Source organism: Pleurodeles waltl, chromosome 3_1 (assembly GCF_031143425.1).
Source record: "Pleurodeles waltl isolate 20211129_DDA chromosome 3_1, aPleWal1.hap1.20221129, whole genome shotgun sequence".
Classification (NCBI taxonomy): domain Eukaryota; kingdom Metazoa; phylum Chordata; class Amphibia; order Caudata; family Salamandridae; genus Pleurodeles; species Pleurodeles waltl.
The window spans coordinates 622,105,604-622,177,692 of record NC_090440.1 but is presented as its reverse complement, the minus strand read 5'-3'; the positions used below and the strand labels follow the sequence as shown (position 1 = coordinate 622,177,692).

Genomic DNA, 72,089 nt, shown 5'->3' with positions numbered 1-72,089 from the left:
GGGGTGGTCCTGTGGCAGTGCCTCCTGTCCACTAGCGCCAGCGGAGGTGGTGGGCAGTTCATCGTCCAGGCTAGTGTCAGGGGCCCCTTGTAGTGCCACAGTGTCCCTCCTGGTGTGGAGTACTTCCTTCAGCACCCCTACGATGGTGCCCAGGGTGGAATTGATGGTTCGGAGTTCCTCCCTGAAGCCCATATACTGTTCCTCCTGAAGGCGCTGGGTCTCCTGAAACTTGGCCAGTACCGTTGCCATCGTCTCCTGGGAGTGGTGGTAGGCTCCCATGATAGAGGAGAGGGCCTCGTGGAGAGTGGGTTCCCTGGGCCTGTCCACCCCCTGTCGCACAACAGCCCTCCCAGTTCCCCTGTGTTCCTGGGCCTCCGTCCCCTGGACCGTGTGCCCACTGCCACTGCCCCCAGGTCCCTGTTGTTGTTGGGGTGGTGGGTTAGCCTGGGTTCCCTGTAGTGGTGGACACACTGCTGATTGACGTGTCCTGGGGACGGAGGTATGGGCCCGCTGGGTGGTGCTGTGCTGGTGTTTCCAGAGGGGGGAAGCTCTGTGGTGGCCTGTGACTGGGTGTGGGGAACTGACTGTCCAGAGGTCCCCGATGGGCCGGGCTGGTCATCTAGATCCAGTTGGACAGAGGTGCTGTCATCACTGTGGGCCTCTTCGGTTGGTGGTGTGGACATGTGTGGACCCTCCTGTCCGGTGACGTTGGGTAGGGGTCCTGCAGGGGTATAAAAGGATGTTTATTACATCTGTGTGTGGCATGGTGTGCAATGGGTGGGTGACCGTGTACCCCAGTGCTTGCATTCCTGTGTGGGACCTTGTGTGATGATGGTTTAGGGGGGTGTATGGGTATGTGCAGTGGCCATGCTTTATTGATGGGTGTCCATGCTTTGTTGTTGCATGCAGGGCTTAGGGTTAGGATGTGTGGTTTGTGATGTTGGGATATTTGTGAGGAGTTAGAGTGATGGGGGTGAGGGTGGGGGTATGTGCTGGCATGCAGGTAGGGTGGGGGATGTAATAGTTAAGATTTGACTTACCAGAGTCCATTCCTCCACCTACTCCTGCGAGGCCCTCAGGATGCAGAATCGCCAAGACCTGCTCCTCCCATGTTTGTTAGTTGTGGGGAGGAGGTGGGAGTCCGCTGCCAGTCCGATGAACCGCCAGGCGGTGTCTTGAGACCATGGAACGCACCTTCCCCCGTAGGTCGTTCCACCTCTTCCTGATGTCCTCCCGATTTCTTGGGTGATGTCCCACTGCGTTGACCCTGTCCACTATTCTTCGCCATAGCTCCATCTTCCTTGCAATTGAGGTGTGATGCACCAGTGATCCGAATAGCTGTGGCTCTACCCGGACGATTTCCTCCACCATGACCCTGAGCTCCTCCTCCGAGAACCTGGGGTGTCTTTGCTGTGCCATGGGGTGGTGTAGGTGATGTGTGGGGTGGTGTGTGAGTTGATAAGTGTGCTGATATGTAGTGGTGTGTAGTGTGATCTGCGTGGAAGTTATGTGGGTGATGGTGTTGTGTGTCTGTGGATGCTAGTATTGTTGATGGTGGTGTCTCTCTCTGGCCTTCGTTCGTGATTTTTGGTCCTAGGGGTTTGTGGGTGATGTGGGTGTGTGTTATATATTGTATTGGGTGTGCGGGAGTGGTGTGTGTATGTGTATCAGGTGTGTGTATTTCGAATTGTCCAATGTGGCTGTGTTTTGAAAATGTGTGTGTATTTTGAGCGCGGCAGTGTGTACCGCCAATGGAATACCGCGGTTGAAAGACCGATGCGTGGATTCGTGTGTCGTGATAGTGTGGGCGTATTTCTGTTGGCGTGACGGTGTCGGTTTTGTTTTCGCCAGTTTATCACTGACCTTTGGTGTGGCAGACTTGTGTGGGTGTCTGAATTTTGGCGCATTCCGTGCTGTGGGTCATAATGGCTGTGGCGGTTTTCCGCGGCCGCGGCGGTCTGTTGGAGGTTCTTCTGCACAGCGGTATGCGGCTTTTACCGCCAATGTTGTAATGACCGCCATAGTGTCAATCAATGTAAGTATATATTGAGGTGCGGTCGATTCCTGCTCTCAATTCCCTTAGGTTTGACCACAAAAAACTGCCACTGCTCAAGCAGTCATAAATTACTTGGAGGGCATAGTAAGAATGAGGACAGTATATACCTCTCATTCAGATAATGGTTGTGCATTCACAACTGAGACGTTTATGGATGCTATGTCTACTTTGGAAGTACGACTGCAACACTCACACCTATTCAATCAGGAATCAAACAGTGTTATAGAATGAGCCAATAGTATACTTAAATAAGCCTTTACTGCTCAGATATTGGAAACAGGAAAATTGCAGTATTGTCATCTGTACATTGTGCAGACAGCATAAATAACTTGCCTAGTAGAGTATTAGGTGAACGCACTGCATATGAGTTATCCTTCGGATTACCAATGTATGTGCCTGATCTTGATTTGACTTTCCTAAAAGAGTGCACAAAAATGTCATCCTTCCAGTTCATCAGTGTTACAAATGGCATCTTGCTTGCTGCTAGTTTCGAAAAAGATATATTTTCCCCCATGGTCAAACATCTGGGTTGCTATAGAATCCTGTCCATTCTAATGTGGATTATAATGCTGATTGTAAGAAATTGGGTTACTGGCTCAGGGAGGTGGAAGCCTCAGTTGGGCAACAACCACAATCCTTCTCAGGGTGAACCACAAAAGTCACTAAATGAATATGTGTTTAACTGTCTGGTAGCTTGGTACAAAGGCAGTCAGGCTTAACACGGAGGCAATATCTAAAGTATTTATGTAGCACACAGACAGTAATAAAGTGAAAACACAGAACAAGAAAAATCCCAAACCAGTTTAGAAAAATATAGTAAGTCATAAATGAAATTATAACAGAACAAAAGCCCATTCAGTAGAATCAGGGATATTTAATTTTAAAGTTGTTAGTGAAAATAGTGCCTAATGCACAAAGCGCCACTCGCGGTTATCTGATCACTGAGCCAGTCAATCATCCAGGACCTGGGTGTCACTTCCTGGGGATCGGCTGCTTGACAGCTGACAGTTTTAGGGACCTCGAACTCCCGTACTTATACTCCACTTTCAGACAACAAATGTGATTTAAGGTCTGAGTCTGTGAAGTTTATGTTGGGGACTGATATCTTTTGAAGTGTCTTCTCCTCTGCCCTTCCTCCAGAATGCAGTCTGTCAAAGCAGGAGGGACTCCAATTCCGATAACCCCACAAACCAAGCCACGTGAGAGACTAGTGGTTCACACCTGGATGTCAGTGTAGGAAAGTACCATCTTGCCTGGCATGTTACCCCCATATTTCACTGTATATATGTTGTTTTAGTTGTATGTGTCACTAGGACCCTGCCAGCCATGGCCCCAGTGCTCATAAGTGTGCCCTGTATGTGTTACCTGTGTTATGACTAACTGTCTCACTGAGGCTCTGCTAATCAGAACCTCAGTGGTTATGCTCTCTCATTTCTTTCAAATTGTCACTAACAGGCTAGGGACCAATTTTACCAATTTACATTGGCATACTGGAACACCCTTATAATTCCCTAGTATATGGTACTGAGGTACCCAGGGTATTGGGGTTCCAGGAGATCCCTATGGGCTGCAGCATTTCTTTTGCCACCCATAGGGAGCTCTGACAATTCTTACACAGGCCTGCCACTGCAGCCTGAGTGAAATAACGTCCACGTTATTTCACAGCCATTTTTCACTGCACTTAAGTAACTTATAAGTCACCTATATGTCTAACCTTTACCTGGTAAAGGTTGGGTGCTAAGTTACTTAGTGTGTGGGCACCCTGGCACTAGCCAAGGTGCCCCCACATTGTTCGGGCCAATTCCCCGGACTTTGTGAGTGCGGGGACCCCATTACACGCGTGCACTACATATAGGTCACTACCTATGTGTAGCTTCACAATGGTAACTCCGAATATGGCCATGTAACATGTCTAAGATCATGGAATTGCCCCCTCTATGCCATCCTGGCACAATCCCATGATCCCACGGGTCTCTAGCATAGACCCTGGTACTGCCAAACTGCCTTTCCCGGGGTTTCACTGCAGCTGCTGCTGCCAACCCCTCAGACAGGTTTCTGCCCTCCTGGGGTCCAGCCAGGCTTGGCCCAGGAAGGCAGAACAAAGGACTTCCTCAGAGAGAGGGTGTTACACCCTCTCCCTTTGGAAAATGGTGTTAGGGCTGGGGAGGAGTAGCCTCCCCCAGCCTCTGGAAATGCTTTCATGGGCACACATGGTGCCCATTTCTGCATAAGCCAGTCTACACCGGTTCAGGGACCCCTCAGCCCTGCTCTGGCGCGAAACTGGACAAAGGAAAGGGGAGTGACCACTCCCCTGACCTGCACCTCCCCTGGGAGGTGCCCAGAGCTCCTCCAGTGTGCTCCAGACCTCTGCCATCTTGGAAACAGAGGTGCTGCTGGCACACTGGACTGCTCTGAGTGGCCAGGGCCAGCAGGTGACGTCAGAGACTCCTTCTGATAGGCTTCTTCAGGTGTTGCTAGCCTATCTTCTCTCCTAAGTAGCCAAACCCTCTTTTCTGGCTATTTAGAGTCTCTGCTTTGGGGAATTCCTGAGATAACGAATGCAAGAGCTCATCCGAGTTCCTCTGCATCTCTCTCTTCACCTTCTGCCAAGGAATCGACGGATGACCGCGCTGGAAGCCTGCAAAACTGCAACAAAGTAGCGAAGACGACTACTGCAACTCTGTAACGCTGATCCTTCCGACTTCTCGACTGCTTTCCTGGTGGTGCATGCTGTGGGGGTAGTCTGCCTCCTCTCTGCAGTAGAAGCTCCGAAGAAATCTCCCGTGGGTCGACGGAATCGTCCCCCTGCAACCGCAGGCACCAAAGAACTGCATCACCGGTCCCCTGGGTCTCCTCTCAGCACGACGAGCGAGGTCCCTTGAATCCAGCAACTCTGTCCAAGTGACTCCCACAGTCCAGTGACTCTTCAGTCCAAGTTTGGTGGAGGTAAGTCCTTGCCTCCCCACGCCAGACTGCATTGCTGGGAACCGCGTCTTTTGCAGCTACTCCGGCTCCTGTGCACTTTCCGAGGGAATCCTTTGTGCACAGCCAAGCCTGGGTCCACGGCACTCTAACCTGCATTGCACGACCTCCTGAATTGTCCTCCGGCGGCTTGGGACTCCCTTGTGCAACTTTGGGTGAGCACCGTTTCACTCCACTTCGTAGCTCCTGTTCCGGCACTTCTGCGGGTGCTGCCTGCTTCTGAGAGGGCTCCTTGTCTTGCTGGGTGCCCCCTCTGTCCCCTGACGCAATTGGCGACATCCTGGTCCCTCCTGGGCCCCAGCAGCATCCAAAAACCCTAACCGCACGACTTGCAGCTAGCAAGGCTTGTTGGCAGTCTTTCTTCAGGAAAACACTTCTGCACGACTCTTCACGACGTGGGACATCCATCCTCCAAAGGGGAAGTTTCTAGCCCTTGTCATTCCTGCAGAATCCTCAGCTTCTTCTGTCCAGTAGCAGCTTCTTTGCACCCACAGCTGGCATTTCCTGGGCATCTGCACACTCTCGACTTGATCGTGACTTTTGGACTTGGTCCCCTTGTTCCACAGGTACTCTCGTCTGGAAATCCATCGTTGTTGCATTGCAGGTGTTGGTCTTTCCTGCAGAATTCCCCTATCACGACTTCTGTGCTCTTTGGGGAACTTTAGTGCACTTTGCACTCACTTTTCAGGGTCTTGGGGTGGGCTATTTTTCTAACCCTCACAGTTTTTTTTACAGTCCCAGCGACCCTCTACAAGGTCACATAGGTTTGGGGTCCATTCGTGGTTTGCATTCCACTTTTGGAGTATATGGTTTGTGTTGCCCCTATCCCTATGTGTCCCCATTGCATCCTATTGTAACTATACATTGTTTGCACTGTTTTCTAATACTATACTGCATATTTTTGGTATTGTGTACATATATCTTGTGTATATTTGCTATCTTCATACTGAGGGTACTCACTGAGATACTTTTGGCATATTGTCATAAAAATAAAGTACCTTTATTTTTAGTATATCTGTGTATTGTGTTTTCTTATGATATTGTGCATATGACACTAGTGGTACTGTAGGAGCTTCACTCGTCTCCTAGTTCAGCGTAAGCTGCTCTGCTAAGCTACCATTATCTATCAGCCTAAGCTGCTAGACACCCTATACACTAATAAGGGATAACTGGGCCTGGTGCAAGGTGTAAGTACCCATTGGTACTCATTACAAGCCAGTCCAGCCTCCTACAGTCAGCACCTGTTATATGTGCATCAGAAGGTTACCCCCAGGGCACCAGTCCTACTCTTTATGATTTTCTTATCAGCCCCATCTCTTTCCTCAAATGTGCCCAGACCCTTTTCCAGTGGCCTCTCTTTAAATCAAAGAGCACCTATTGAAGTGTACTGAACAGCACGGCTCTTCTTCCTCCAGTGTGTCTCCCACCCAACTCACCGGAATGCAGCAATCCACAAATGTGTCTGGGGGATTCCTCTACCTCGTCATGCTCCTCCAGTCAGCCCTGGAGCTCCCAAAATGGAACCCAGAATCTTCCATGTATTGTACCATTCATAGACACATATACACCCAGCACATACACACAACACACACATGCTGCACAAAGTACTACTTTCAGGGAGGCCAACAGTGAGTTAAGCACACAGCAGTGGAACCTTACATGAGTAAGCCTGTATGCCTCACTGGAGTGACACAGGTAACAAGGCCTGGTCATTTCTACTGATCACTGCACAATATGCTCCCACCACCATGCTTGTGTTGTTTAACTCCTAGCAAAGGCAGCAGCCTTTCACCACTATGAGGGTAGTGCTTTGGACACCTTTCCCAGTTCAACAAGACAGCAATCATGAAACAGGCCTAAGTCGTGGTGCACATGCATGATCTGTGTTCGCACATGAGAATAAAAACCAGCACTAAAGATCCAGGCATAGTTTCAGTTGGGGCATTCAGAACAGGGGTACACATCAGTCACCATGCAAGGAACTTTTCCATCCCAACAATTATTAATAATAGCTGAGACATATGCTGTAATATCAGTTTCCTCAATCAGTGCAGATAGGTGCATGCTCTGTGCTGTGGGTTTGTCAGGCGTTTGACCAGTAAAATATATTTCCTATTTCATTTTCAGTTTCAATCACAAGTTTTGAATCGATTTTACAATGGTGCAGCAACCTATTCCGATAGGAGAAAATAACAAGGCACCGCTTTCACAACACCTTTTTGCTAGGTGTTTTCCTAAGGGGGGTGTAGAGTAACATTCATTGTAAATTTGCATGCTGCATTGCCCTTTGAAAAGATATACAGATTATGAATCTTTGTCTATATTCTGGAGAGATTCCAGAAAACAAATTGGATGGTAAGTTAGTTAAAGGGTGATGATGAAGAACTACGAGCAGCAGGGAAAAACAGGAGAAGGAAGATGGGAAAGAGGACAAGGAAGAGCAGATAAAATACATAGAGATAAAAAGAGCTATTAGAAAAGATAATGACAAACTTGCCAAAGCTGGCATGAAGCACCTTGCACCACAAACATATAGGTAGTTCTATAACAAGGTCTTGCAGCTGGAGTATTTCTCCATATCTGAGCTGGTGTTCTACAAAGTTCAATAAGTGTTGATGAACCATTTTTACAAAGAAAGACCATTTTTTGTTGAAAGGGCTCAGTTACTATTAGCCACAAATTCAGAGGCTTCATAAAACAAAACGGAGATGGCTGATCCAAATATGACAAGGAATTTGTGATGCATAAACAAAGGTAGATCACATCTTAATGTAAGAGGTTAGTGGCAGCCTAACAGTCATGGCCACGCAGGAGATATGAGCAGAGCAGGTCAGACATAGAAGCTTTATTTCAGGTAAAGGAGGAGACAACCATCCTGATGTACACAACAGCAGGGTCAATACATTTTAAGAGTGCTTTGTTTCAAAACATTGCTGAATACCTCACTTCATTTTAAAAATCTTTAATATATTTTTAATTCATATTTTTATGTTAATCATTTATGTTGTGATTTAAAAAATGTATTATATGAATTATTATACATATTCTCTAACACTTTCTGTACTGTTGCTTAGACTTGAGTGGGTATAATAAATCTTACCCCTCCAAAGTCCAACACTTTCCATATTGTTGCTCAGTTTGGAGTGTGAATAGTAAATCAAACCCCTCCAAAGTTCAATGCTTTGCCTACTGTTGCTCTGGTTATAGTGCAAATAGTATATATTACCCCTCAAAAGTCCAAATCATTCCCAACCATTGCTTACGTTGGAGGGGGAATAGTACATATCACCCTTCCAAAGTCCACATCTTTCCCTACCGTTGCTTAGCTACAGTGGGAAAGTTCAACACTTTCCTTACTGGTTATATGGTTGGAGTGGGACTGACCCCTCCAAAGTCCAACATTTTCACGAATTATGCTTAAGTTGGTGTGGGAATACTGAATCTGACCTCTGAAAGGCCAACGATTTACCTACTGTTCTTCAGGTTGCAGTGGGAATAGTAAAGTTTATTACTCCATATTTTATCATGTTTTCCCTTTGTTTGTTTGAATATGAAATGTTAATTTTGCTTTATTTTTTTTATTCTATTGCAGGGTAATTGTTTGGTTAATTTTTCTTTCAAATTTTATACTTATTAGTGTGGATATAAATTGTAAATATTGTTTTCTTTTTTGTTAAAGTTTTATCTATTTTCTGTCATTTTTTATTTTTTATATTACTATTTTGATTTATTTTTTTGTTTTCATTTTTATTGTTTTACAGTATATCTTTGTTGTAATTTTATATTTTGATGGTCAAGCCAAAGCAAGTGTTTTTCTTTGCATTTCCACCTTGAAATATTATCTGTAATCCTTGAAGGAGATGTTTGCATCCTTGCTTTTCCGAGCGCAATATCTCATGTAGTAGCTGTGACGAGTGGGTTCTTTCTTGTCATGTGCTGCTGAGACCAGAGAATGTTGTCTCCTTTTTAAGAACTACAAGTATGTAAAATGGCCTAGAAGGCCCACGCTTTTGGCCCCACCCCATTTACATTAGTGGTATGCAATGTCTTCCTGCCATTTTCCCTAAATTATGGACAGCTTACTAAAACAAAGAAGCACTTCACGAGTGGTGTGGGGTTGGGTGGTTATAAGGGGTAGGCCATGTGCAGTGGTGGTTGGATTAACAAAAAGTAATTAAAATGACATAAAATGTTAAAAAAATACAAATTCACTGAAAAAAACAAAGGTTACAGGAATGGTATAGGTAGGAAATAGAATTGTAAAATAAACAGAAATTCACTCAAACAAACCAAAGGTTACAGGGACGTTATAGTTAGGTTATTAATTTACTCGTACAAAACCATAGATATTCAGCTGTTAACATTACAGTTATTTCAAGTAACTATAACTCGTGCCCTAAGGTAACTATAAATCATGCCCTTGCCATGCACTAATTAACCCCAGATATTACATCACTCATGACACCTTCTATGATATCATTGGTAATATCACTGTAACATTTCCTGTAACATTTGCATTAACATTATTGATGAGAAAACTGTGCATGGTGGGGACACAAGTTATAGTTACCTTAAGGCACAGGTTATAGTTACTTCAAATATTTCTAACAGTTGAATTTCCATGGTTTTGTAAGAGTAAATTCAGAGCCTAACTATAACATCACTGTAATCTTTGTTTTTTTAAGTGAATTTCTATGTTTTTTTAAATTCTATTTCTTAACTACAATGTCCCTGTAACAAATATATATATATATATATATATATATATATATATATATATATTTATATATATATATATATATATATATATATATATATATATACAGATATATATATATATATGTGTGTATATATATTTATATATATGTACATATATATATATAGAGAGAGAGTGAGAGAGAGAGAAAAGAGAAAGATTTGTTCATTTTATTTTATTTTTAATTATCACTTTTTATTGATTTCCTTTATTTTTATATTTTTCAAATACAGTGCAAAAGATACTAAACATAGAAAGCAGACTGGGTAAATGTAAAGTGGGCGAAATTATGGAACCGTCTTCCAAACAAGCAGAAGTAAGTAAAATAGCATATTGAGCAAAACAAAAACCATGCAGTCTGTCTGATATTCCTTGTGGACAACTGGTAAGTGAATACAATTTAATCTAATAAATAATACCAATAATACAATTGAATCTAACAAGTCATACCAATAATCATGCCTGGACACACCTAAGTGGTGTGTAACATAGACTATCATGTTGTCAAAATCAAAATAAATGATAGCACATAACATGGCAGACAGGCAAAATCCAAACGCAAGAAAACATCAAGTCCAAGTGGGCAAAACAAATATAATGCATGTGCAAATCAAACAGTATCTGGACAGCAAACAATCACAAGTTGATGCAACAAAGAATATGATGGATCAACAAATTGTGCTGAGCATACAAAAATAAAGCCCAAGAGGGCATGAACAGTGTAAACAATAAACAATGGGATCAATGCGCCTGTAATAAAACAAATGACTGGTAAGCAGACTCAAAATGAACAAAGATACAGGCGCCCTGAAAACAAACAAGGAAAAAGAAACAATAATCTTATATGTGCAGGAATCAAACACCCAGGTGCAGCTTAGACGAAAAGGGTAGGGGGCTCCTGCCGGAAGGCAATGCCACAGCTAGGCAAGATTCCCTTCCTTTCTTCTTGAAATAAAAATAACCATACAATTGTTAATACCAAAGGTTCAAACAGAAACCTAAAGCCTGTAGAGGATAAAGAGCCTCAAAATTTACATGGAGCAGAAAGCTATTACTGATCACCTAAGTGGACCTTGAGTACTTCTTCTGCATTAACACCACCTCGACTCTTGGTTTTGAGGTTTATAATGTATCTTGATTCTTTTCTCCTCAGTATCAGAGTTCTGTTGCCCCTCTTGTTGTGTGTGACCTGTTCTACAACACAAAAGCTATGCTTAGATTTGTCCATGCAATGCACTGCATTGAAATGTCTGGTAAAATGTTTATATAGTGGGAATGTGCCATATCAATGGCTCTCGTGTGTTTGAGAATCCCTTTATTTTACAGCATGAACCATGCTGCCCACATGATTTATTGCAAGGGCACTCAAGGATGTAGATTACGTACTGGGAACTGCAAGTAAGGAACTGTGTAATGCTACCAGTCCGTCTGCCATACACCACCTCAAATTCCTTTCTGCTTCTACTGTTCTTGCAGGCCTTGCGTCTGCCACAGGGGAAAAACCCTTGGTGCTAGTTATTCCCAGTGGAAAGAATCTGAAGTTCACCAAGGTGATGTACCAATTAGTGGAGTACCAGAGGACTTTAGAAAGCAGAAGGATAATTTATCTGGACAATATGATATATATGATCCATAGTTTCTCAGTATGAGAGTGCTTCTAGCCACCAAAATATTGAAAAGTTAAAGTCTTCAATGGACACAAGTTGGAGGTGGATGGCAAAAAGTCAAAGCCATAAAAAAAAGATATGCTCAAACCACAAATTTGGTCCCATTAAAATACCTGGCAAGAGTAGTGGTCTCCTATCCTACATATTTATAAAACGCAAACAGGACCTGAAGGTATTGGAGCACTTTAAATGCACACCAGTTACCTTACACAAGAACACATTCATTTTTTGTTTTGCACATGGAGATTACATGATTTGCCCAGAATTACAGGATGGTGAGCCAACGCAGAGTCAAACCTGATCCCTAGTTCCAAAGTTGGCTGCTCGCTCTGTTACTCCTGAAACATCAAGGGGAATGCTGGAAAAACAAGTTAAAACAATCTTTATTTTTTGTATTCTGTTATTGTTATCAAGTAAGAGGTAGCCACGTATGGGGACTACATCGCTCCCGGTCAGAGGAGATCAGCGCACCTACAGTAAAGAGATATGTGTGGGTTTGCACACTGACATGAGTATGGTGTATGCTGTTATGGTCAAATGAACACTCAGAAAGCATGTCCAGTTTCAAAGATTTATTTCTTTATATCCAACCCCCTGGCAACAGCATAACGGTTCTCCAGCTTTCCAAACAACCATCTTCCCAGCAGTAACCTCCCAACATTCCTCCCTTGAGCTCACTGCATTCCAATACATCATCACCTTCTAGAGTGATGATGCATCCCTTCTGCTGACATGCCAAATGACTAACACAACACATTCAAAGTAGCAGCCAACGTAGGAGGGTGCATATCTAACCAGTGTCACATAACAAAAGGACTGTCTCTAAATGCTAAAATGCCACATATGAGATTTGACACTGTTTCCAGCCAAACATCATCCCAGCTCCTTGGCTGTGCTAGCGCAGGTGTTCTAGTAAAACTTATTAATGAGTGGTCATGTACTCTGAATAATGGATATGTGTAGAAAATATAATAACGTAGAAAAATAATGCACCCATTTGAAAATGTGAATACGGTGAGTGGCCGCCAATGTTCACAAAGTGTACTTATTAATATTCTAATACTGTGAAATTTTGAATATATGTTTGGCTAATGTAGTAATATGTCATATTAAGGGTTACACATTATGTATTATCTTTATTAATTGTAGGCCTTAACTTAGCAAAGGTCTTGGCCTAGTTGCCAGGCCTCATGTCACAGCTGTATTTCTTAACGTTTAATAAATGGCTGTCCTAGAGAGTTAAACTGTGATTTTCCATTTGCATTGTTTAAATGTGCTCATAGCTGAAGAGTTTCTCATGAGAACCGACTGCTAGAAGATGCTGTTCTTGCTAATGTAACATGTTGTGTGCAATGTGTGTGAGACTGACTTTCTCAGGAGGAGAACAATGGAGACACTGACTGGAGTAGAAGCTGCAACAATATTGTTACCTGATGAGCCGGATGATGAGGACATTGCAGGACAACCAATCAACGACATGTGAACGGAGTAATAGTAGAATTCATAGATTTGGAGTTTTAGTTTTATTTGACAAAGTATGAACATGAGATTAATTGACCGTTTGAGACATAGTTTACTGGTTTTGATTTAACAAGACTGCCCTGAGAGGAAGGCCGCATTTTAGCCTTTAGCATTCTGCATTTTGGCATTTGCCATATTGTCATTACCCATTTTCTTGCTGGCCGAAAGGTCAATATTTTCTTGTGCGTCTTGACAAGAGACGTGTTTAACTTTATTGCTTAGAGACTCTGCGTTTTCTGAACTTTGATGCTGAATCCTGATGCCTTGCTGATCGAGTGATGTCCTGAGGACGAAGACTGACTCTGCTTGCTGATCCATACTGAGGATAGGTATTATGAATAATAATATTGATTATCATGCATATTTGTTCTTTCTAGGTACCAACCGCACTGTTTTGATAGAGCCATAGTTAGATGTTTTTCCAAATTCGTGTTACTAAATTGTTGTGCATAAAGCCTAACATGCTGATGCTAATCTGATATTAGTTAAGGATCCTCACCAATGAAATTCTGCTAATAGTGAATAATACTTGATGAATTTCTCTGCTGAACTCGAATGAATGTAATCACTTCGACACAGTTGACTTTATTAATTTGCACTGTAACCTTAGAATGTGTCATAGTTCAAGCTTTGATTAGATTACGTTTCTTCTGCCACTTTGGACAGCCAGTATTGTTTCTGTGTTTCATTTGATATTGAGATTAATCTACATGACCTTAGCATTGTTAATATATGGAAATAAATATTATTTTACTAAAAGGTGTGGTTATTCATGACTGAAAGGTCATGGTGTGTGACAATTACTGACTCTATTGATTATTACTGTTATTGATGGTTGTTGATTATTGATATTGTGTATTGGTTATTGATTATTAATTTGCATATACTAGAGATATAGTAAGAACATCTTAATTGCAAGTCAAAAGGTTCATCAACCTTTGCGCGTCCCCTTGTAAGTTTACTTATTAAGGTCAGATGCGCTAGCATCTGTAAGCAACCAGACTAGAGCCCCAAAACCATGGGCAGCAGCCGAAGTGGACTGCCCGCATGTAATTTGTGAACAGACTGGGATCCATTCCCTGATCGTTATGACCACGGGTATGGTTGTCACCTGTACGGTTTTCTAACACCACTAGCACTATTTTATTGTGTCAGCAAGTGCACAAATAAGTAAGACCACACAAATCCGGTATTTCATGTCCCGCAGGTAACCAAATAGGTAAAATCACCTCAACCTATTATTTTAAGCCCTTATTTGCACATTCTTCAAACTGCAGATATAAACAGAAAGACCTTTTAGATGTGTTCTAATGCTGGGCTTAGATCTCTATCTATTAGTGAAGGTAAAAAAGCACAACAAATAATGTTACACATGAAAACAAACAATTTCTTTAACCTTTTTGGTGCAGGCGTCGGCCACTGGCCGACGCCCATACTCCCTCCCTGGTGCGGGTCACGACCAGTGGCCGACACCAGGAAGGGTATTAATAAATCCTCAGGTGCGTCGCACCCGAGGATTATTATTATTTTTTTCCTTTCCCCGGGAGACACGGAAGCTTCCGTGTCTCCCCCCCACCCGCCCCTTTGTGACGTTACAAAGTTGTTTTCCCCATCAAAGCAGGAAGCAGCCTTGCGGCCGCTTCCTGCTTCAATGGGGAAAACGGCCTTCCCCACGTTCGGGAAGGCCTCGTAAGAAAGGGGAGAGTCTCCCCTTTCTTACGAGGCCTTCCTGAAAGTGTTTCCTGGCCCCCGGTCGCAGCTGTGCTGCGATTGGGGGCCAGGAAACACTTTCGGGGGGCCAGGAAAACTTTCAAAAGGCTTCGTAAGAAAGGGGAGACTCTCCCCTTCCTTACGAGGCCTTCTGAAACTGTTTCCTGGTCCCCGATCGCAGCACAGGAAACACCACTAGACGCCAGGGATTTCACTTGGGGGGGTCGGCCCCCTCAGAAATCGGGCCGCCCCCCCCCCCCCCAGGGGCATATTTTAAAAATAAAAAAGGTAGGTGCCCCCTGGGGGGAGGGGGGGGCGCGATTTTTTTTTTTAAATGAATAAAATAAAATAAAAAGACACGGGGTCGCCCGTGGGCAGGGTGACCCCCTGTGGGGGCAATATTTTTTTTTAGATGTTGTAGGATTTCCCTGGGGGCCATTTTGGCCCCCAAGGAACCATACAACAACTAAAAAAAAATAGAACTATATATAGATCTATATATATATATAGATATATCAATGTAGATATATCTATGTACATGGATATATCTATAGATATATCTATGTAGAGATATATATATATATATATATATAGAGAGAGAGAGAGATCTATATATATCAATCAATCAAAGAGATTTATAAAGCGCTACTCACCCGTGAGGGTCTCAAGGCGCTGGGGGGGAGGGGTGGGGGGAGGGAAAGGGGCTGGGAGGTTCACTGTTCGAAAAGCCAGGTTTTGAGGCCCTTCCTGAAAAGAAGTAGGTTTTGGGTCTTGCGAAGGTGGGTTGGGAGGGCGTTCCAGGTTTTGGGTGCAAGGTAGGAGAAGGATCTGCCACCGGTGGTGGTGTGTTTGATGCGGGGGACAGAGGCGAGAGAGAGGTCAGCTGAGCGGAGGTTTCGTGTAGGGGTGTGGAAGGTGACTCTCGTTGAGGTAGGCAGGGCCTGTGTTGTGGAGTGATTTGTGTGCGAGGATGAGGATCTTGAAGGTGATCCTTTTGTCAATGTGGAGCCAGTGGAGGGATTTGAGGTGTGGAGAGATGTGTTCGTGTCCGGGGAGGTCGAGGATGAGTCGTGCTGCTGAGTTCTAGATGCGTGTAGTTTGCGCTTGAGTTTTAGAGTGGTGCCGGCGTAGAGAGCGTTTCCGTAATCAAGTCTGCTGCTGATGAGTGCGTGAGTGACAGTTTTTCTGGTCTCTGTGGGGATCCATTTGAATGTTTTTTTCAGTATACGGAGTGTGTTGAAGCATGAGGAGGTGAGAGCGTTGATTTGTTGGGTCATCGAGAGGGAGGAGTCTGGGATGATGCCGAGGTTGCGTGCGTGGTTGGCGTGGGTGGGTGAAGGGCCTAGCGTGGCGGGCCACCATGAGGGGTCCCAGGTGTTTTTGTGTGGGCCAAAGAGGATTATTTTGGTTTTGCTTGAGTTGAGTTTCAGGTGGTTGGCTGTCATATATATATCACTTTTGTCAATATGTGTGTGGTTTCCCTGGGGGGGTAAAGGGTCAGACTTGTCTAGTGGGAGTTTTAGTACCATAAAGAAGCGCAGAAGGTTTATATGCCTACTGCAAAGAGCAAATCGGTATTTTATGTAAATAGCTGAGTACATTAGTAAAGTCAGCCATACTACCAATGAAATGTATGTGCGGGTTGACGGCGGCTATGGAGAGATGAAGGTCACTTTTACTGGGTGGTAATGAGAGAATCCTAGGAGGAGGGAGTGGGAGCACCAATAATGATTGTTGGACTGGGCGCAGGAGGTGCTAAAGACTGTGACGAATGGTATGTGACAAGGTGTTTTTTGAGTGTCTTGAAAGAACGTGCTGATTGAGGGAAGAAGCGCAGGTAAGGTGGCCTCTACTGTTGCACGTATCTCACACACACCATCGATTTTGTGACTGTCTACGTAGGCTAGTGTTTTAGAGCAACAGTTTAGCCAATAGCAGAGATGGCATCTTGATGGATGACTGCTGCCTGCACTCGGGTTATAGAGGACCGCTCTGACATAGGATCAGAGACAGACATCAGATACTGAGACAGCATCTGAGGGATAGGACAATGGCGCAGACTCTGGGAGTGATTTTTCAGTTGGAGGAGTCCCATTCGATAACTCCTCTTCCAGTACATTATGAGGGAGGTGATGAGGACAGTCCTGCTGTCCCTTGGCAAGCTGAGCTAGAGGCCAAAATCCACAGGTAGGCACTGTTTTCTATGAAAAAATGTGATGTGTCCACGTTGTGTTTTGGGGCATTTCCTGTCGCGGGCGCTAGGCCTACCCACACAAGCGAGGTATAATTTTTATCGGGAGACTTGGGGGAACGCTGGGTGGAAGGAAATTTGTGGCTCCTCTCAGATTCCAGAACTTTCTGTCACCGAAATGTGAGGAAAACTTGTTTTTTTAGCCACTTTTTGAGGTTTGCAAAGGATTCTGGGTAACAGAACCTGGTCAGAGCCCCACAAGTCACCCCATCTTGGATTCCCCTAGGTCTCTAGTTTTCAAAAATGCACCGGTTTGGTAGGTTTCCCTATGTGCCGGCTGACCTAGAGGCCAAAATCTACAGGTAGGCACTTTGCAAAAAACAGCTCTGTATTCTGTCAAAAAATGTGATGTGTCCACGTTGTGTTTTGGGGCATTTCCTGTCGCGGGCGCTAGGCCTACCCACACAAGTGAGGTATCATTTTTATCGGGAGCCTTGGGGGAACGCTGGGTGGAAGGAAATTTGTGGCTGCTCTCAGATTCCAGAACTTTCTGTCACTGAAATGAGAGAAAAACGTGTTTTTTAGCCACTTTTTGAGGTTTGCAAAGGATTCTGGGTAACAGAACCTGGTCAGAGCCCCACAAGTCACCCCATCTTGGATTCCCCTAGGTCTCTAGTTTTAAAAAATGCACAGGTTTGGTAGGTTTCCCTATGTGCCGGCTGACCTAGAGGCCAAAATCTACAGGTAGGCACTTTGCAAAAAACAGCTCTGTATTCTGTCAAAAAATGTGATGTGTCCACGTTGTGTTTTGGGGCATTTCCTGTCGCGGGCGCTAGGCCTACCCACATAAGTGAGGTATCATTTTTATCGGGAGACTTGGGGGAACGCTGGGTGGAAGGAAATTTGTGGCTCCTCTCAGATTCCAGAACTTTCTGTCACCGAAATGTGAGGAAAACTTGTTTTTTTAGCCACTTTTTGATGTTTGCAAAGGATTCTGGGTAACAGAACCTGGTCAGAGCCCCACAAGTCACCCCATCTTGGATTCCCTTAGGTCTCTAGTTTTCAAAAATGCACAGGTTTGGTAGGTTTCCCTATGTGCCGGCTAAGCTAGAGGCCAAAATCTACAGGTAGGCACTTTGCAAAAAACAGCTCTGTATTCTGTCAAAAAATGTGATGTGTCCACGTTGTGTTTTGGGGCATTTCCTGTCGCGGGCGCTAGGCCTACCCACACAAGTGAGGTATCATTTTTATTGGGAGACTTGGGGGAACATAGAATAGCAAAACAAGTGTTATTGCCCCTTATCTTTCTCTACATTTTTTCCTTCCAAATATAAGAGAGTGTGTAAAAAAGACGTCTATTTGAGAAATGCCCTGCAATTCACATGCTAGTATGGGCACCCCGGAATTCAGAGATGTGCAAATAACCACTGCTCCTCAAAACCTTACCTTGAGCCCATTTTGCAAATGCAAAGGTTTTCTTGATACCTATTTTTCACTCTTCATATTTCAGCAAATGAATTGCTGTATACCCAGTATAGAATGAAAACCAAGTGCAGGGTGCAGCTCATTTATTGGCTCTGGGTACCTAGGGTTCTTAATGAACCTACAAGCCCTTTATATCCCCGCAACCAGAAGAGTCCAGCAGACCAAACGGTATATTGCTTTTGGAAATCTGACATCGCAGGGAAAGTTACAGAGTAAAACATAAAGAAAAATGGCTGTTGTTTTCAGCTCAATTTCAATATTTTTTTATTTCAGCTGTTATTTTCTGTAGGAAAACCTTGTAGGATGTACACAAATGACCCCTTGCTGAATTCAGAATTTTGTCTAGTTTTCAGAAATGTTTAGCATTCCGGGATCCAGCATTGGTTTCACACCCATTCCTGTCACTAACTGGAAGGAGGCTGAAAGCACCAAAAATAGTAAAAATGGGGTATGTCACAGTAAAATGCCAAATTTGTGTTGAAAAATGTGGTTTTCTGATTCAAGTCTGCCCGTTCCTGAAAGGTGGGAACATAGTGATTTCAGCACCAGAAACCCTTTGTTGATGGCATTTTCAGGGAAAAAACCACAAGCCTTCTTCGGCAGCCCTTTTTCCATTTTTTTGGAAAAAACTAAATTTTCACTGTATTTTGGCTATTTTCTTGGTCTCCTTCAGGGGAAACCACAAACTCTGGGTACCATTAGAATCCCTAGGTTGTTGGAAAAAAAGACGCAAATTTGGCGTGGTTAGCTTATGTGGACAAAAAGTTATGAAGGCCTAAGCGCGAACTACCCCAAATAGCCAAAAAAGGGCTCAGCACTGGGGGGGGAAAAGGCCCAGCAGCTAAGGGGTTAAAGTTATATTTATTAGTATGTCTGGGCCTCTACAAACTTAAAATAACGACAAATAACGTTATGTTTTTTCCGTTGGAAAGGAGGCAACCCTGACTACTTGGGGGGGGGGGCTTCTCCGCGCTCCCTTTTCCTCTCTCCTTCTTCGTCCTTTCCTTCCCATAAAGAACAAAAGACTACAGCAACGAAGCCTAGCATGTCGCGTACAAAACAGACTATCACCACCACGTCGGTTAGTACCTCTCCTCACAGAATAGAAATAGGGAGTCGAGACTGGCCAAACAACTTTAAACAAGGCTGCAAAGGACCGAATATCGGACGAAAGCGCGAACAGAGGCAAAAAAGAAACTGCATAGCCAATCAGCGCTTCGAAATACCTTGCTGCGAACTGGGATTGGCTGCTGTTTCACCAATCAGCGATCCCCTTACACATTATTATTCCTCCCTATATGTTAAGCCAGAGCATTGGTTTTTCTGCGACCCGGAAGTGCTAATATTTTTACGGACAAATTCCATGCTGCTTTGAAAGATCTATTGTAGCGAACATCAAGGAGAGCTCCTCATCTGTTCTTGTAAGTATCTCCTGTCAAACTTAATGAGTGAGTGCACCGCCGTTGCTTGATTTAGTTTCTATGTTTCGAATTCTGTTCATGTTTCCTCAATCCGTTGTATGGTTGCACCCCATCTACTATTGTGTCTTAGGTTTGGATGTCTTAATATATTTGTCGTTTTACTATTATCTGTATACTAGCAAAACCGTGTCTCTCCCAAGCAATTGAGGGGTCTGCTACTAGACCAAGTCCTCATTAGTTACGTTCATATATCTGTGTCAGACTACATGAAGCGATGTGAACCGATTGGTTTGAGCAGCTACCCAAGAGCTGTAACACCTGTGGGTGCGTTGTGGCCATAACTGAGTTTTTATTCAGCCTTACGTCCTTTAAGAATTGATAATATTGAATTGAGGATGAGTGTGTGTGTGTGTGTGTGTGTGTGTGAGGGGGGGGGGGGGGTGGGGAGTTTATTACTTACCAAATGCTCTTCATGGCACAGTCAGTGCAAGTGAGGTTAAGCTCTTCTCCCAGTAAAATGGAAAAAGTAATTCTCATTTCTGATAGTATTCTTAAGCGGGTAGGAAATTGAAACTATTTTCTATTGTTTATTTTTTTCTTAATCTTAAATCCCTGTACTGGTATGCGAACAAGAACAATAGAGTATCTTTATTTTTATATTACGTTACAGTTTTATACATATTTCTAGAGTGGTGCAGATTGAAGAATGGGTCCAATTTTTGTATGGTACTTCCTAGTTTTTTTTTCTGTTCAGTATTTGTGTAGCAAATCTGCTTTTTCTGCATGGTCCTCCCAGGTTTTTTCACTTGTTTCCTGGGCTCTATTTGTGTTGGTGTTAAAAGTATGCGCCCTTTATCACTGTTACACAGTGGTAAGATGCTTCTGCTTCCCATCTGAAACATGTTGTACTTTGGAACTCCCTTTATAAGCTATTTAATTGATCTCAAAGTGCAGTGTAAATGGTGGTGCCTAAAGTGTATGGCATTGAAAGTTAAATGTTATGTGGGCTACAGTTACACCACCCATCTATCAATCAATCAAACATTTGTAAAGCGCTCTACTCACCCGCTAGGGTCTCAAGGCACGGAGGGAGGAAGGGAACGACTGCTACTGCTTGAATAACCAGGTCTTGAGGTGTTTCCTGAAGGTCAGGTGGTCCTGGGTCTGTCAAAGGTGGGTGGGGAGGGTGTTCCAGGTCTTGGCCGCGAGGTGGGAGAAGGATCTGCCGCTGGCTGTAGTTCAGTGGATGCGAGGCACGGTGGCGAGGGCAAGGTTGGTGGGTGGGAGTGTGGAAGGTGAGTCGCTCGTTGAGGTAGGCCAGACCTGTGTTGTGAAGGGCTTTGTGAGCGTGGATGAGGAGTTTGAAGGTGATTCTCTTGGTGACAGGGAGCCAGTGCAGCATCTGAGGTGGGCTGAGATGTGATCGCGGCGACAGATGTTGAGGATGAAGCGTGCGGAGGCATTCTGTATACGCTGTAGTTTCTTCTGGAGCTTGGCTGTGGTCCCTGCGTAGAGTGCGTTGCCGTAGTCCAGTCTGCTGCTGACGAGAGCGTGGGTGACTGTCATTCTTGTTTCAGTGGGAATCCATCTGAAGATCTTGCGAAGCATGCAGAGGGTGTTAAAGCAGGAAGATGAGGCGGCATTGACTTGCTGGGTCATGGTGAGCGATGAGTCTAGGATGAAGCCTAGATTGCGTGTTTGGGTGGTAGGTGCTGGTGTGGTTCCTAGGGTGGCTGGCCGCCAGGAGTCGTTCCATGCGGAGCAGTTGGAGCAGAGGATGGGGATCTCTGTCTTGTCCGAGTTAAGTTTGAGGCAGCTCTTCTCCATCCAGGTGGCGATGGCGTGCAGTCCGTTGTGGAGGTTAGTTTTGGCGGTGGCGGGGTCCTTGGCGAGTCAGAGGATCAGCTGGAGACGGGTTGTGGGATCGAACAATGTTAGCGAGCGGTGCCATGTAGATATTAAAAAGAGTTGGGCTGAGAGTAGATCCTTGGGGAACGCCGCAGATGGTTTTGGAGGCCCCAGACAGGAAGGGAGGAAGGCGGACACTCTGCCTTTGGCCGGAGAGGAAGGATGTGATCCAGTCAAGAGCTTTGTGGTGGATCCCTACGTCGTAGAGGCAAGTCCAGAGGGTGTTGTGGCAGATGGTGTCAAAAGCAGCCAAGAGGTCCAAGAGGATGAGGGCCGTGGCTTCGTTCTTGTCAAGCATGGTCCTGATACCGTCAATGAGGGCGGTCTAGGTGCTGTGGTTTCTACGGAATCCTGATTGGGAGATGTCCAGCGTGTTGTTGTCTTCCAGGAAGTGGGTCAGTTGGCCGTTGAAGATGTTCTCGATGACCTTTGCCGGGAAGGGGAGGAGGGAGGTGGGTTGGTAATTCTTGAGGTCTTCGGTGTCCGCTTTGGGTTTCTTCAGAAGGGAGTTGACTTCGGCGTGCTTCCAGCTCTCTGAGAAGGTGGCGGTCTCGAAGGAGCTATTGATGATCATACGAAGTTGGGGAGCGATGATGGGGTTTGCTTTGTTGAAGACATGGTGGGGGCAAGGGTCTGACGGAGAGCCGGAGTGGATGGTGCTCATGGGTTTGATGGTGTCCTCGTAGTTTCTGTGGGTCCAGGAGAGCAAGAGGTTGGTGTGGCTGGGAGCGTCAGGGTTGGTGGTGGCTGTGGTGGTAATGGGGGGTGAAGAGTTTAAGCTGTCGTGGATTTCCGTGATCTTGCGATGGAAAAAGGTGGTGATGCAGTCGCAGAGGTCTTGCAAAAGAGGGGGGTCGATGGAGCATGACCTGGGGTTGGTGAGTTCTTTGACGATGCTGAAGAGCTCTTTTTGCTGTTGTGGGCGTTGTTGTCGATGCGGTCTTTGTAGAAGGATCTTTTGGTGGTCGGGATGAGCTGGTGGTGTTTGCGGGTGGCTGTCTTGAGGGCGGCGTGGTTGCTCTCTGTTGGTTTGTGGCGCAACTTCTTCTCTATTTTCTGGCATTCTCGCTTGAAGGGCTGAAGGTCGGCGGTAAACCAGATGGCCTTGGCACTGGTGCCGTTGTTTGGGGATTTCCTGAGCGAAGCCAGAGTGTTGGCGCAGTCTTCTAGCCATTGTCTGAGGTTGAGGGCAGCTGTGTTTGGGTCGGTGGTGCTAGGTGGCGGGGCCCTGGCAAGGGTGGAGATCAGTTGGTATTCCGAGATCTTGTTCCAACTGCAGCAGAAGATCTGTTGTGAGCGGTGGATTTCTGGAAGGTGAAATGGACGCAGCGGTGGTCGGTCCAGTGAAGTTCGGTGGTATGGCTGAAGGAGACGTGGCTGCTGGCGGAGAAGACTGGGTCTAGCTTGTGGCTCGCAGAGTGGGTGGGCATCGTGACCTGTTGTTTGAGGCCGAAGTTGGCGAAGTTGTCGATCAGGGGGGTGGAGTTGCTGGCATTCTCAAAGTGAAAATTCAAGTCGCCGAGGAGAATGTAGTCTGTGGAGGTAAGGGCCTGGGTGCTGATTATGTCGGTGATGGAGTCACTGAAATGTGGGCGGGGGCCAGGGGGCCTTAGACAAGGGTTCCTCTGAGGGTGGTGTTGGCACTGATGTGAATCTGGAAGTGTAGGTGTTCGGCGGTGTCGAGGATGTCATTGGTGTTAGTTGAGATTCTGATGGTGTTCTTGTGGACTATAGCGATCCCTTCTCCTGGTCTGTGGGTGCGGTCTCTGCAGGTGATCTTATAGCCTTCGGGGATGGCTATGGTGATGTCTGAATCCGAGGAGGGGTTCATCCAGGTTTCGGTGAGGAAGGTGACGTCCATGGATGATGAGGTGAGTAGGTCCCAGAGTTCGACGGCATGCTTGTCGACTGAGCTGGGTTGAGGAGGATGCAGCTGAGGTGGTTGTGTGTGGTTCTGGCGTGGTGTTTGGTGGCTTGGGGGCAGGTGAAGTTGCTCGAAAAGGGCCCGTGGGTGTGCCTTGGGGTGGCTTGGACGCATGCGGTGGAGCGGCCTTGGTTGAGGGCATGGAGTTCGTTGGCACTGTAGTGGCGACGAGTGGCGTGGGGGTAGTGTGGGCCAGGGGGTCTTGGGCGTTGGGCACGATCCAGGCGCAGAAGGGCTTGCCTTTGGCGTACCAAAGAAGCCCACTGCTCACAGCGGCCGCCATTAAGAAGGGGAGGTGGGAGCGACTGGGGGCGTAAGGGGGGTGGGGACGCAGAGGCTGGAAGGAGCGGCTGAAAGCCGAAAATGGGCTGGAAACGCTTGAGAAAAGCGTTGATTAAAACCAACAACCAAACCAAAGAGCAAATGGCACAGATGGCACAAAAAACAGAGACAGACAGTAACAAACGCACAGTACTCACAGAACCCACTAGACACCAGGGATGAGGCGCAGGTGGGTGCCTGCGGGTGGTGGAAGGCCTCGAACTCGCGGCAGTAGCGAGGGCGGGGTGAAGGGCACGGGCACAGTCAGGTGGAGCTGCGGTCAGGGGTCACTCGGAGCACCGTGCAGCGGCTGCCGTTAAGAAGGGGAGGTGGAGGGGGGAGCAGCTGGGAGGCGGGAGCGACTGGGGGCGTGAGGGTGTGGGGCCGCATCGGCGGGAAGGAGCAGCTGGAAACTCTTCGAAAAAAGCGCAGATTAAAGGCACACAGAAAACAAGGCACAAAAGCACAGAAATGGCACAACCAAAGAGCAGATGGCACAAAAAAGAGAGACGGATACAGTAACAAACACAATACTCACAGAACCTACTAGACACCAGGGATGAGGTGCAGGCGTATGCCTGCGGGTGATGGAGGGCCTTTAACTCGCTGCTGTAGCGGGGGTGGGGTGAAGGGCACGGGCACAGTGTGTGGAGCGAGCTCCTGGCCTTAAAGCAGGTCAGGGGTCACCTATTTGTCTCCTATGTGACAAAAATCTATTTCTGCCAGTATCACTAGCTAAGATGCAGGTTAAATGCACTGCAGTTACACTTGGTGCGAAAAATATATTTTCCATGTATGAAAAGTCTATTTTTATGTATTCAAAAAGTCACCCCCCCAAAGTGTTCCTTGCAAACCTACATGGTCTGGTGCTATTGTATATAAACAAAATAGGGCACACTACAGATTGCAGTTAGTGTGCACTCACAATGAAGTAAATCCCAAAAGCTATTTTACTTTGTGGGCATGGCTTGATGTGTGCCTGATAGGCCTAGGTGGGATTGAATTCTTTATTTTCCACCTCTGCTTGAGGAGCGGCTAGAAAAACACTTCTAAGTTATTTTCTGCTTAGTTTTTCAAATCTGACGTAATGTGAAATCAAGTACGTGATAGCTTAAGCAGAAAAATAACTTTTAAAAACTGTACTTTAGTCTCCCTGTCCCAGAACTGGCTTAACAACAGTACTGCCGCTCTTCAGAGCCGGAATACACACCCCTTAGCTGGGAAAGTTAACAGCTGTGCCTTAGAGAACAATGGTCAGCCTCTGAGCCTTTTAAAGGCCAATAGGTGTTAACTGCTGACCACTTGTCAGGGATTACCTATCTAAGTATGGACATGAGCAGTTGGCAGAACATAGGCCAGCTTTAGCATTACCTCTTTTGACTTGTAAATGCCATAGAGGGTGTTTAGACCTGACAGCCTTAGGGTGGTCACCCCTAACTTTTTGCCTGCCTCCCTCCACTTTTTGGACTCTGTTTTTGCTGGCTTTTAGACTCTGTGCACTTTACCACTGCTAACCAGTGCTAAAGTGCATATGCTTTCTCCCTTTAAACATGGTAACCTTGGATCATACCCAGTTGGACTATTTAATTTACTTATAAATCCCTAGTAATGTGCCTAGGGCCTGTAGATTAATTGCTACTAGTGGGCCTGCAGCACTGGTTGTGCCACCCACTCAAGTAGCCCCTTTTACCTTGTCTCAGGCCTGCCATTGCAAGGCCTTTGTGTGCAGTTTCACTGTCACTGTGACTTGGCATGTAAAAGTACTTGCCAAGCCTAAACCTCCCCTTTCTCTACAAAAGTCACCCCTCATGTGTGCCCTAGGTAACCCCTAGAGCAGGGTGCTGTGTGAGTAAAAGGCAGGACAGGTGCCTGTGTAGTTTACATGTCCTGGTAGTGTAAAACCCCTAAATTCGTTTTTACACTACTGTGAGGCCTGCTCCCTTCATAGGCTAACATTGGGGCTGCCCTCCTACATTGTTGAAGTGGTAGCTGCTGATCTGAAGGGAGTAGGAAGGTCATATTTAGTATGGCCAGAATGGTAATACAAAGTCCTGCTTACTGGTGAAGTTGGATTTAATATTACTATTTTAGAAATGCCACTTTTAGAAAATGAGCATTTCTCTGCACTTAAATCTTTCTGTGCCTTACAATCCACATCTGGCTAGGTTTAGTTGACAGCTCCTTGTGCATTCACTCAGACACACCCCAAACACAGGGTACTCAGCCTCACTTGCATACATCTGCATTTTGAATGGGTCTTCCTGGGCTGGGAGGGTGGAGGGCCTGCTCTGACACAAAGGACTGCCACACCCACTACTGGGACCCTGGCAGACAAGATTGAACTGAAAGGGGACCTGGTGCACTTCTAAGCCACTCTTTGAAGTCTCCCCCACTTCAAAGGCACAACGGGGCCTCTGCCCTACCACCTCAGACACTTGCTGGAGAAGAAACCTGAACCTGCATCCTGCCAAGAAGAACTGCCTGGCTGCTCAAAGGACTCACCTGACTGCTTTCTACAGAGGACTGCTGCCTTGCTGAACTCTTGCCTTGCTGCAGAAGTGCTCTCCAAGGGCTTGGATAGAGCTTGCCTCCTGTTCTCTGAAGTCTCAGGACCAAAAAGACTTCTATCTTTCAACTGGACTCCTTGCGCGCCGAAAAATTAGACGCACAGCCTGCTCCGCGGTGAAAAATTCACTGCATGCCGATCCGGAAAGACGCCGCTCGACCCCGCAAGGAAAAGATCGACGCGACGCCTGCGGTGCGACCGGAACTTCAACGCACAGCCTGCCTGGACAACGCCGCCCGACTTCCAGAGAGGAAATCGACGCAGCGCCTGCCGTGAGGAAGAAAATTCCACGCACAGCCCACCGGAACGACACGCAGCCGGACAACAAGCCCAGGATGCCACGCAGAGACCCCGGGGCGTCTGAAAACCCCGCGGCCCACAGAGGAGACCTGTCCACGCGCCGGAAATCGACGCACGTCTTCCCCACGTGAAAAATAACGACTCAAGTCCGTGTGTGAAGGGGCGAAACCGACGCACACACCATTGTTCCACGCATCTCCTCCTCTGCGGCCCTTTGCGGAGATTTTTCACTCCAAACCAGGTACTTTGTGTTTGAAAGAGACTTTGTTTGCTTTTTAAAGGCTTAAGGCACTTCATATCACTTTTTAGTGATATCTCTACAATTTCTTATTGCATCTTTTATCGTTTTGATCTGCAGATATCCAGATAAATATTATATATTTTTCTAAACACTGTGTGGTGTATTTTTGTGGTGCTATATAGTGTTGTATGATTTATTGCACAAATACTTTACACATTGCCTTCTAAGTTAAGCCTGACTGCTCAGTGCCAAGCTACCAGAGGGTGGGCACAGGATAATTTGGATTGTGTGTGACTTACCCTGACTAGAGTGAGGGTCCTTGCTTGGACAGGGGGTAACCTGACTGCCAACCAAAGACCCCATTTCTGACATTGGTGGCAGCGGTGGGATAGGACTTGTATTTGTGCAGTGACATACAGTAGCTAAATATTTCAATACCTACCCACAGTTGAAGGTCAACTTGATTTTTATCTCTTTTTGCAAATTCATTTTTCCTGACAATTTTCAAAAACTAAATCCTCACTCAACATGTCTCTGGCTGGGTCTCAAGCAGTAGATTTTGACCTAGCCCTGGTGGAGACATATACTGTCAAACAGCTAAAAAGGTTCTGCAGGGAGATGAGTGTACCCACCCCAGAGGCCTCCAGAAAGGAGGACTTTCAAGTGGCGCTGAGGGCCTGGGCAGAAGCGCATTTAGAAGAGGATGATGAGGAAGAGGAGCCAGAAAATGGCCCCTCAGAGGATTTTTTGCCTGTTACCACTGCAATTGTGCCCCCTTCCAGACCAGGGAGCAGTGTCTCTGATCAAGGCCTGACCGCAGAGGAAAGGAGAGAGGAGAGGGAGTTCCAATTACAAATGGGAAGGCTGAAAATTGAAGCTCTATACAAATAAAAAAGAGCAGAGAGAGAAGCCAAGCAAGCTGGAGCTGAGAGAGCCTTGGCTGAAAAGAAACTTTTGTTGGCTCATGAACTGAGTCTCAAGGAGCTAGATCTCAAGGCACGACAGTCTGAGTCCAGCAGTGATGGTGGCAGCATACATACAGGACCTGCTGGAGAGAAAAAGATTTGTATACCCAGTTTTGTGGTGCCCAGTTTTGTGGTGGGAGATGATATTGACAAGTGGCTGGCTGCCTATGAAGTTGCACTATGGGCTCACGGGGTTCCTGAAGGGCAATGGGGGGCTGCCTTGTGGTTCTATGTACCCCTAGAGGGAAGGGACACACTCCTTACACTAGACCCACGTGATCATTATAACTATCCTGTCATAAGGACTGCTTTACCGGCCAAGTTTGGACTGACCCCTGAGAGATAACGTCAGAGGTTTAGGGACAGTACCAAACTTTCCACACAAACATGGGTTGATTGTTTTAATTTCTCCAATAAGGCACTGAACGGTTGGGTGCGGGGCAGCAAAGTAGATGATTACAAAGGGTTATATGACTTGATTCTGAGAGAGCATATGCTCAATATTTCTTTTACAGAGTTGCGCCAGCACTTGGTAGATAGTAAGCTGACTGATCCCAGGAAGCTTGCTGGGGAGGCGGACCTCTGGGTTAGCACCAGAGTGTCCAGAAAGGTATCTGGGGGGGGACACCCACAAAGGTGGTCCGGGTTCCCAACAGAAGAAAGAGGGGGGAGATACACTTACAGATAAGGAACTCTCAAAAGGCCCCCAAAAGAATTCCCAGGGAGGGGGTGGCAACTATTCCTCTTCCAGATTTGGGAAAAAGCCAGGGACTTATAAATCATCAGGGAAATTCACCCCCAAATGCTTAGAGTGCTTCCAGTATGGTCACTCTAAGGGCGACTCCCAGTGTTCCAAGAGAGCACTGTCCACTACCGGACAGACACCTGGGTTGACTAGTGTAGCGCTCGGGGGGAGATAGACCCAGATAGCTTTGGGGAGCAGGCAGAGGTTTCCCTAGTGTCCCGGGGAGAAAGAGAAATGGTTCCCAAAGCCCACATGCCCCAAAATACTTCCAAGTATAGGCAGTGGGTCACCATTGATGGGCAAAAGGTGGAGGCTCTGCGTGACACAGGAGCCAGTATGACTACTGTCAAGAGTCAGCTGGTGTCAACAGAGCAGATAGTCCCTAATACATTCCACCAGGTCATAGTCGCTGACAATCGTGAGAGTCACCTACTGGTGGCTCTGGTTCCCTTTGAGTGGGGGGGGGGGTCTCTGGTACTCTGAAAGTAGCTGTGAGTCCTGCCATGCCCGTAGATTGTCTGTTAGGCAATGATCTTGAGCATACTGCTTGGAAAGAGGTAGAGCTCAGATCCCACCTGGAGATGTTAGGTTTGCCTGAGTGGGTCTGCATGACCACACGGTCCATGGCTGCCCGGGAAGGGAGTCAAGGGCGTCTGGAGCCTGGAACAATGGCCCAGACAGCTGCAAAGAGGAAGCGCAAGAGGCGCGGGAAACCCGCCTCAAATGTTCCCACGGTGGTGGACGGGGCTCCTGAGGAGGAGGCCCCTGAGCTAACTGGGGAGGACATAGCTGACCTGGGTAACCTACCTGAACTTGCTGGCTGGCAAGTAGAGGGTGGGCCAACCAGGGCAGAATTCTGCAAGGCACAGAAAGAATGCCCCACCCTTGAGGGTCTGAGGCAACAGGCCACAGCCCAAGCAGCAGGTGACGCCTCTGGCAATCACCATATTTACTGGGAGAATGATCTCCTTTACATTGAGCCTAAGGTTCCAGGTCCTGGGGCAGCCTGTGTGCTGGTGGTCCCCCAGTGTTACCGGACCTTCCTACTGGGTCTGCCTCATGACATCCCCCTGGCAGGACACCAGGGCCAAGACAAGACCTTTAACAGACTTGTCACCCACTTCCATTGGCCCAGAATGAGGATAGCCTCAGATAACTTCTGCAGAGCTTGCCCCACCTGCCAGGCTAGTGGGAAGACCGGGAAACAGCTTAAGGCTCCCCTGCTCACACTCCCGGTCATTGGCACACCCTTTAAAAGGGTGGGCATCGACATTGTTGGTCCCTTGGATCCCAAAACTGCCTTGGGCAACAGGTTTATCCTGGTTTTGGTGGGCCATGCCACCCGCTATCCAGAGGCAATCCCTTTGAGAACAGTGACTGCACCGGTGGTGACCAGAGCCCTGTTGGGAATATTTACCTGTGTGGGTTTCCCTAAGGAGGTTGTGTCTGACGGGCACAAACTTCATGTCTGCATACATGAAGTCCATGTGGGATGAGTGTGGGGTGACCTACTGGTTTACCACCCCTTATCATCCTCAATCCAATGGGCTTGTTGAGAGATTCAACAAGACCCTGAAGGGCATGATTAGTGGCCTGACTGAAGCCATGAGGCGTAAGTGGGACGTCCTCTTACCATGCCTGTTGTTGTTTGCTTACAGAGAGGTGCCCCAGAAAGGGGTGGGGTTCAGCCCCTTTGAGCTTCTCTATGGTCACCCTGTCAGGGGACCTCTAAGCATTGTTAAAGAGGGCTGGGAGGAAGCTCCCAAGACACCTCCCAGGATGTGGTCCGCTACATGCTGGCCCTCCGCAACCAAACCCAACGCTTCTGGAAGCAGGCCAAGAGTAACCTCGAGGCCAGTCAAGAGGTGATGAAGGAGTGGTATGACCGGAAGACCACTCTGGTTGAGTTCTCACCTGGAGACAAAGTTTGGGTGATGGAGCCAGTAGAGCCTAGGGCTCTCCAGGACCGCTGGACTGGCCCCTTTGAGATCAAGGAGCGTAAAGGGGAGGCCACTTAACTAGTGGACCTCAAGACCCCTAGGCACCCCCTAAGGGTCTTACATTCCAACTGGCTCAAACCTCACTTTGAGAGGTCTGAGGTCAGTATGCTCCTGGTCACAGATGAAGGCATGGAAGAGGAGAGTGAACCTCTCCCTGACATCCTCTCTGCCAAAGAAGGTGATGGGTCAGTGGAGGGCGTCATTCTCTCCGACTCCCTGACTCTAAACCAGAGAGGAGACTGCTATGAGCTGTTACTCCTGGACTGCCCCACCTCTGTGTTCATGACATTGACACAGGTGACAGTCCCCCTGTGAAGAACAAAATTTACAGGTTATCGGATAAGGTGAGAGCCAGCATCAAAGAGGAGGTCTCCAAGATGTTGACTTTAGGGGTTATCGAGAAATCCAGTAGTCCCTGGGCCAGCCCGGTGGTGTTGGTTCCTAAGGCTACTGTCCCAGGTGCGAAGCCAAAACTCAGGTTCTGTGTGGACTACCGGGGTCTCAAATAAGTCACAAAGACTGATGCTCACCCCATCCCCCGGGCTGATGAGCTCGTTGACAGACTAGGCGCTGCCAAGTTCCTGAGTATGTTTGATCTTACTTCAGGGTACTGGCAGATCGGCCTGACTGAGAGGGCTAAAGAGAGATCAGCATTTTCCACACCTGATGGCCATTACCAATTCCGGGTGATGCCATTTGGGTTGAAAAATGTCCCCGCTACCTTCCAACGGTTGGTTAACGGGGTCCTAGCTGGTAAAGATGCCTACTGTGCAGCTTACCTGGACGACATAGCTGTCTACAGTTCCAGCTGGGAGGAACACCTGCTCCACCTCAAGGAGGTGCTTCAGGCTCTGCGACAGGCAGGCCTGACCATCAAGGCTAGTAAGTGCCAGATTGGGCAGGGTTCTGTGGTGTACTTGGGACACCTAGTAGGTGGTGGCAAGGTGCAGCCACTCCAGGCCAAGATTGAAACGATCAAGGCCTGGCAACCACCTAGAACACAGACTGAGGTGAGAGCCTTTTTAGGCCTCACTGGATATTACTGCAGATTCGTCAAGGGCTATGGTACCATTGTGTCACCCTTGACAGAACTCACTTCCAAGAAACAACCTAGGTTGGTGAATTGAACAGAGGCTTGTCAGAAAGCCTTTGATTCTCTAAAGGAAGCCATGTGCACGGCCTCCGTGCTCAAGGCCCCTGACTACTCCCAGGAATTTATTGTGCAGACAGAGGCTTCAGAGCATGGCATAGGGGCTGTTCTAGCACAGCTAAATGAGGAGGGCTCAGACCAACCAGTAGTCTTTATTAGCGGGAACAGAGGCGGAGTGCTATTGAGAGAGAGAAGCATTTGCTGTGGTCTGGGCACTGAAGAAGCTAAGACTCTACCTGTTTGGGACTCACTTCCGGATTCAGACAGACGACAGGACCCTCAGATGGCTCATGCAGATGAGGGGTGAGAATCCAAAACTCTTGAGGTGGTCCATTTCCCTACAGGGGATGGACTTTACGGTGGAGCATCGCCCAGGAGTTGAACCCGCCAACGCTGATGGTCTCTCCAGATACTTTCGCCTTAGCGATGAGAGCTCCCAGGAGGTCGGGTAGCTCTCCCCACTTTCAGCTGGGGGGACACATGTTAGACCTGACAGCCTTAGGGTGGTCACCCCTAAGTTTTTGCCTGCCTCCCTCCACTTTTTGGACTCTGTTTTGCTGGCTTTTAGACTCTGCGCACTTTACCACTGCAAACCAGTGCTAAAGTGCATATGCTCTCTCCCTTTAAACATGGTAACCTTGGATCATACCCAATTGGACTATTTAATTTACTTATAAGTCCCTAGTAATGTGCACTGTATGTGCCTATGGCCTGAAGATTAAATGCTACTAGTGGGCCTGCAGCACTGGTTGTGCCACCCACTCAAGTAGCCCCTTTTACCTTGTCTCAGGCCTGCCATTGCAAGGCCTGTGTGTGCAGTTTCACTGTCACTGTGACTTGCCATTTAAAAGTACTTGCCAAGCCTAAACCTCCCCTTTCTCTACATATGTCACCCCTAATGTGTGCCCTAGGTAACCCCTAGAGCAGGGTGCTGTGTGATTAAAAGGCAGGACATGTACCTGTGTAGTTTACATGTCCTGGTAGTGTAAAACCCCTAAATTCGTTTTTACACTACTGTGAGGCCTGCTCCCTTCATAGGCTAACATTGGGGCTGCCCTCATGCGTTGTTGAAGTGGTAGCTGCTGATCTGAAAGGAGTAGGAAGGTCATATTTAGTATGGCCAGAATGGTAATACAAAGTCCTGCTGACTGGTGAAGTTGGATTTAATATTACTATTTTAGAAATGCCACTTTTAGAAAGTGAGCATTTCTCTGCACTTAAATCCTTCTGTGCCTTACAATCCACGTCTGGCTAGGTTTAGTTGACAGCTCCTTGTGCATTCACTCAGACACACCCCAAACACAGGGCACTCAGCCTCACTTGCATACATCTGCATTTTGAATGGGTCTTTCTAGGCTGGGAGGGTGGAGGGCCTGCTCTGACACAAAGGACTGCCACACCCCCTACTGGGACCCTGGCAGACAGGATTGAACTGAAAGGGGACCTGGTGCACTTCTAAGCCACTCTTTGAAGTCTCCCCCACTTCAAAGTCACATTTGGGTATAAAACAGGGCTTCTGCCCTACCACCTCAGACACTTGCTGGAGAAGAAACCTGAACCAGAACCTGCATCCTGCCAAGAAGAACTGCTTGGCTGCTCAAAGGACTCACCTGACTACTTTCTACAGAGGACTGCTGCCTTGCTGAACTCTTGCCTTGCTGCAGAAGTGCTCTCCAAGGGCTTGGATAGAGCTTGCCTCCTGTTCCCTGAAGTCTCGGGACCGAAAAAATCGACGCACAGCCTGCTCCGCGGTGAAAAATTCACTGCATGCCGATCCGGAAAGACGCCGCTCGACCCCGCAAGGAAAAGATCGACGCGACGCCTGCGGTGCGACCGGAACTTCGACGCAGCGCCTGCTGTGAGGAAGAAAATTCCACCCACAACCCACCGGAACGACGTGCAGCCGGACAACAAGCCCAGGATTCCACGCATAGACCCCGGGCATCTGAAAACCCCACGACCCACAGAGGAGACCTGTCCGCGTGCCTGAAATCACTGCATGTCTTCCCCGCGTGAAAACTAACGACGTAAGTCCGCGTGTGAAGGGGCGAAACCGACACACACACCATTTTTCCACGCATCTCCTCCTCTGCGGCCCTTTGCTGAGATTTTTTACTCCAAACCAGGTACTTTGTGCTTGAAAGAGACTTTGTTTGCTTTTTAAAGACTTAAGACACTTCACATCACTTTTTAGTGATATCTCTACAATTTCTTATTGCATCTTTTATCGTTTTGATCTGCAGATATCCAGATAAATAATATATTTTTCTAAACACTGTGTGGTGTATTTTTGTGGTGCCATATAGTGTTATTGTATGATTTATTGCACAAATACTTTACACATTGCCTTCTAAGTTAAGCCTGACTGCTCAGTGCCAAGCTACCAGAGGGTGGACACAGGATAATTTGGATTGTGTGTGAGTTACCCTGACTAGAGTTAGGGTCCTTGCTTGGATAGGGGGTAACCTGACTGCCAACCAAAAACCCCATTTCTAAGAGAGGGCTTCTTGTATTCATCCCCAGTACCCTAGATAGGCAGTCCTGAGTCATAGTAGAAGGGGAAAACCAGTTTGACCCTGTCAAGTAGGAGAGTGGCAAAGAATGCTAAAGACAGGCTTGTCAGGTAGCAGCTGGGTCCCGCCACGTTGAAACAAGGGATCCAGAGTAATTTTACAGTAAAGCAAATAGGAAGTGCTGCAGGAGGAGGTGGGGACTACAAGAAAATAGGAATGCTTGGTCGACTTTTGCTAATCCCTGGCTGTTGTAAAGGTTAGGTCTGGTACCTCACACACCACCTCGTCTGAAATTTCTCTACCTGGGAAAACACCATTGGTAGAAGGCCCCGCTGGAAGAGGACGACTTGTAAAAGGACCTCAGAACTCACAAATTCTGCTGCTATCCAGTGACTGGAACTGATCTCCAAGAGTCATGTTTGGCATTCAGTTTACATTGATCGGGACACAAAAAAAAAGAGAAGGACGTCTGACTCTAAGAGGATCCAGCTGAGTAAAGAGGACTGGACCCTGCAGAAGACCTGGCTTTAGAGAGGCGTGATACACAGAAACCTACCCTGAGTACTTGGAGGCTTCAAGTCTGACCGGAAGAAACTTTCCCAACAGGTTGGAGTCTTGGGGCCTGATTTAGAGTTTGGCAGATGGTGTTACTCCGTCACAAACATGACAGATGTACTGTTCTTCGTATTATGATTCCTTTATATCCTTTGGCAGTCGTAATACGACAGACGGGATGTCCGTCACGTTTGTGACGGAGTAATCCGTCTGCTAAAATCTAAATCAGGCCCTAAGTTTAAAAGTTAAACCTTTGACCATGACAACTTGCTTGTGGCATTCAAGCTCTTCTCCGTTGCAGTCTGCTCGAAATGGCACCTGGACCCCAGTCCAACTATTGTTTATTCATAGTGCTTGGCTTTTTTTAAAACTCTTTTTGTCTTCAAACTTTAAACATTCATAACTCTGTTTCCCCTAAACCTGTAGTTTGAAGATCTCGGTGTCTTTTTACTTATTACATTTTCTCTCTTTTTTTCTACATTGGTTTGAAAATGTTATTTTATTGTGCCCTTTTCTTTTCTGAATTGTTGGTACTGCTTGAATTTAGGATGCACGTTTCCTTCAATTTTCTGTCTGTGCTACAGCTATCAGGAGTTGAACAGGGGTTCTCTCAAATGTATTCACTCCGTTACCCCCTCTTTAATGTATTTACCTTACCAGAGTGTAGTTGTTTTTGAGTTGGTAGCAGTACATTTTTGACAGCCTGCTTATGAGGAATAAAACAAAATAATGATGTATCAAGTGGGTTGCATATAAGTGATCTAATCGGGTGAGTTGGAGATGCTCAAACTCTGCCAATATTTGAAAAGAGTAGGACATGAAATGTTGGCCAGACAAAAACTACTTTTCGTAATCCGTGTAAAAAATATTGTGTGATCTTACAGTGATCATACTTTTTATACGGCTAACTGATATTTTAGGTACTAGCTTTCAAGTCCAGATCAATACCTTCGGGCAGTTAAAAAGAAAAGTTTTAAAAAATGTGGGAGCTTCCACTAACTAAATGAATTGTAAAAAAAAATCTGAGGTTTGATATCTTTATCCGCTTCATTGAGTGATCTAGTAATTTGTGATAACTATCTGGGTTCACTCTTGCATATCTTTTTTTTCCCTTGTGCCCACATTTCTCCACTCTCAATCACCCCTTTCTCATGCCCTACCCACCTATTTAATTAATGGAGTATGAGGCACTTATTTGAAATAAATGTATTTATAAGAGTCACGATTTTCTCACACAAGACCACAGGATTTTATTGTTAATACCTTAAGTAAAGTACTGTTGATGTTCTTATCTTGATAGATATACTTTATTTTATTGTTATCAACAATTACAAATAGTTTCAGAAAGACAATAATTGCATAGCCCATCTTTATAGTCCAGATTGGTCTTCATCTGAGCGCTTCCCTCCGTATCTGAAGAAACATGCTTAAATGTAGCCAATATGGTTTCCTTCCATTTTATTTTGTTGTATTGCAATATTTTTGTAGCGCTTGCCTTTATGTGGGACACCTGAATTACTTACCTACTTGGGTGGCACACTACATCATCAAGGGTGTGTGGATGGAAGGGAGTTGTCTTATTTTGATCCTGTGTGGGAAGTGTTTCCATGTTGTGCTTGAAGGCCTTCAAGGTGGGGTTATTGTGCTATGGTACACCACACTTAGCAATGCGATGAATGAGAAAGTGTGAGACACGGGTGCACAGTTTATGGTTTCAGAAAGCTGGCAGCTTAATTTATGTTACTTACAAAGTTTATGTAGTGTCACTGTGACCCTTGAAGGTATCAGAGCACTTTACAAATGTTCAACAGACAGGTGGAATAGCCAACAACCTCATCAAGGATGAAGGAAGATGTGACAGAATCCTCAAAGAGACCACCTCATGATTCAAAGCAAATAAAAAAAAAAAGAACAATAAGAACATGTCATGCGAGAAAATGAACATGATTTGCAGATTCTAAGACAAATTGTGTCCAGGAGTATAGTTTGTGTGTTCTAAAGCATAAATGTGTTCATCAGTATCACTTTAACTTCTTTCCTGAATGAAGCAGTTGAGGGGTTCAGTCTGATTTCAGGAGGTAGGAAGTTCCAGATTCTCGGTGAAATACCTGAGCAGGCTTGTTTATATGTTTTTCTTTTTATAGAATTTCAGTGATTTCAACACTGGGATACTAGTGCCCTTGAATGCTCTACAGCCATTCGATAGCTCCAGTTTTTTGCAAGGTATCTTGGGGTGTTGAAATGTAGTGTTTTGTGGTTCATGCAGGCAATTTTTAAATGAATCCTTGCCTTATACGGAAGCCAGTTTAGATATTTCAAATCAGGTATGATGTGATTGTTTCTTTTAGATCCTGTGATGAGCCTAGCCCCAGACTTAAGAGAGGCCATTAGATGTGCCAACTTAGATTTCGGAAGGCTGCAGAGGGTTGCACTTCCATAGGCAAACCTGAGAATCACTAGGGTTGAACAGCTGACTTAAAGTCATCAGAGGGTAGGAAAGGTTTTATTTTTCTTTAGGTGTTCATGTGAAAATGTGCTTCTTTAGTGGCGGACCTGATGTACTCCTGTATGTTAAGGTTCTTTTCAAGAGTTATTCCCAGAGAGCTTGTTGAATCTATAATGTGTGGAACGCAGTGGAGAATTGTTAGATGTTTCAGCTATTCTATGTGGTGCAGTGAGTGTTTGGTTGGGGCAATTAAGAGGAATTCAGTTTTGAGAGCATTTAGTTTGAAGTGATTGCAGGTCAGCCAGTTTTGAGCTTTTTGTATGGTTATCTTGAGAGACCTAATATCCTCAGGGGAAGAGATTTTCAAGTACAGCTGGGTGTCATCAGCGAACATGTGATAGTGGCTGTTAGATAAATTCAACAGTTCGGCTGAAGGGTCCATGAACAGATTTAATAGAGTGGGTGAGAGGGTGGAACCCTGTGGGACCCCTAATGTGGCCTCTGGAGTTAGATAAGGACATATTGACCTTGATTCTTTGAGTTCTGTTGTGGAGAAAAGAAGCAAACAAGTTAACAAAGGATCCCGATAGTCCCATCCTACTCTTGAGTAGATCTAGAAGGCTGTCATCTTTGACCGTATCGATGGCTAATGAGAGGTCAAGAAGGATAAGAAGGCAAGATTTGGTCTGATCCAACATTTTTAGCGCATGTGTGTTAACGCCTATTCAGTGCTGTGGCCCTGACGGAAACCGTATTGGAATTGGTCTAAGAGACTGAATTGTTCAACGTGGTTGCATAGTTGTACATGGACACATTTCACGAGGAGCTTCGTCCGGGTCGGAATATTAGAGATTGGGCATAAGTTGTTTGGGTCTGTTTGGTCCACCATGGGTTTTTTCAAAATAGGGGTAACCTGCCCAGCTTCAAGGCAGTCAGGTATTGATCCTTCAAGTAGTGAGTCATTAATTATCTTCACCTAGAGAGGGAGTAAGAACATTTTGATCTCGCTGAAGACATTCACTGGTAGAGGGTCACTAAAGTGGTTTGAGGGTTTTAGTGCTGTTAGGATTTTGAGAATGACTATTTCATCAAAGGTTTTGGAGCATTGTTTTTGGGGGTGTGAGCTGAGACATGGTGGCTCGGCGATCCAGAGGAATGGGTGCTAGTATGAAGTGTGAAAGGCAGGCGCTCCATAGCTGTCTGCAAATCATTTTCAATGTTTCTTGTCTTTTGTGTGAAGAAGGAGGAAAAATCATTGCAGTTTGGCTGTGTATTAGGTCCTGTAGGGGAAGGGTTGGGTTGCCTGTTGGATTGAAGCTTGAAAAATCCGAACAGTTTTTTTAGGATGATTTATAACGGTATATAATTGGTTTCTAAAGAAATTTACTTTTGAGCTTCTGACGGTTGTAAAGGCTCCTCAGTGATCTCAGGTGTTTGTGTTCGAGGGAAGGTGAGAGTCTCCGCAATCGAACATCTAGTCTAAGCTTACATCTTTCTGTATTTAGGCCATCATTGAACCATAGTTTTGATTCTTTGGTGGACATTCTTTTTAGCTGTAAAGGTGCTAAGGAGTCAAGAATGTTCAGCATGGAAGTGTTGTAGTGGTCTGTGAGGTCATGGACATCTGCCACATCCAAGGGAGGTAGCAAGATGTTATTGCTGAGCTTTGAGAAGCTCTGCATGTCCCTTACAGTATTTCTTATTTTCATAGTCCACTTGCACTGGGTTGTTCATTCTAATATATATTTTGTGTAAGGTTTATGGTCCTGAGCTGGCATAGGTTGGAGGAAGACATGAATCGGAGATCTGATAGGATGGACTTTGTTACTATCATCCCATATCTGATTGCCATTGTGAGATGTCCGAAGGCTGTTATAGCATGTAACTAGTTGGGACCCACGGTGGTGAACTAAATTAAAGTCTTCTGTTGGCCAGCGGCATGCAATTGATCTCTTCAATTATTCCTTGCCTGTTCAGTTTGTGATGGGTGGTTTATTGCTGTAGATTGGTACAGTACTGGGTGAAGGACATGACCCATAGCTGTTCTGTGTTATGCGACAATAGTATAAGGAAATGTATATGCAGTCTTTATGAACTACAATTGACTGTCCTTCTGACTGTTATTGTATTAATATGTGTTATGTAGTGTATAATGCATGTAATTCTGCAATCCCTCTATAAACACCTGCCTCTAATTTCTTTATAATATAATCATCCACTTGCGATGCACCCAGTCGCGGATTATATATTTAAAAAAAAAAGTGAAAGGCAGGTGACTGAGCAGCTGCTTAAAGCAACAAATTAAATGATGCTTTTCTTTCTTCTGCTCTGGTGTGTGTGTTTTTTTTTTTTTTTTTTTTTTTTAAGCTTTAAGCGATTTATCAGAAAGAACATGTTTAAATTGTCACAAAGTATTCTATTTTTATTCCTCATGTTTGCCAACATGCTCGCCTCTCTCTTTCATACAAAAGATCTACGCACCAAGGTTCTAAGTGGTTTGTGGGAATGGTGATGGTGTTGAGCCTGTATTATAGGGGATAAATTACCCACTGCCGTACATAAGGATATTTCAAATCACCTCTGAGTTCTGTAACCTCATAAAGGGACTCTGCCTTCGTCCTTGTTCCTTTATAGGGTTATCAAACTCCTCTGTGACTTGGGGTATCCTTATGTACAGCAGGGGGTACTTTATCCTCTATGGTATAATATAATTGCATTTATCTAACATTTACTACTACTAAAGGGGTACTGTATTGCCTTACGTTGGGCAACATGCAATTTTCTTTTTTTGTGAGCTTAATGTTGGTTATTGGGATTAGTCTTTCACTCTTAAGGAAATCATGACATGCTGTTAAACCGGGTTATATGTGGTATTTTAAATTAATAGTGGTTGGGTGTGATTTTGAGTGGAAGGTGGAGCGAGGAGTGTGAATTCATGCATTGTTTGGTGGCGTTAACAGGTGACCAACAAGCGATTAGGTGTTGTTAGTTTGCAGATGTATGACTAGGGCCACGTGGATTGTGCGATTATGTGTCTGCAGTTTATTTCACTTAATTATAGACTTGTCTCATTTTTTTGCACATCCATCATCGCCTGCATAATCTGCACATTTAAAAACATTGTTTCTAGTTCAAAAGTTACTAAAAATGCAGTGATACGTGTTGCAGCGTAGTAGAAGGCCCTTTGCAAAGGTTGACTGGTCACCTTTTTGTTGCCAATCGTTATATTTGTGTGTTAAATTGGTACTATTGAGGTGCAACTAATGACCAGGCAGGGCTTAGAAGGGTAAAAATGACAATAATTAAGTAATATTATCACAAGATGTGACGCATTATGTCACAATATTTGCCGTTTCTTAACAAACAGTTTACTCACCACTACTGCATAATTCGGCCCTCCCCTGCCGCATGATTCCAGTGGCTCTGGTTATGACTTTTACAGAGGAAATTGTGGGAAGTTTGTAGAGACACTATTAAAGCGAACATTTGTGTGACTTGGAGTAGGCTGTGTTCGGAGAGAGGAGGCATGCAGAGGCTGGTAAGGAAGGAGAGAGTCATTTGAAAGAAAAATAATCGACAATAGTGGCTCCCCTTAAATAACTGCTACCAGAGTGAATACAAGAAGTTCAGGGCTAACTGTAATCTGGGGACATTCTTGGCATATTATGATATACTTTACTTGGTTAGAGAGAAAGGATACTTTTCCCAAAACAAATGAATATATAAACAGCAAAAGTATGGCTCTCCACTCACACATTACAGCACATTCTAACAAAAAGCAATAACATTCAGCGATTACACTAAGATTTGGTGACTTTTCACAGCTTCAGAGCAAAAAACAAAGTACCTAGCACACTGACATAAGTCTCCCCATCCCAGAAAGATCTACAGGCATTATTACCACCTCATCCCAGGGACCTTCAGCGGAAGCAGATACTCACATTTCATCTGCTGGGGGTTGCTCTGCGTTCTGCTCTGTATGCTGCTGCTAGTTCAGAAGGATTGGGTTCACGGTCTCTCCAGAAGGGATTTTCAGGGTGGGGGTCAAGCAACTCCAGGAGAAATGGATAAGACCAACTCCTCGGAGCGAGCTTAGTGCCACCATTTCATCCCCTCTCCCCCATTATGCTCCTTGTAAGAAGGAGCTGGGGGTCGCCAGTCCAAATCTCGCACAACACTTTGTTTCAGTGATTTACATCTGCATTCATCTGGCTGAGTAAATCTCCCGTGCCAACTGTGCCCTATCAGTGATAGAAGGTGCTAAACAAATTGTAATAACATGAAACATCACAAAACGGTATTATGTGATTAATGTTCCAAGATTCCTTCAACCGAAAGGTACGTCTATCCATTTACAATGCACACCTGGCATACAATAATTTTATTAAGAGTGGGTTTCCTCTCCTAATTGATAATCTTGTTAAAATATTGGCAGTGCAACAAACCCAGTATAAATCTTTTATCTCCCCTTTAGTATTTGTTATCTTAACATTGTCTGTGTCCATTACAGTGCACCAATCTAGCCCTTGCTCTAGCTGGAGACCGCAGCTTGTCAGGATGACATGAACATTAGCTTTCTGGAGAAACCGAACATTGAACTTGCATATTTTATTCACTCTGTCAGAGGAAATCTGGCCTTTATGGTCATATGAGTTAGTCTTATCGTTCAAGTAGGGTGTCATTAATAACAAATTGGAAAAGAAAATCCCAATTAGACTAACTTTGAAGGGGCAAAGAATGATGCATTCGTTTCCAAGAGTCTTGGAAACTGCAGGCTCACAGTGAAGCTTATTCACTGTCTCTTGGCTGATCTGTTGCTCCATCTGAAGCAAACGTTTTGGTCAAGGCTAAAACCGTGACCAAGAAATACATTCGCTCATTTTTCAGTACTGGGCCAGTACCTCAATGGCCAAAGCTGGGAACTGGGATCAATGGTGTTTTGATTGGTCAATTTAAGATTCAAGCAGGGGATAGCATAGCAGATGAGTTGGCTGATACCTCAGGGTATCCACAGCAGGTGCCAAAGTTTGTTCTGTACCAGGAGAAGGGAAGGATCGCCTGCACCAGGAGAACCATCGGTGATTATGTCATGTGGTAGAAAAATAGCAAAGCACCTTCCTTGCTCAACTGGAGCCTGCATCCTGGATCGGGCTCTTGGTTCAGACTGTGCTCAGATTGACCAGAAAAATGCAAGACTTTTTTCATAAAAGCAAACTTTTCTAAGAGAAGACCAAGGAGACAACATAAAGAACAGCATAGACTTAATCAAGCTGGGACTGCAGTAGTGGAAGCTCGCACGGCCAGTACCACCCCCTGTAGTCAGAGGGGTTGGAGATATGATGTCAAAAAACACTCTCAAATAAGGAATGCATGCTGGTGTAACGTCAGAGCACTGTATACAGAACTAGACACCCACACTTCCGTAGCTCAGTTTGCTGACTAGCGGCCGAGTAGGATCTAGGCCATCCCTGCATCCAGATGCAGTCTCTGGAGTACTTATGAGGGGCCTCCAGCTAGTGAGTGTCAAATGCCCCATTCCCTGATACATAGCACCTGAATCCAGTTCAACAAGTCAGTGGTTCCACTGGGGACTGTGTATGTTGCATTTGGGAAATGCAGGTGGATCTCCACAAGGTAGATCTAGGATTCCTGGATAGCGTGGCTTGTTGCTTAACTTGACAGAAAAGATGCTCAATATATCAACCAGTTTTGTGCAACAGCACTTACCTTAAACTTAAACTACCCCATTGTCTCCCAGTGTGTGGGTCCAAATTTACTCTTCAGAAAAGTCTGATTGTTCGAGGTCTCCCATTTGATAGTTGCTAATGGAGAGTACAGGCTGGCAGTGGATGGTGTTTGCTCCAGACAGAGCATGCTCCGTATATAGGGAGAGCTGCTGCAAACTGCTTTTCGCCCGAATCCAGATGTGTGGCAAAGGCTACATGAGCTGAACAGTAAGTGAGGAAGCATTTGCTTAATATGTTGGAAAATGTTTGTTAGCCCCAATGTGCATAATTTTTTAGCAGAAGAGAACGAGGTTCAATTCACACAAACTGGTGAAAAGAAATGTGAACACACTCGCATGACCCATAATAGTAACGTTGCATTCAAAAAGACACGTACAGTACAGGCTACACAGATTTGTGAATTAACTCAAAAAGCAGTTTGCCGTCTTGCTACCTGCATGTTACTTACAGGTTGGGAACATAGGAGACCTGTGACAAAAAATAGACGCAAAATGTTGCCTTTGGTTGGGTATTCGGTTATATGTATTTTTTTATTTTTTTTTAATTACCTTGACGTGTGCTAGCATCCTGCATATAGGCAGGGTCATTTAAGATTCATGGTATTAACGTTGGTCTCATAGCAGAAAATACTATAATGACTCATGCAGTCCCTGAGGAGGAGCTCAATCCTACAGCAGCAAACACTAAACGTACTGTTTGGCTGAACCGAGCCCTCCATTCCACCACACGGCCAAGCCCTCTCCTTACCGGCTCTAGCTCCTTCCTGGGGCCAAGTTTGAGGCCTGCTTGGTCACATTGCTGAGAAACCTACAGCAGCATTTTGGTGAAATCTGGGTGCTGGGTCCGGTCATCTTAGATGTCAGAGGGGAATCCGGCTGCACACCTATCCAGCATGGAGAGACCTCTGGGATTTGGGGCAAAGATCTTACACAAAACCGCTTTGGCAGCTCTCGCACACCTTTCTTTTTCGTTTGCTCTAATGAATGGGAGTGATCGTTTGGTTATGCAGAAGCACAGAGGCATTCAGGCGAGATGTTTCTGACCATTAAACAATGCTCCTTATTACAATGTTTGGAAAGAAAATATGTACATTTTATCTTGCGAAAACACTGTGCCCTTGCACCAGGCTTCTTGGAGGTAGAATACTGCAATCTCTACAAACTGACACCCAGACAAAAACCTGCGGTGCATCAACAAATCTTTCCCCTCATGAACCCCCTGGCTATGTTCTGTAATGCATTTTTCTTGTTTTGTCTACAGACACCGGCTCTTCTGCTCTCTCCTTGCTGGCCAACTGCCGAGAATCATTATGATTATCCCAGTGAGGTGCTTCACCTGTGGAAAAATCGTTGGCAATAAATGGGAGGCATATCTCGGACTGCTGCAGGCCGAATACACAGAAGGGTATGCATAGTTAATATATGGTCAGAACCGTTTCCGTCCTTCTTGGGGCTTTTTCACTGTGTTTAAATGAAAGCATCATTTCACTCTGTGCTTTTTACAGTTCTGTAATAGAGGCCGGTTATCACTTTCAGTGTTATTGATTTAGTAGATTAACGGAAAGAGAGGACTGTGAGGTGACAACCGGAGTCAATGGTGTGCTTGTGGTGGCATGTACAGATGAGGCACATGCAGTCCTAACTATGCACTGCTTGCCAGTTTCAAGCCCAGTATTTTAAACACAGCGTGTGTGCATTAAAAAGTAGAATTTATATTTATTATTATAATTTTTTTTTTTTGTAGCTCTTTTTATTGTGGAATGAGTCTGCAGTGGGCCAGGCAAGGAGTCTAGAGGAATGTTTATTTCTATTGGTGATTGATTGACAGTGGTAGGAACTGATTTGGGAGTGTGGCATTTATATTTGTAATTATTCCTTTCAAAGACACTTCTTGATAAACGACTTGTTCTGGTTAAACCCTGCAATGGTTTCAATGTATAGTGTGAAAAGTGACACTGTTTAGGAAACCATGTCCTCTTAGAGCTGTATTTTTTTGTGTTTTGGGGGAAAGGGGAGGATGGGCGTTATGGCCAGAGATAACTTTTTATCTATCTGCATCTTTTTATTTTGTTTTCTTGTTTCACCTCTTCTGAGTCGTGGCCTACCACCCCCCTCCTCCAACTCAGCAATGGTATTAGCATATTACACCATGTACATCTGCATATATAAAACACCTATACTGGTGTTTTCTGACTCCTAACACTCACCTACATGAGCAGCATACTGTGGGAGAGTAGTGAAAGACACATGCCAGTTTTCCTTTTCTCTGAAAAGGTCATACATTTATACTGGCACTTGGGAAGATATACCAGGTATTTTTTAGTTCGCAGCCTACCTTGCTAAAGATATCTTGGGGATATTCAGAATGCTGACCTATAAATGCGTTCTGTCCGTTGCTTGACATTGGTTACTCAAATTTTCTTGCTTTCCATCTGCTGGCTTTATTTGTTCTAGGCTGTGCAGATTGAGTTCATACATTGCCTTCCCCAAACCTTATTTACTTCAGAGCGCTCCCTGCCTGTAAATCTTGTTTTTATCTCATCACATTTGCTGTGCATTCAAAGACCGAGGTCCAATATCAGGCGCTGTCTTCAGAGGGCGCTTGTTTACTTTACTTTTCTTCCTCCGACTTCAAAGTGAGAGAATTTATGTGACAGGCTTACTGGTTACCGGGGGTAGGAAAGAGGTTGTTTTTTCTAGCACAAGACAACATTTAAATTAACTGTGTAAGTATTTCAGAATATATCAGAATTAGGAATACAAGTGAAGCACATTTTGTTATTTCTGAAGTATGTTGGAAACAAATACTTCAATATGATCAAAACAAATAATTACACTAGGTGTTGCAATTTCCACCCATTACCTATGAACTGTATAGTTTTATTAGTAAAACTGTATGTCCATACAAATGTAATGATCATTTCAATTGAAAATGTGTTGTTTGTAATGACAGTATTCTACCACACCATGAATACTCCATTCTACGCCACTACACTTTATTCTCCACCACCTTACACCACTGCACTCTACTTTGAACCACTCCATTTTACAACTCACCACTGCACTCTACAGCACTCCACTCCACTGTACTCTATGCAGCTTTACAATAAGCCTCTCTATTCTGCTGTGTGCCACTCTACTCTATGCCAATGTAATCTTCGCCACACTACTCTAATTTTACTTTTTGCCACTCTATGCTACTCTACCCCTCACCACTCAACGCCACTGCACTCTGCATCACTCAACTCTACACCACTGCACTTGGTAACACTTTGTGCCACAGCACTCTTCACCACTCTAATCTATGCCACTGTATTCTACAATGTTGCATTGTACATCACTGAATTCACTGCAACACTCTATGCCACTGCACTTAACACCTGTCCACTCTTTTCCACTCCAGTGTATGCCACTCAATAGAACTCCACACTATGCCGCTCCAGTACACAACACTCTCTGCCACCTCACTCTATTCCACTCTACGGGACACTATGCCACTAACTTTTGGACATACTGAGCAGCCGCCATACTGGTGTACAACATAGATTCTAAGAAGGAGCGCAAGACTTTCCAGTGTAACTGCTGCTTGCACTAGCTCATGAGGTAGGTAGTGCTGCAATATTTTAAACACAATCATTCAAGTGTGCGGCTACTAACCAGTGAGGATGTCCAAGCGCTGAGGGTCTAGCTGCTTCAGGGGGGTTCAGTTGAACAGCCAGGTGCTGAGTGCCTTCCAGAATTCTAGAAGAGAGCTGCAGGCGTGGAGGTGAAGTGGGGGGGCATTGCAGGATTTAGTTGTGAGGTTCGTCCTCCACTGTTGCTACAGCGGATGCGGTGATGCGCTCAAATAAGAAGGAGGTGGAGCACAGATGTGCACCGTCTGGCCAGTTTGGTGGCTATTTTGCATTTGCTGGGCATGATGGGATGACCCTACTCGGCACAGTCTATGATCCAGGTGGTGAAGTTGTTGACAGCTTGTTATAGGTTGCGTGCAGTGTCAAGGTGAGAAGTGTTGAGGGAGTCGATCCACTGGCTCCATGACGCTTTGCTCCAGCTGTGGTGGGGGGCACTGGATGCCTTGCGGATGGTGCCCGTCTGGTGATGGCAAAGTGGACAATGGCATTGTCTGTCCAGGTGAGTTTGGTGATACGACTGTACTTGACTGTCGGTGGCTGTGAAGACTGCATTGTGTGTGGGGCTAGTGACTAGTTGGGGAGGCTGATGATGCTCGTGCTTTAGAGGAGGTTGACCGTGTTGGTGTAGTCAAGGTGGAAATTGAAGTCTCCGAGGAAAATCTAATCCTTGGAGTCAATGGTAAATGGGGAAATGAAGGCAAGGATGGTGGTGCAGAAGTTGGGGCATGGTCCTGGAGCTCTGTAAGTGAAGGTGTCCCTGATGGTGGATTTGCTGTCTGTTTGAAGTTTAAAATTGAGGTGAGCCAAGATTGCGGTGGTGGTGCAGGGGATGTTTTCACTGTGGATGATGGCGATCCTGCCTCTGTGTTTGTTTGATACAGTCCCGGTGTGCTGCCTTGTAACATTGTGTGTTGCTGAGGCAATGTTCAGAGTGGATGCGGAGGTGAGCCAGATCTCGGTGAGGAAGATGACATTAAGGGTGATAGTGGTGATGAAGTCCCAGATTTTGGTGACATACTTCCAGACTGATCCTGTGTTGAGGAGAAGGCAGTTAAGTTGCTCCTAAATGGTTATAGTGGGCGTGGCTGTGGTTTTTGTGTGAGTTCCGGTATTGCAGGAAAAGAAAGTGCAGGTAGGTGACCGGTCCTGCCATTGATCACAGAGAAGTGCAGCAGCATTTGTTGTAGAGTCTGGGGTCCAGGGCTCGGTGGTGGTGTAATTGCGGTTAGCGGTAGAACCAGTTTTCCTGGTGCTGAAAACAAATGGGCTTGCCTTTGGCGTGCCAGCAGCATGCCCGTGGTGTGATTGCACTGCGGCCTCTATTACGTAGCTCCTGGTAGGAGAGAGGGGCACTTGATGGTAGTGAGTGGGGCCTGAGGGAAGTAGGATCAGCAGAGGAAGAAACGGGTTGGAAAGCGAGCGGGCAATAACCGTGGAATAGAGGGCAGAATACAGGTCGCAGTACAATAGAAAACAAGTGAAAATACGGCAGATAACATGTGAAAATACAACAGAAGCAAGTCAAAATTCGGCAGAGAACAAGTCAGGAAACAACAGTAAACAAGGCAGAGTACCAAGAAGATGGGCACAAAGCAGGGGAAGGCGAGACAAAATGCAGAAAACGGGCGACAAGCGGAAGACCTGCTGCTCGGGCAGCAAGGTAGTTGCTGAGCCAGGAACCCAGCCACCACTTTAACTGCAGCACCTGCTAACAGGTCCTGGATGTTAAGATTTCTCAAAAAAGAGATTGCCCTTTGCAGCAGAGAGAAAATGAGTCCTCCCAAATACTGTTCGTCACCAAAGCACTTGAAACAGACCAGTGAAAGACAATATCATAACCTTCTCACCCTTAGCCTTTGACTCGGATTTCCTGCCTCAATTAAAAAAAATTGATGCATAACTGTACATATTAATTTATTGTTGGTTTATATTCGTGGACTGGGTTTTATAGTCATTTGTTTTTAAAACTTTTTTGTGAATGCAAACTAACCACATACTAAGAAAATGGATCATTGACCCTAGTTGTCAGTCCTGGCCACATCAAAGCACTTTATACTTTCTGACTTTCAGCCACTCTGCTTTATAGCTTGACAAAAAGACATTTTCAAAGCCAATAGCTCTTGCATAGGTGCGGCCTACTGACTTTGCCAGTGCTTGCTTAGATTCCCTAAAGTGTGTGGGGCAGAGGACTTCCTTTTGGTCACGATATCTTTTGTGTGGAAAAATATTATATGCGAGAATCATTTCACATGTAAAAACGAGATTAGCATTGTACTGACGGAAATTAGAATTGCATCTGACTTCTGTGAACTGTGGCATTTCATGAATTGCAGTCACAAGACTGTAATTTTATTCGCAGTCCACTGAACATCTTGTGCACTAACCTCTGTGTCTAGAATGCTGCCAGATGTGCAGACTCACTTGTTGGTTAAAGGTCACAGCGGATTTTTGCGGTATCTTTTTGTCAAACCTTTTACGATGCCCATCTTGGATAATCCATCCATGTCAGTTGGTAAAGTACATGTTTAATCGTGATTAACACAAGCTTAGCTTCTCCAGTCCATTTGTACGAGTTGATTACACGTGAGGACTATTTGATGAGCCATCTGGTCGCACAAAGTATGAGCTGAATCCCATATAGAAAAGCTAAGAACAATATTTCGTTTCTTTATGCAAGCCTGAAATAGTATAGAAGCAGCGGTGAATTTAAACATTGTGTATGCACTAATGCAACAATTTCATCGGCATGTGTGTTCAATACATTTGACATACGGTCTATTTATATATAATTCTGGGAAATTTAAATTGGTTTTACCTGCCAGTGGGGGCCTCTGAGTGCTCAAGAAAAGAAGCTCTGCCAAAGCAGTTTGCTAGGCTTATAACCGACCGTGCCTTTGGTGAGTTTGTGTGTGCGCTAGATGCAGAAGGTGGTTTTTGATCTCGCCCTTCGGAGTAATCTTTAATCCGCCAGCACACAAGCCATCGGCCAGAAGTTGTTCAAGTGATGGAGTTGTGTGAGCAGGTAGGTGGGAGTTTAGGGTCCCAGACTGTGTGCGGCACTCAACCCAACAAGTACAGCAAACCTTTGTCCCTCAAGGAAAATACAAATTCGAATAAATGGTTTAGTTCATGAACTTTTAATTCTACTCAATATATAAATATTTAATTAAACGCTTTTTAAACAATGTTAGTGTTTACAAAGTTCACTCTTTCAAGTTTTGAGCAAGATTTGTTTTTGAGTATTCTGAATGGAAATAGAAACTCGAACTTCTGCAAGTTACCATTCACTCATACAATAAAGGGGTGAGACTCTGAAATCCTCTGAGACGTATTTTCCCACATGTCAGTCTGTTTGTGCCATTGCAAATGGCATAGGTATATGGACGAACAAGAACCATGTCTTGTTCTGAAATTCCTACCACCACTGTTACTGAACCCTATATATTTTTATATATTATATATATATATATATATATATATATATATATATATATATATATATATATATATATATATATATATATATATATATTCCAGTGGCATAGAAGCAAAGCAGCAACTTAATTTCGACAAGGAAGTGCCACTGCATTACTTTTTTCATCTTAATCATTTTTGTTTCAAGTAAGTCTATTATGGTGTGGTCCCGTCAGTATGATTTCAAACAGTTCCTCTAGCATGGTAATCATAAACACTCCTGTGCCCCTTTCGCGATGGACCTTTGGAGGTGGACGTGGTGGCTGCATGTTTGTTTGTTTGGTGGTTGTCATGCCTTTACAGCATGTGACTGAACATGTGAAAATAACTCATTTAATGGTAGTCTGACTTAATTCTGCACCTTGCGAGTACAAGTGCAGCCTGATAAGGGCTCGTCTCGGAAGATGCAGGACTGTTCTATGGGTCACCATCCTAAGTATGCTTCCTTGGTAGTCAACTGACACTTCAGAGTGGCTTATATTTAGTTATTTATATGCAGCTAAATAAGGATATTCGGGTGCCAGACTGCATTAATGATAGTGACTGGGTGTATATATAAAACAGTTACCTATGGTGAAATCACACTTAATGTCCATCTAGTCAAATAACAGTAGCAGTAAGAAGGGCCGAGTTGCTCCTGTCTGGATTTGAACATGCTAAACCTCAGTAGGTCCGCAGACACTCGACTCGTTGCCATGAAGGCAGAACAGTGGACTCGCTTACATGATTTGTAACATTTAATCTACATTGTCGCTTCCTTGTTTTAAGTTTGGGCCCCAGCTTTGAATCTTTCTGTGGTCTGAGGCGTGGCTCGAAATTGGAGAATATACTTATTATGGTACCCAAGAAGGAAGTTGTGTGCCTTCGCAAGAGGCACGTAGCTTACCCGTTTACCACTACATAAACATTGAGTGAAGTGTTTTGGGGTGGATCAGCTGTAAAGGCTTAATTGTTTTGTTATTTTACTATTGCACTCCTTGTTTAAAAATATCCAGCTTTTGATCTCAGAAGAGGCTTTCCTGTCACTTTTGGCTTTGGATTATGTTCTTCTTGGCCTATGTCCTAATCCCTTGTTTGTACAGTTTTTCTTCCTCGTTAGAATTCAAACTATTTTGTTGACCAGGTACCAACGCCATTTTCATCCATTTGGCCAGGCCCATGTTTTCAGGCTCGAACGCTCGGTCTCCCTTGGGGTACAACTTTTGGTTTTGCACAAGAGCACATCAGTAAGAAGGAAAGTGGGAAGGAGAAAAGAAAGGTGATGGGAGGATGTGAGTAATTTTAAAAATAGGAGATGGCAAAAAGGAGTCGGGAGATGTATATCTATACATTTCTAGGAAAGTGGGTGTGCTGAAAAACTGGTTTCCGATCCATACCAGAAGAGTACCTGCTTGTGTGGCTGTAGGCCAGGGTGGTTGGTGTGGTCAGACTCCAGAAACCATCACACACATTCTGCCGCACAAATAATGTCTGGATACCTTGCAGGCACCCTCCTCTCCTTGTTAGGAGCGGTGTATGCTTAGTTCTCTCAAACATGCGATTATGTGGTCAGTATGGCTCTAAATGTACCTTGTACTGCTTACAAATTAAGGGGGTTATTCTAACTTTGGAGGAGGTGTTAATCCATCCCAAAAGTGACGGAAAAGTGACGGATTTACCACCAGCCGTATTACGAGTCCATTATATCCTATGGAACTCGTAATAAGGCTGGTGGTATATCCGTCACTTTACCGTCACTTTTGGGACGGATTAACACTCCTCCAAAGTTAGAATAACCCCCTAAGTGTCTAGCAAATGTTTAACTTTCTCTAGTCCCTACTGGGGTAGAAAGACTCCATTTCGGCACTTTCTTGGGAAGGTCTGCCGCTCTGCCTTATGACAGCTCAATGTCTAGTATCTAGATGCAACTCCGTACAGATCACGGCCTCTAATGCGCACTCCCTCCTCTCTCCTAGTGATGCCCTCGACGCCCTGGGGCTGAAGAGATACTGCTGCCGCAGAATGCTGCTAGCTCACGTGGATCTTATCGAGAAGCTGCTGAACTACGCCCCACTGGAGAAGTGAGGATTGTAGCCTCTGAAGATCCAGCGACTTGCGGACCAAACCACTTTCCGATGTGTGCTGTGACTGCGGGTGCGAAACACTGTCTCCAGATGCATCGCCTCGCTGCTCTGTCCGCCCACCACTTCAAACAGAACAAGAAAGATGGATTCCATTCCCACCGAGACTTCTCAAAGCTTGCAGTGTAATTAAACTCTGGATGAAAAATGTTCCCAAGTCCAGCAGTTAGAGACGGTTTTAAAGAGGGGTCGGGTCGGTCTGTCCTGTGTCTGCCAAGGTTTGTTTTGTACATTGTTTAATAAAGATGGTTTTGTTGTAACGTGATGTATTGTGGCTGTTTTGTTGTCCATGCAGGGTGAAGCTCATGGACTCGATGTAATCCAATTGTAAGTATTTGAATCAAAAGTCCTGAAAGCGTTTCGTTTCACGCCATTCAGTTAATCAATAACCATGTGTTGCTGTGTTGTTTCAGAAAGTTGTCTGAATCATTTTTATGCGTCTCAAGTGTTTGCCTTCTAAATAAGAATGCAAAGATCCACGATTTAAAGAAACACGTGATTCCTCGCAGCACAAATGTATCATTTAAAATTATTACAATATACAGATCCAGCTTCACTATCCACTAAAGTCTTCTTCTTCTTCTTCTTCTTATTATTATTATTTTAAATCCTGGCCTGTTTTAAAGGCTGTTATTAGACGATGGCATTATAGTACAATTATCCCTCTCAGGCTGAAAATCGCAGAGAATCAACATTTTACAAGGACTTAAGATTCCTTATCTTAATGTAAGCCAGCCATGAACATCTCTGAGGACCCCAACCCGAACAGAAATCTTAATTTGGTTAATTAGTTCTGTAAATCATCTAATACTTTTGCATGAATTCTTTCCTCCGAAGAAAACTCATTCTACGTGGGTCTTCCTGTTAAATTGCTAACGAAGCTTTAGCTGTTTTATTTTTTATTTTTTGGAGATCAGTAAAAATATAAGATTTAAAGTCGTCATAAAGAAAAGTTAACTTAATTTAGTATTAAGAGCATGTGAACGCCCCTTGCATTCCTCTCGGTCTGTTACCTCCTCAGTGTTCTTTCCTCATGCCCTTCTGTTAGACCTGACACATATAAGCAGTGGTTCCCCCCCAGATGTTTTACACTTCTTTGGAGTAGGTTTCAACAGTTTTCCTCTTCAAGAGCCTAGGAGCTCTGAGCACTTTTCCTCTGCCACTGCAAGTTGAAAGTGCCCACACTATCCATATGAGTTAGAAACTGGCACCGTCACCTGTGTGCAGGTTTGAGTGGCCAGGCCAGGTATGTATGGCGGTTGGCCTCTCCAACTCACGCGTCCATGTCTACGACTGAGTAGGGTGGTTCTTATGTGGATGCACACATGGCCGAAGTGACAATGGCGTGTGTATTTTTGCATGAGTATTTATGATGGGAACGGAACCTGAGGACTGAGGCCAACCAAGGCTCACGAGCACCATGGTGGTGGCTGTCACCGGTGTCACTTGCGTGTGCTAGGCCACAAGTGCCAAAAAACCACGCATGTTCGCACTGCCACTGCGAGCTGCTCTGCCCATGCAGTGATATGGGACACCGAGGCTTATTAAGTCCAGTTGCAATAAGGGATTGGAGGGGAGCAGTCTTGTAGTATTTTATATCCTTGGACTCAGGATGACAAACCCAAGCCATATGTAACAGTAGCTTTGCCACCCCTGGTCAGAAAGTGCCGCTCCTAGGAAGTGGGCATTTCTAGGCTTTGGGACAGGTTCTGGTGCCCCATAAATTGGGCTTAATTCCAGGAGTCCCTGGGGAAGAGCACATCTGAACATTCCCCCAGATGACCCCTATAAAACTTGGGCATCCAGAACAGATCCTTGCCATTTGGGAGCCTGGTGAGATAGAGGAGGGAGAGGTTGTGACACTTGGCCTCCTGGAGCCTGGCACCCATATAGATCTGCATTCCAGGTCCCCAAGGCAGACATGGAGAACATTAAGAGGAGACATCTGTAGTTAGACGTAATACCCTTCGAACTACCCCCCACTTTAAAGGTTTTACTAAGTGTAAGTAGGGGTACTCAATGTCTGCAACTTAGAGTACCCCCAACAAATATAGGCAACCAGTGCGGCTGGACTGTGTCGGGACACTGTCAGAGGAATCTTGGTGCCCATGAGGATAACTTTCCAAAGAAGGGGATCCACACACCATTCTCGATTAATCCCTTCGCTGACAGGCCTTTTCCCCCTCCTGTGCCGAACTTTTTTTTGGCTATTTGGGGCAGTTCGCGCTTAGGCCCTCATAACATTTTGTTCACATAAGCAACCCACGCCAAATTTGCGTACTTGTTTTCCAATATCCTAGGGATTCTAGAGATACCCAGACTTTGTGGGTTCCGCTGAAGGAGACTGAGAAATTAGCCAAAATACAGTGAACATTTTTATTTTATTTTTTTCATAAAAATTTGAAAAAAGGACTGCAGAAGGCAGCTTGTGTTTTCTTCCCTGAAAATGGCATCAACAAAGGGTTTGCGGAGGCAAGATCACCATCTTCCCAGCTTTCAGGAACCGGCAGACTTGAATTGGAAAACCCAATTTATCAATATAATTTTGACATTTTACTGGGACATACCCCATTTTTACTATTTTTTTGTGCTTTCAGCCTCCTTCCAGTTAGTGACCAAAATGGGTGTGAAACCAATGCTGGATCCCAGAAAGCTAAACATTTCTGAAAAGTAGACAACATTCTGAATTCAGCAAGGGGTCATTTGTGTACATCCTACAAGTGTTTCCTACAGAAAATAACAGCTGAAATAAAAAAAATATTGAAATTGAGGTGAAAAAAACAACACTTTTTTTCCACGTTTTACTCTAACTTTTTCCTGCAATGTCAGATTTTTGAAAGCAATATACCGTTACGTCAGCTGGACTCTTCTGGTTGCGGGGATGTATAGGGCTTGTAGGTTCATCAAGAACTCTAGGTACCCAGAGCCAATAAATGAGCTGCACCTTGCAATGGGTTTTTATTCTATACCAGGTATACAGCAATTCATTTGCTGAAATATAAAAAGTGAAAAATAGGTATCAAGAAAACCTTTGTATTTCCAAAATGGCCACAAGATAAGGTGTTGAGAAGTAGTGGTTATTTGCACATCTCTGAATTCCGGGGTGCCCATACTAGCATGTGAATTACAGGGCATTTCTCAAATAGACCTCTTTTTTACACACTGCCTTACATTTGGAAGCAAAAAATGTAGAGAAAGACAAGGGGCAATAACACTTGTTTTGCTATTCTGTGTTCCCCCAAGTCTCCAGATAAAAATTGTACCTAACTTGTGTGGGTAGGCCTAGCGCCCACGAAAGGAAATGGCTCAAAACGCAGCGTGGACACATCACATTTTTTTCACAGAAAACATAGGTGTTTTTTGCAAACTGCCTACCTGTGGATTTTGGCCTCTAGCTCAGTCGGCACATGGGGAAACCTAGCAAACCAGCGCATTTTTTTAAAACTAGACACCTAGGGGAATACTATATGGGGTGATTTGTGGGGCTCTGACCAGGTTCTGTTACCCAGAATCCTTTGCAAACCTCCAAAATTTGACCCAAAAAACACTTTTTCCTCTCATTTCGGTGACCGAAAGATCTGGAATGTGAGAGGAGCCACAAATTTCCTTCCACCCAGCGTTCCCCCAAGTCTCCCAATTAAAAATGATACCTCACTTGTGGGGGTAGGCCTAGCGCCCACGAAAGGAAATGGCCCAAAACACAACGTGGACACATCCCATTTTTTCACAGAAAACCGAAGTGTTTTTTACAAAGTGCCTACCTGTGGATTTTGGCCTCTGGCTCAGCCGGCCCCAGGGGGGGGCAGAAATGGCCTAAAATAAATTTGCCTCCCCAAACCCCCCCCCCCCCCCACCTGGGGAGCGACCCTTGCCTAATGGGTCGCTCCCCATCTCTAACAAAAACAAACAAACAAAAAAAACACAAAAAAACTTAGCCCTGGTGCCTAGAGGTTGGGGCAGAAATGGCCTAAAATAAATTTGCCCCCTACCCCACCCCCCCACTCGCCCCCCCGGGAAGCGACCCTTGCCTACAGGGTCGCTCCCCCTGCGTGACATTGGCACAAAAAAAAAAAGATCCCAGGTGCCTAGTTGTTTCTGCCCCCCTTGGGGGCAGATTGACCTAAAATCGGCCGATCTGCCCCCAGGGGGGCAGAAATGGTCTAAATACAATTTGCCCCCCAGGGGAGCGACCCTTGCCTAATGGGTCGCTCCTCGTCTCTAAAAAACAAAAAGAAAAATTAGCCCTGGCGCCTATCGGTTTCTGCCCCCCCTGGGGCAGATCGGCCTAATAACAATAGGCCGATCTGCCCCTGGGGTGGGGGGGGGGGGGTGCAGAAATGGCCTAAAAGAAATTTGCCCCCCCCCCCACCCCCCTGGGGAGCGATCCTTGCCTACGGGGTCGCTCCCCTTGCGTGACGTTGGCGCAAAAAAAAAGGGGTCGCTCCCCATCTGTAAGACAACAACAAAACAAAAAAATCCCCGGTGCCTAGTGGTTTCTGCCCCCCTTGGGGGAAGATCGGCCTTATTAAAATAGGCTGATCTGCACCCCAGGGGGGCAGAAATGGCCTCAAATAAATTTGCCCCCCAGGGGAACGACCCTTGCCTAAGGGGTCGCTCCCCTTGTGTGAAATTCACGAAAAAAAAAAACTCCCTAGTGTCTAGTGGTTTCTGTCCCACTTGGGGGCAGATTGGGCTCATAAAAATAGGCCAATCTGCCCCCAATGGGGAAAGAAATGGCCTAAATATAATTTGCCCCTGAGGGGAGCTCCCCACCTCTTAAAAAAAAAAAAAAAAAAATAAAATGATCCCTGGTGCCTAGAGGTTTCTGCCCCACCCTGGGGGCAGATCGGCCTAATAATAGGCCGATCTATCCCCGGGGAGGCAGAAAAGGCCTTAAAAAAAAAAATGACCCCCCTGGGAGTGACCCTTGCCCAAGGGGTCGCTCCCTCATGCCAATTTCCTTTTTAATGGAAATCCCTGGCGTCTAGTGGGCATTTCAAAAGCCAGATTGCTTTACAATCCGGCTTTTGAAATGCTCAAAGAGACTTCAAAGGGAAGGAAATTCCTTTCCTTCCCTTTGAAGCCTCTCTGGCCTCCTCCACGTGATCGGAAGAGAAATGGGAGGAAGACTCTGTGATTGTCAGCGCGCGATCGCGCAGTGGGGGCGGGGGGTCGTGGGTGGAAGGGGAAGGGCTTCCCCTTCCATCCCTACCTTGGGGGTGTGGGGAGGAACCACACAGAGGCTCTGTGCGCAGGACGTAATGGTTACGTCCTGGGCACACGAGCACTGTGCCTCAGGACGTAACCATTACTTCCTGGGCACAGAAGGGGTTAAAGACTAGCCTGAGGTTGCTTGCCTGCTGTTGTGTGGCATCCTAAAGTTGCTCTCCAAGGGCAGGTTGACTGCCCCCTTTTTGCTGCAGAGGTCTCAGAGACATCAGAAACCTCCTTAGAGTCACCAGTATCATGATTGCTAACATCTGGAGAGCGGTGCCTTCTGTTTACGTGTACCCCAGTCATTGGAGGCATGGTACTGAGCACTTCCTGCGTGGGATCAAAATTGTAGGGGTCCACTGGAAGTTTAGGCAGGCAGGGTGTCTCCAGTCCGGAGGCAAGGACCTGGTAACTTGCTGTGTGCAACTTGAAGTGTCGAGGGCAGGTCGAGTCAACATACCCAGACAGCGCCTCTCCATTCTGAAGGTGCTGGATTTGGTTACTATTTTGTAACATTGGATTGTCTAGCTGGGCTGGGTACCCCTGAGCTGAACGGTGGGCCCCGGTGACCATACCACTTTGTTTTGCAGACCTCTGAGTAAAACTCCTATTGGGTACCTGAACGTCTCCTCCTTAATTGTTTACTGGCTGTTGTCTTTCTGGTCCAACACATGGGGAGTTGTGGGTACACAGGGGAAAGTTACTATGATCTTTGGGTTAGCGGTAGGGCAAGGTTAACAGGAGGCTGGTAGGCAGGTGGAGGGCGAGTTGGGACTCCGAGGGTGTGCACGCATATGGGTATCCACTTTCCAGTTATCAGGGCATCGCATTGGGGTGCTGGAAAAAAGTGCGTACGAGAATGCGTGCATACGAACAAACATTGATACCCAGACCCTGTGCCTAGGTGCAGATTTGATGTGAGGGAGTGAGTCTGGGTTTGAACGAGTGAGTGCTGGGGCAGCACTGTGGTGTTGCTGGGTACTCTTGGCTCTGCTATGTGGTTTATAAGGTTCACATCACATTTTACTCACGCGGCTGAGGCTGTGGGTGCGAGTATGGCTTACTGTTATATATTGTGCTGCTGCTGTCAGCCGCTGCGCGCACCCTGGATTGCACGTGTTACACTGATCATGGGTAACGTGAGGGAGGGCCTAGTGCTGACAGCGGGCCTTAGATGGGTGGGAGGAGGGAATGAATGTTTTCCTCAAATTTATATACAGTGATCAATGTTTAATGCGGGGAGGGCCCTATTATTGTGTGTTGCGTGGGTCATTAAGAGTCACTCCCAAAAACACATTGCATATTATTGTGTGTTGTATAGTCATAGACATTTATGCTGAGATCACATTGTAATCAAACTGCATTAATCCTGTGTGTTGAATCAAATTTTTCTATACATATAACCTGTGAAGTCTCTGGGGTTGTTCAGCCGAGGTGTTGAGGGAACTTGCTGTTGCTTTACACAGTATCTCCGGGATAAGCCTGACTGCTCCGAGCCATGCTACCCAAGGGCGAGTGCAAGTTATCTAGCAGGTGCATTCTACCACCCCAGACAGGAGTGTCATGTTCCGCCTGTCTGAGCATATGCTTTAGCCAACCAGGCCGAGCCACTTCCAGCACCTTCATATTGCTTTCCCTACCCACGCTCCCATGTTAGTTTGCTTTGCGTGCCCCATTCTTATCTGGCAAGGCTTATTCTATTGTTGCATCCCCATGCTTCTTCTCTGTTCTAGTAATCTGTGTTCTTTCCTTTCAAATCTGTATTACTCCCTCTCCATCGCCACTAAATACCTTCTGCTGCATTGTTTCTCGGCTTGTTTTCTGTCTACTTGTGCTTAGCTCTGCTGGGTTCTGCTGAGCTGTTATCGCATGCAAAGTGAACCCGAAAGTTTGAAAGTTCCTTTAATTAGTACTGTATATCTATCTGCTAAACATAAAAACAGCATTGTGACCAGGTTGATTTGTATCCCCTCTCCTACCTCTGTGTTGCCTCCCGCCCCTTTCGGTTGTAATACCCTCTATTGCTTCCCCATCCTCCCGTGCCACTGTGCTGTCTTACACAAACCATCTTCTTGCTTTCCTCCTCGGTTTTGTCTCGCCCCATGTTGCTTCCTCACTCCCTTTTCTACCCCGCGCTACTTTTTTTTCTACCAATCCAACTTGGATTGGCAAATAGAAAAAAAATGCTTGCGTCATTTTGTAGGTGCACACCTACAGGAAATTGCGTTCTACTGTATATACCCTACTGCACAGCATCACAACATCTACAGCATGGCCAGGACCATTGGCACAGTCAATAGGTCCCGAAGGAGAGACCCGTTTGCTTTGTCAGTCCTTGCTTAACAAGGGAAATAAGCACCGTCACGACATGGGTTTAAAAAAATCACAAAATATAATATAAACTGTATCAAAGTTTGTAGGGACGTTTAATCACAGGGACAGTAAGTCATCGAATCAGAAGCAAACCATCCTTTAGGAAAGGAAAGAAATGGATAAATGATACCCAAATGAAAACGAGTTGACAGGTATTGCTCGCTGGAATGAGTCCCAATCAATAAATAATGTTACATTTCAATGTGGTCCTTAACATATAATGTAATCTAATAATGTTCTAATAAAGTTCAGATAGTACTCTTTTAAGACGCAGATGAGTTAAAAAAATAATAATAATAATAATAATCTTAGCCCATGATGCATCTTTTTAAGGATCTATGGTTATGCGTGAAAAAGGTCTGTTCTGTCCAGTTCAGTACCTAGTTTTCTAATATAACAAAACCACGGGATTTTCTGAGAGCTTTATTTAAACTGCCAGCTGTATTAGACTAAGCAATCACAAAAGCATGGGGATCGTTTGATTGCTTTCTTCTAGTAACTCAAGCCCAGCTTTTCATGACTAGTAAAATGAGATCGGACTAGAAAGTGTTTTCTTTAATCTGGAGGGAAAACAATATAGCGTAACCCCATATACAAGCCCCATATTAGACAAAATTAGGAATTTTTAAAAATGTATTTTAAAAATATGATGAACAGGCTTGGACCTTAATCTAGATACAGAATTATACACTGTTCTAGCGAATGAATACATTGTTTACATCTGGTGGAAATCAAGGTAAACTAGCGGCCAGAAGAATCAAAGTTCGCACTTTAGATAATTAAATCCATTTGTCCTTGATGGTCATTGTTCTAGGTTTAGTAGACCTTGGGCGCAAATCCTCGTGTACATTTTCGTAAGATTAGTTTCAAGATTAAAATCGCCCATACGGCTGGGAAAGGCTTCGGCAAGCTTTGTTGTGTGTTATTTGCTGTTGTTGTTGTTTTTAATATCTTTTATTTTTAGTCTGCTTTAGGTTCGCGACACCAAAAATGCATCATCCGCATAAATAGCGGGAATTGCTGTTTTCCCAGTACATGGCCCTTTGGAAACAAGGTAACAGTCCAGCTTGTTGAGGTATGAAATAAAAAGCATTGGGGCTAAAACATTTTTTGTTGAATACTTTTACTAACATTAAATGAAACAGTACATTCACCTTTTAATCCGTACTTCACTCTTGTAGATAAATCTGAATGTACACTAGCAAGGAAATTTAAAAGCAAGATCGATACCCCAGAAAGCCAAAATGTTCAATAGTTTTGAATATAATGTAGAGCTTAATTCCATGAATGACAAGCGCAGTAAGCCCTGGTTAGTGACTGTATTTCCCTATGAATATATACAAATTTAAAATTGATTACTGGTACCCAAACATTCTCTAAAACCTTACTCGATATCTGATATGATTGTATTTTCCATGGTCCCACTCAGAAATATTGTACAGGATAGCGCTCCCGGCAACTTTTGCTATAGAATTAACACATACGTCTGAATCATTTTTTTGACCCTATTTTCTTTTTTAAAATACAGGTATAGTTTATGGATTGGGGCCGTAAGTGAGCTAAATATGAGGAACTATCAGCTTTTACAACCATAGTTACATATGGGCTCCATAATTCGGTATTTGCCTTAAATAGGGCCAGGAGTTTTAGATGAAGGACTTTTTAATATTGACAAACCTATTCTAATGTAAAAATAGCAAGAGGATGTGGTAGAAATAGATGTTATCAGGAAAAGAATAATGAATGCATAAGAAATGTGAAACCCATTGATCAGGCTGCAAATGGGCATCTAATTGTTTACTGGGTAAACTAGTAAATACGTTTCTGGTTACAACTTCCAGAAAAGGGCGACATCTCTGCTCATACTAGTCAATTGTAACTTGTCCCAGGCAGTATCTCAAACTATCATTTTTCTAAACATCAATCCATTCTTCAGCAGTCTTCTACTAGCAGCAACCTCATCGTGGTCATGAGGCGCTCTCTTCATTGCACTATAGCTGCGAGGTGGTTTACATGCCAGAGACCAATAGGAATCGAGCCTTTTTACAGGACTACTTGTTTGCTTTTATTTCGGGTTATGAGTAAGTTATTAACAATAGAACATTTCTGCTTGAAAGAGCTGTGATTAACATCAGGTTGCCCTTGACTTCTAAACAATTAAAAATTTAAATAAGAAGTCTGCAAATTATGTAGAGTAAAATCTGGCCTGGCCTAGCTTGGCCTCTTCCAGTCACAAACGGGTCTGCCCTGACCGGTTGCATCCCTGCAGGCGTTGATAACTCACAATATAGAGCTTATCCCCGTGAGAGGGATCCACCTTCCACCAAAGCCCTTTGGGTGTTTTAATCTCTCCTGTACCACCAACACAGACACAATAGTCCAACACTGGTGAACTTAATTTACACAAGGAGGGAAGTAGTTTTATGGTGGTGTGGATACGAGGGTTCAGCTAGACATTTGGTTTGGAGGGGCGCAGATGATGCTCAAATTGTACAGTGGGATAAAGTATTGGCACAGACAAAAGGTCTCACCTTAGGGGACTATTGTCTTTCCTATTGCCTTTTGGTGATGCTGAACAGCATCAGCAAGAGGAATTTGGCATTAAAAAAAACTTGAAAACCGCCAAGCTAGACCATCTAATTTTCACAATATAATACTCAGAACCTTTTCACTAAATAATAATACAATACAGTTGTATGCTGGCATAGAGCAAATGGACTTTTCAGGTTTACAGATGCAGCATTTACTTGGGAAACACCCACCTTCAATTCAACTTGCAGGTTAAAAAAAATAGACACTAAACTTGTTTTCTGATAGGTACTTCTAAAAGCAGATTCCTCAGCATAGCCTATCCCACAGATGTTGATACTGGTTCCAGAGAATGTTCAGCAATGCTCCTGCATGATGTTAGGTAGTGTCACTCAGCTCCACAATTACTCCAAACTGCCTCAAAAGTGATAAAGCAGATCCGCATGCAAGTGCCACCCCTCTGCATTAGTCCCTTTCTTTCAACAACCGCGGACGCGGATCTGGAGCTGCACTCTATTCTGTCGGTCTTCAGGTGACTCTAAATAACGCTTAGACAGTGTACTAGGAACCATGTCAGGCGGAAAATGAGAACATTTAAGCCATGACACAACTGCAGGGAGTAGATGTTTGTCACAGTCCCACATGAGGCTTGCCTTTGGTGCCTAGGCTCCGTCAAAAACGTAGTTGAATGCGTCCTAATGCACTAAAGCATATTTGAGACCAGGAGGCGAAATTGAACATCACTGAGCATAAAATGTTGCAGTCTTTATACAGGTCCCATTCCAAGTCACAGGCCGTGTCCTGGGTCATTCCCGCAACCTCTCCACTGCCAGTTTGAAATCTTTGGGTAAGCGAACCATAAGAAAGTGTAGCAGGAGCCCACTCCACTCTGATACCAAATAGGAAGACATAATGGCTTCAGTATTTGAGATGCACTTCCCCAAGGGTAATTGACAACAGAACTGGTACCTCTGCTAGTCCCGACATGTCATCGGTTCTTCAGGTTGTCTTCAATTCTGCAGAGGATTGAGGCCTTCAATTAGGCAGTTCTGCGATCTTCAGTGGGCTTCTGACTCACTCTGATGTGCATTCAGACCCTACCGAACTGCAGGGGCTTCTAGTTAGAATTAACACCAGAAGGCTCTCCCACCGCACTCTGTCCCTTTGGGACCCATTACCAGGTCCACACTGACTACGGTAGGACTTCAACTCTGGCTCGAGATCCACACTGGTCCTTGATTCCCCAACAGTGATAACTACACCAGTGCAAGTTCTTGACCTGGTGCCAACACTCCTGTGCGAGCCTGCACGGACACTGGCCCAGCTTGAGCGATGTTGTACTATTAAATGGCAACCAGTTGTCATGCAGCCTGTCTCTAATCTGATACCTCAATTATGACACAATTATCAGCAGAGGCTTCATTTTCTTTTTGATTCAGAGTCCGATTCTGTGCCAGAAAAGGGTGAACCCCAAGATACTGATGATGATGAGGAGGAGGACGGCGGCCTGCTCCCCTCTCATTATACTGATGAATTCTATAGCTTAACTTGTGAAGCCCACTAGTGTTTTATTAAGTACCGTGAAAGAGGTCTCGACTCTCCAAATGGGCCACCAACAGAGGAAAGTGCCTCATTTGAAATAGCAGTTAATGTGTCAGTTGAGATAGTGGTGTTACAGCTGCCCTCCATTGAGATTAAGACACATTTTTTAACAGAGATTCTACAGCCTCTGCCAGCGACATTGGAGTCCTTATCATTTGATGATGCCCTCATAGATACCTTGAGGGTTACCTTGTCAAAACTATGTTCTCTTTCTGCATGTTAACAGGTGGCATGGGCTTGCAGCCAGTGATCCTGATTTTCTTGTCAACCACCTTACATCAGAAAGTCTCATTATACAGGCTTCTACCAGTAAGGTAAACCCTAATTGATTTCCAATCAATCTACTGTATATAGAATGCAAAAGATTTGATACTTTGGCAAGCCATTCAGCCAGTCTGACATTTAGGTCCATAAATGCAGCCTGTCTGTTGGGCTGATAGGCGCATGCCTTATGGGGTGGGCATGGCCAGCACAATCATGTCAGCAGTCTCAGGGGACCTTGAAGCCTCCTTGGCTTAGAGGATCTTTGATGGGCAGGTTTGAAAAACGCATCATCTGTGCAGTCTTAAGTACCGCCGATTCCATTGGCAGGGCAGTCTGTACCAGTGTTGAGCTCCGCAGACACACTTGGGGATTTGCAAGTGTTGATGGACATGCCCTTCGATGGGTCTCACCTCTTCCGAGAGAAGGAGGACTAAATTCTAGAACTGTTAAAGAATAGTTGGGCCACAGAGAATTCCTTGGGGCTGTTGACCACTGCAAGCAGATTTCCCATCATTTCCACACATTTGGGGGGTGAGGGGTACTCCAGAGGGGTGGACTAGGGACATTGACAGCCTTTCCAGCCAGTGATGTAGCAGGCAGCCCATTCCTTTTGGGGCTGTGAATGCAGCAAACATCACACAGGCCAAATGGGACATCAGTGATCCAACTCCTCTTCCCCTGCTGCAAGGGTCATCAAGCAGCTTTAGTTTGTATTCAAAGGCTCAGTCCCAAACAGTAGCAGACAGGATTCAGTACTTCCTCCCAGGTTGCCAATACATCACATCCGATAGGGTCTTGCAGATTATACAAAAGGGCTACTCCACACATTTCCTCTCTCTCCACCCAATATTCCTCCTGCACCAACACAAACTTTGAAGGAGCATCTGTCCATCCTCCTGCAGTAGCTATGCATCTTACTCTCCAAGACTGCCATAGAATTGGTACTGAATCAGGAGAAATGTTTGGGGTGTTGTACACACTACTTCCTCACCCCCAAAAAAGGACAGAGGCCTCAGGCTATCCTGGACTTCGGCCCCCTCTGTACCTTCCTGCAAAAGGACAAATTCAAAATGCTCACTTTTACTCATCTTATCTGCCATGAACCTGGGAGACTGACTGGATAGTGTCCTTGAAATTGCAAGGCACTTATTTTAAAACACTCATCTTGCAACTCAGTATGAGGCAGGAAACATTTCCGATTGATGTGCTCCCCTTTGGCCTTGCCTCTGCCCTTCAACTGTTCAAAAAAGTGATGGTGGTGGTCACTGTCCATCCTAGGAGGTCAATTACTTAAGAACTTTGACTGGCTGCTGAAGACTGGCTTGCCATAGTCAAAGGTGAACTACCGCTAGATCACGACGGAACTCCTGGCACCTTGGGGGAGAGCCGACCCGCCACTTTATTCCCTCACAGAGGCTTCCTTTTTTGTAACATTTATTTATTGATTATTTTTCTTTATAAATACCAGTGGGAAAATAAAGATACAGAAAGGAAGTCATATAGTGCAATGCAAAGGCCCAAAACAGAGGATACAGACAATGGTCAATCACATAAAATAATACATCATAGCTGTAGACGGGAGAAAATCAACCAAACCAAGCCAATAGCTTCATAAATTTGCAGAAGGAGGTTATTTTTCAAAATCCCATTGGGAACAAGAGATGAGAAAGGCACTATAGTGTAGGTGTGACATTGAGGGGAATGGGAAGGAGAGAAAGGCATAGCAGTCAGAAAAGGGCCACAAGAGAGGGCCCTGTGGTTTCATTTGAAGGAGAGAGTGAGAGTAGGTGTCCTTGAGCAAAAAACGTGTAGGGTGGGAATGGCCCATGTCATTGTAGCGAGAAGGTCAGTCAACAGCGATGTATCCATATTCCCCAGCACCAAGCAAGGCTAATTTTCTCAGGCAAGGGATGCAACTGCACTTGCATTGAAGGGACCCATTACTGCTTCAAAACTATGACTGGTCATTAAGTTTGTATGTGTTTTTTCCATGGTCAGCCATTCAGTGCAGTTCAAGCAGTTGTTCGGTGAGTGAAGAGAAGGACAGATGTCAACAATAGGGGAGTATGCACAGTTTGGCCAAGACTAGTGAGATAGCCAGCCATCAATGCTCATGAGTGTTATAAATGGGATCGCTAGTTGGCAGTGGTTTGCACCCTGTTCAAGTAGGGACACTCACTCTAGTAAGGGTAAGGAAGTTGCACACATAAGATAACCCCTGCTCACCTCCTTGGTAGCTTGGCACAAGCACTCAGGCTTATTTCAGAGGCAATGTGTAAAGCATTTGCATAACCCACTCAACCCAGTGATGCAATAAATACACTACAAAAGAAACTTCTCACCAGGTTATACAAAAATAACCTGTAATACACACAATCTGTGGACCACCACCACAACAACATAAATCAGTAATACTTTGCCAAGCAGGCAATTGTCAAACCATCATCATGACTGCAAATAACAAGAAAAATTCCCATATTTCACTCATGTCATACACACACTCTCCCACTACACATAAGACCGATCCTGAAATATGCATGTTGCCCCCAACACTGCAAGAACAACATATCACGTAACATCAGGTCATGAAATGCAGGGAAAAGGCTGAGGGCAAAACACATTCTGGTGATAGGCAGAATCCTAGAGATAATCACCCCACAACACCTTCTACCTGGAGGTCGCAGCATGTCTGCGCTTCCTTTATAGGTCATATGGTGGATCACGGTCCACCACGCTGGGCCCAAGAGCTTCTGAACTCCTATTACCTCAGGGCGATTAAAAACAAAAGGGGGGCTTGGCATGGACAGGACCTTCATTAAGGATTCTCTCCTGCCCTGCGAGCCGTGTGTGAAATGCCCCTGTGCTGGTATGCACACTCTGGGATAGGGTGAAGAGGAAAGCTCACGCACATTCCTCCTTGGTGGGGGACCTCGCTGGGTTCCCTCCCCACAGCCGGAGATCAGCGAGCAGCTGCCTGCATCCTCACGGTGTGACTGTTGACCCTTGCAGCTGCATGGCTGGTCGCCTTCAACAGGCAGTGCATCTAGAGAGCTCCAGGGCCTCCTGGACCGCTACCCTCCTCACCAGGTGGCCCAGCCCTGGAAACCCCCGGCAACTCTGGATGCGAGCCAGCTCCTTTTCTTCTGCGGGTGTGACCTCCAAAGTGGATGCCGGCTTGTGCCCTGGAAGCACCAGGGGAGAGTGCACTTCGTCCGCACACCCAAAAAGTTGTCCTCGCTACACTCCTCCGCGGCCACTGCTTGCAAAAGGTATTCAGGCCGTTGCCACAAACAGGGCACACAATCCCAGGGGGAAGGAACAACGCTCACCACGGTCATCCTGGAGGTCGGGAGTAGTGCTCTCCTCACTCAAGTGCTCATCATGCACTTTCCTCTTAAAACAGTGCTCACCACGTGTTGAGGGTCAATTCATGCAGCCAGACAGGGAGAAGGGGGGTGTTAAACAAGGCCTTTGTGTAAGGATAGGACACAGCCTATACAAATGTAAGTGCGCACTGCCCCCCAGTCTCCCAGCCCCGGAAGACCATTCAGTGTGCAGATGTAATCCTGTTACACCTCCACCCTCCTTGTGAGATGGCTGTCTGGAAAGTATGCACAAAGCCCAACTGTCACTCTACCCCAGACGTGGAGTCAGGCTGCAAAGCACAATAGTCATAAACACAGTAAAATGTCCACTTTCTAAAAGTGTTATTTCCTTAAAAGTAATAAAAAATGCATCTACACCAATAAACAGGATTTATCACTACCATTCCAAACATACTAAACATGCCCACGCTGCTCCTTATAAATCATAAATTGCCACTTAGAAATACATAAGGGAATCCCAAATGCAAACCTATGAGAGGAGCGGTATTCACTTCAGGGAGAAACCAAATAAGCTGTTAGTCACTACCAGGACATGTCACACAAAGAAGGCACATGTCCTACCCTTTACCTACACAGTACCCTGTCCATAGGTCTACCTAGGGCCTACCTTAGGGGTGACCTATATGTAGAAAAAGGGGAGTTCCAGATCTGGCAAGTAATTTAAGGTGCCAAGACAATCTGGCAGTAAACTGCACATGCAGGCCTTGCAGTGGCAGGCCTGAGACAGGTTTGAAAGGCTACTTCTATGGGTGGTGCAAGCTGCACTGTAGCCCAATAGTAGCATTTAATTTACAGGCCCTGGGTATTAGGGATACTACTGTACAAGGGACATACAGATAAATTAAATGTACCAACCAGGAGTAAGCCAATCATACCAAGTTTAAAGAAGAGAGCATAGCACTGATCAGCAGTGATAAAGGGCCCGGAGTCCTAAACCTAACCAAAGAGGGTCAGAAAAACTGGAGGAGGAAGGCAAAAAGTTTTGGGGATGTCCCTGCAAAAAGGGCCAGGTCCAATAATGAGTTATGCCTAGGACAGAGATGTCATGGAGAAGGGCAAGTTGAAGAAAGGATGTAAGCAGGACAGGGCTGTACTACCAGAGCCATCACCACACTTGTTCCCAGAAGGCTGTGAGAGCTTAGCAGCACCACAGAATATGTGACAGGTCAAAATGAGTAGTGCTACATCTCCGCAGAGGTTATGGGGGTAAGAGGTTTGCACTATTGAGCTTCCAGGGTGATGAGTACCAGTCGTGCAAGATCTTGAAATACAGTCTTTTGAGCCGGTTCTCCCTGAGGACTCTTTTGTGATCGAGGAGCAGCAATGCCCAAACCACCAGGATGTAGGTTTTCCACAGAAGCAGCTGCCACAGAAGTCTAGTAGCCTAGAGAGATGTAAGAGTTATGCCTCAATGAGCACCTCATAGAGGCCAGATACTACTCTGTCACACTGACCCGAAGCTTAAAGATACTGCAGGAGAGGTGACAAGGGAAACTGTAGGTGGGCAGTGGGTCAGCTAGAGCTAGTGACAGTGATCAGTAGGTGGTAGTCTGAATTCAGTCTTCAGAGATGTGAACAATTTAAGTCTCCTGCCATCAAAGCCATGGTCAAGTCGTCTTAGACCGTGCTCATTCTAAGATGCCCCGGAGAACTTCCATCCAGCAATGCAGAGGGCAGCATAATGCCATAAAGGAGTCTTGTGCGACAAGAAGGGGGAGACACCCAAAAGTTTGAGCTTCCTGCCTTACCACAGCTGAGGCTGCTAGAATTGGGTTGGAAACAGCCATTCGGTCAGTGGCTGAGAGGTGTGGAGGCAGTGTCAAGTTCAGAGAGAAAAGAAGGTGGTGTTCCAAGTGTGTCCACAAAGGTGCGTCTGCCCTGGATGCAAGTAGGCAGCAAGTTAGGATATGTGAAAGGCCAGGCACTAAGAGATCCTGTGAGAAAGCTGTAAACCTCCTGCCATTGTATGAGCCCGCAATTGGAGCGCTTGGACCCTAGCAGTGTGTCCAAATATAGTATTAAATGTCTGCTTCAATGCAGGCTAAGAGATTTCTGGGCTTCCTAAGGGATAACATGCTGAAGACATATTGGAAGCAGGGAGCTATGGTCATCTTTACAGTTTGCACTTCCCCCGCAGAGATAAGTTGAGGAGCGACCACTTCAGGAAGTCCTGTTTGGAGCTATCAATGAGGGGAAGAAGGTTATCCTTCACCATATGGGAGAGTCTCCTATTAATACAAAAGCCCCTACAGCGCTCCTAGGGGAAGAAGGTTATCCTTTACCGTATGGGAGAGTCCTCTATTAATACAAAAGCCCATACAGCACTCCTTCTGGTGGCAGGTCATGTTGTAGCCTCTGATAACACATACAGGTGGTAATCCTGGTCATTGGGAGGGCTTTGTTTTTTACCAGTTGCCTTTGTAACCCGACAGATTGAAAAAAACCTCTGTGATAAACATTACAGCTGCAATGGAAGATTGCGGGTGAGATAAAAGAAGCAAAGTATCTTGGGGTAGAGCATGACTTTGATCTTTCTGACTTTCATGAGATCCCTTCGACCTTCCATGCCTGACAAAGGTCTGCAGATAAAGGTTCAATTGTGAAATCTTCCCTAGTCCCATACAGGGCATGACCTGAAAGAGGTATGGCTAGTCGATGGGGTCAAACGTATTCTCAGCATCCAGTGAGAGCCCAGCATCTACTTCTGCTCATCCGTCATATACCATAAGAGGTGAGTTAGAGTCCTAAGGGGATTGTGGGAGCTATGGCCTAAAACTAAAATCCATCCATGACTCCTGGATGAGCAGGGGGGAATCACCCTCCCCCAGTGGTTTGCCAATAGTTTGGTCATGATTTTGAGAGCAACATTGAGGAAGGAGGATGGTCGATAGCTAGCATAATTGAGGTGGTCTTTGTTATCCTCAGGAAGGAGAGTAATGACTGGCTTATAAAGTATAGCAGCTAGGGAGTTATTTTCCACTGCCTCATTGAGGCCCGGGTAAGGTGGGGTGTAATAAGGAATAATAAGAACTTTTTTCGTTTTTTTAAAACTCTAGGGAACATCCCCACCTTCAAAGGTCTTGCAAATTAGGAGCATTGATATGGCCTCAGCCATCTCTACCTCCATGAAGACCCCAGAGAGAATATATCAACCCTCCTCATTAATGATGGACAGTCTAAAAAGCTCTTGATTTGGGCTGGGTGGCTCCCATTTCCAAGGCGTACAAAGAACAGGTAGTAGGCTGTGAACAGATGAACTATATCCCTTGGGTGTGCCAGAAGGAGTCCCTCGAGTTGGGATTCCTCTTGCTGTAATCTGGCCAGAACTCATCCCTCCTTCTCCCCATTGTCATAACACCAGCAGAGCTTAAACAAGGGTTTTCTCAGCTGCCAAGGAGAAAAGGGAGTTTGATTAGACCTTTGCTCGGTCCAGCTCAGCCTGCAAGGCTTGCAGGGGTGGTAGCGTGGAGCTCAGTGATGGTGCAAAACTTAGATTCCAGGGCTTTCAATTCCACCTGGGCTCTACGCTTTGCCAGCACAGAGTGGCACATCATGCTCCGTCTCATCTTGCTGGCTTCCCACAGGACTCTGAGAGCCCACAGAACCTGCCTTTTTCATGAAATAAGATCAGATATGATTGTGGAGCAGCTCCTTGCCCCCAGGAACTTGGGGTACGCAAATGCTATCATTCACCATCTGATTGAGAATGAGTGAGTCACTCCCAGATCCAGGCCTAGTCAGATAGGGCAATAGTCCACAATGCCTTCCTTCAGAATGTCACTGTATACATGAGGAAGAAGGCTGCCATGGACCAGAGGGGTCCAGTGCCCCAAAAGAGAACGGAAAGCAGTGCCCCTTGCCATCAGATAATAGGTTGGACCAGGGAAGGCCATGCACTTAGTCCCAGTGGGGCAAGAAAAGAAAGTATAATTCCTATTGGACAGATGAAACACATGCCAGACTTCTAGAAGGGCATGATCATCTAGGAAGTCACACAACAGGGCTCTTTCAATCCAATGATAGCAGGCCATTTGATCGTTTCCATCCAGTCACTGCCCAACAGGAATCTAATTTTCCCAATTTCTCTATTTTTTTTATATGGAGATTACAGAGAATTCCTTTACACATGATTTAGTGAGCCATAGCAATGACATTCAGGGTCAATGTTCTCAAGGGCATGGACAATACTAATGGTGATGTAGAGAAAGCGTGACACCCCCTAATGGGGTACTATCAGGATGGTGACCCTCAGACGAAGTTGGGATATGGCTACTAATGTGGCCCAGGAGGAGGGAGAGAAAAAAGGACAGAGGAGAGGGAGAG

At 45.4% G+C, this 72,089-nt stretch overlaps 1 protein-coding gene across 1 annotated transcript; it reads left to right on the top strand.

Annotated features, from left to right (window-relative positions):
- The first annotated feature begins 19,665 nt into the window (after positions 1 to 19,665).
- Positions 19,666 to 52,658, top strand: POLR2L (RNA polymerase II, I and III subunit L). The gene is made up of 3 exons (XM_069223117.1): positions 19,666 to 19,789; positions 44,431 to 44,574; positions 52,234 to 52,658. Exons 2-3 carry the CDS (start codon positions 44,480 to 44,482, stop codon positions 52,340 to 52,342), a joined length of 204 nt encoding a protein of 67 aa, XP_069079218.1. The 5' UTR covers positions 19,666 to 19,789; positions 44,431 to 44,479; the 3' UTR covers positions 52,343 to 52,658.
- The last annotated feature ends 19,431 nt before the right edge of the window (positions 52,659 to 72,089 follow it).

What these genes read in the sequence shown, in the direction of transcription:
- POLR2L (XM_069223117.1), top strand. Translation starts at nt 44,480, where the DNA reads ATGATTATCCCAGTGAGGTGCTTCACCTGTGGAAAAATCGTTGGCAAT. An exon ending in CAGGCCGAATACACAGAAGG is followed by an intron (nt 44,575 to 52,233) that starts GTATGCATAGTT and finishes CCTCTCTCCTAG; the next exon opens with TGATGCCCTCGACGCCCTGG.